We start from the raw sequence: 56,281 nt of genomic DNA, 5'->3' as shown, positions 1-56,281 counted from the left end.
TAGCATTTTTGGGAATCTTAACTTACTACCTTCCAACCCAACATAAATTTTCAGTCAATGAAAAATGACTTTTAGACAAAAAAATGAGTTTTTGCATGGTTTTCTCCAGGACAGCTTCTTAAATACGGCATGTGCTGACCGAAGACGCATCGTTTGTACGGCACAGCCTTTTGTTTTAGCTAAAGTGGACGCATTTCATACTATTAGGATATATTTATTTGAATGGAAGTTTTAAACTTTAAAGCGGAATTTAAGACCATTTAATTGCCTTTACGTGTAATTGAAATATTAAGAAATTGACTCATTCTAAAGACAGAAAGTCGAAATCTTAAGGTTTGGGAAGAGAGAAGAACATTTTGATACCCGATTTGTTAAACGTCATTAATATATTATAATTTGTTCACATACGACCCACTAGGAGTTATGCATTACACCTGTTTGCTGTTTGATGTAATAGAATCAAATACAAATTATGATATAATTGTAAACATCTTCCTCTGTATATTTGGAAGATTATTTGGAATTATTTCTTACAAAGTATGAGGAATCTCTACCAAGAACTATATATTTGTATCTAGGTGTATTATCTTTTTGGAAAAACAAAGATGTATAATGTTATTAAGTATTTAGCTGAGTATGGGGAATAGAAGTATATAGTGTTGAAAAATCATAGGTTTTAATGCTATTATATTCAGATAATAGTCTTGAACTGATCGTCTCCAAAAGATCCTTCGAATTTTTCCACATTTAATTAATACCACTACGGGAGTAACACGTGTTGTGTTAGGACTGCAGACCCTCTTTGACAGTTGTGAGTATAGAAGTTAAAAGTTTTGAAAGAGGTTTGGTGGTACATTTTGCAGATCCAGCTATGAAACGTTGTTTGTATGGATTCTTGTGGAGTATAGGAATCCAGTACATTGACGGTAAATCACAAGCATCGTCCGTGGTAGAGAGACTAAAAAAGGATAGCACAGATTTATTGTTTTCCACAATCTCCTCTTTGGAGAGAGTGGTAGCAGTATAGGTCTTATCACTGCTATTATTTTCTACGTCTACCTCTGATAATAAACATTTGATGTAAAACGTTTTGCAGACAAAAACAATGTTGTTTTGGGCTTTGTCTGCTGGTACGACAACATATTTGTCATGTATAGTAGACAATGTTTTTGCTACATCAGGGTCTTTGAAAACTGATGTAGCCTTGGCACTCATTGACCTACTTAAAACTTTCATTTGTTTCAAAATTAAAGACCTCACGGCCTTTAACCACTCTGACAGAGAATCAATGTTTTCTTGTTTTTGTTTTATTTATTTTCTTGCATAGTCCTCCACGGCATCCATAAGAACTTTAAAGTTACAATTTCAATTTATGGAGCGTGGTTCACGGTAGTTGGGACCTTTAGAAAGGATATTACGCAGAGATACGTTTTCGATAATGGTTAAATCTCCCAAATCTTTGTACATATGTAGTTACTTGTAACAACATTAGAAAACCATTAAAAAGTGATCTCTCGGCAAATATAATACTGCACTTATTTACGAATCTTTTACATTTTGCTTCGAGAAAAATGTACATTTGATAAAAATAAATGAAAATAATAATAATATAAAAATATGTAAACGAACGAATGAAGGTTTAATACCTTAACCGATTTATTCGATCACACACCTTACGTTGATGTTGAAGTTACTTTAACTTGTTTCATTTAGCATCCTTGAACCGAAATATCGGTTATCTTGTGTTTCCATAGGTATAGTAGGATATCTCAATTTTCGATGTGAACCATGATCGTATGAATCATATCATCATCTTGTGATGAAGCTAAATTTGAATATTATATAATTGTTATCACTGTAATTCGTTCGAATTACTGACACTTAGTACTTTTCTCACAAATCACAATATTAAAATAATTATAAAACGCATAAAAAAATTAAGGGAACCGGAAATCGGAAATAAAAAAAAATGTAATCCAGGGCGAAAAGACTAGAAATGAAAAACAGACATACACAACAAAGAACCGAAAATAACCAAAATAATACATACAAAGTAAAGAAAAGTAACCAAGCACAGAAAGCAATGATACAACTAAATCGTTAAACAGGCTCTTTAAATAACAATAATAACAATAAGGGTAATAACAAAATTACCGAACACTAATCTGATTGACTGGCGTATAAAATGAAGAAATAATCACGGAACCAAATAATGATGAGATAAATATGGGTAACAACAACATTACCGAACACTAATCTGATTCATAATCAAGTCAAGTCCAAAATTAATCTGGCAAAATATATCTTACACTACCAGAGCAGCTGGTACCGTAATGGTCCTTACTTGGTACAAGTACTTTGGACGAAATAGTAGGTTGAATATAGGTTTTACAACTCGCTAAACCTCCCTCTTCTATTGCGGTGTGACTATACAAGTGGTGATTAAAAAGCATTAAAGTATCCGTTGGAATGCCAACTTGTTGTTAGAAAATAGCTCCTCAAAATGTGACAAATATGTTATCAATGAGGAAATCCAGCTTATCGCAAAGCTGCTTTTCCGTGTAGCACACTTTGCCCTTCAGGGATATTTTAGAAAAATTTGTGGATTTGTAACCAAGAACAACATTATTTCTTAAACCTCTAAATATTTACGAATAAGTCCTGTCACACGAGATTCCAATTTGTCGTGTGTTATCGTAGTATAAAGAGTTGAGAAGTCAAAAGTTTGGACAGAAATTCAATTCCGAAAAACTGCGGAATTTTTAGTTTTGACGAAAATCTTTAGAATTTTTAAGTATCCACATATGATTAATGCCACTACGAGAGTAGGTGGTATTACAATAAACTTGCTGTTCATCTTTTATTGCGATCAAAAGACATAAGGTTATGATATTATAATATGTTATAATGAATAAAAAGTAAATAAGCAACTCGAACTCCACTAAAATTTGGAGCATCGACCAGGAGCATCGGTGAGGTAAGCTCTTCTAGAAACACCCACCGATTTGCTCATAAAATTCAAGTCCAGGATAGACAAAAAAGGAAAGGAAAACTACGTTGAACAAATCAGTTTCCATGGTGCAGATTGATACACCGAATCTATCCACGAGCTCATGATGACGACCATAAAACGTCTGTAGTGATGACCTAAATATAGTAGGAATATAACCCTTTTTCAGAGAGACTTTTTTGTGAGAAGTCTAGTGCGATACAAAAAGTCTGGTAAGTTACTCTAAGCTCTGGCATAACATATGAATTGTGATATGAAAACTCCATACGCAGGTGCTGAAGGGATGTTGCTTGCCATAGTTGAAAGGAAATTTGACAATACGGAATGGAAAATCATCGCGTTTGTCGTGTAGTTTGGTCAATAGTTGTCCTTTACCATCGATGTTTAAGTGTAGGTCAAGGTATGAGACTGTATCTTCATCTCAAGTTCTTTTGGGTAGATGCGATGTATAGAATCTTCTTAACTAAGTTTGTTTAACGATAATACGTCATCTATATATCAGGAACTGCGATTTGAAAAACAATCACATTTACGTGATACAGAGCTGAATATAATGCAGTATAACTTGATCACATATTCTCAACTCACTTTGAGTCCACTGTTACTATATAGCAATAAATCACTCAACTATAAGTGTCATTTAAAACGGCCAAGCCAATTCAAGTTATACTGGAAACCAGTCATGAACAAAATGGACATATGAAATGACAAAATAGATGAATGCCGACTTTTTAAATCCAATTTAGCAAATTTTAAGGATGAACAAACGAAGTAGATTACCTTAAATCTGATAGAATTGAATTTTGGTTGCATCCACAATTCTATGTAACGCAAGAATAACCTTATAGAATTAAACCAATTTTTCAATTTATCCAAAGCAAATCTTTGTTTTGGTATAGTTGATAAGGTGGTCGATTATGTCTCCTAATCTGATGAAAATCCTATTGATATACAATTAAATAAGATAGTCATCTATTAGCAAAACATTTACTGAAGGTTTGTTTGAAACGATAAACATTTAGATAAATTATGTAAGTGTAACCTTTGATGTAGATGATAAGTAGCAGTTCAAGCCATGATATATATTAGTGAGTTAAGTAGTCATTTGAAAAAGGACAGATATAGTGAAATGAAACAAATACACCACCGTATAACCTTTATAAGAAAATTGAATACTTGCGGAGGACACCTAAAGGTCTTCAACAAGTGTGAAAACATCTTTAAATAATCAATTAAAGGTCCCGACAACAAAAGCAATGAAATCCAAGGTAACAGAGTGATGACACTTCTTCTTAAACTAATAAGTCAAATAACAACATGAAGACACATGAATGATCGGCATCCCCTGACGTTGAACAGGCGCATGTCTGCGGTGGGGTTAAACTGGTTTTATAAGGCCTTAATCGTCCCCATTCAACAATGCATAAAGTTTTATGACTAATAGAAGAAACCTTACAAAGAAAATCATATCGTCCGTTATTTTAAAATATAGCAAGAATATTATAAAGTGAAACTGATTGACGGCGAAACTTTCCTTTGTTGCCAATAATGCTTCTGTCATGAGATCCTTTGTTCATTCATTTGTCATGTATACTCGAGATCGTTAAACTATTCAATGTATGATTTGCTTTCTTAACTTGTATCGTTAAGGGAACTTTTATCCCAAGTATCCGATGATTGGATTCTTTACCTCACGTTATTTTGATAATGTCAGATCAATTCCTTTATAACGTTACGATGATTTAATGTATAGAGTAATCGATGAAATATTTTGCAGTAAAGCAATTCATACTGTATAACACAAAAGATATGATAAATAATATGTACACAATCGTAAACAATAGCAACCGCCAAAAATACGGTATGTGGTTTTTCTGAGATAATCCCATATGTGTTGTTCATAATTGTTTAAGAAACCTCATTAGTTCTTTACAGGTTCGGTAATAAAAATAAAAATAAAAAAAGCATGGTTGATATAATTCGTGAGGCAATCCAATCTTCCAATCACAGTGATATTGTTAGCCTTAAAACACCTCCAAACCTTGTCGAAAAATGGCTAAAGAAAGCCAATAAATTAAACTAATTCATTATTAGTAGTCAAATGGTACAATATGGAGAATCCATCTTACATTATACAGATTATTTGTTTAAGACTTTTTTCTTTACATCCTCTATAAAGTTATTTTTAACTACCAATTCAATTATTTTATTACCATCATTCCAAAATTTGTAATATAAAAAATGAACACATTTTTTTCAAAAAAAAGATAAGGTAGTTAATGTCACTGAAAGATAGTCATATTACGTAATATTTTTCATAGTATAACTGTAAAAGGTTGACATTCTATAAGTCGTTAAAGATATTGGTAGAAGTTGCCTAGGTAGTAAGTTGTTAACTTATGGTAATAGTTTTTAGTATGCAAATTTCCTTTTTTACTGGACCTAAACAATTTGTTTCACCAAGCAATATATTCTTTGAAGACTTTTTTTTATAATTTGATGTTGTATGTAGTTTTAATTTTGTCATGGATAAGAAGTAATTTTGTACTAGAGTTATATAGGCGTTTGTTGCTTGCTTAATCTTGTGTGACTGAGTGTAGTCAATATCGTGGTGAAATACAGAACGAACGGTTTCACACGTCTATGAAAACTCCTTATATATATATATATATATATATATATATATATATATATATATATATATATATATATACAACGTCTCAGAATGTGACGACTCTATTTGCTACACTGCTCCATCGGATCAAATTGATGCAGGGAAGATATATAAATATATATATATCTAGGGCGCTGGACTTCGTGCAGGCGGTGTTGCCATAGATGTCACATCAGTACGAGAGTACGAGTTCGAGTCCCGCGGAGCGAACGACAAAACATTTGCATCGCAAATTTGACAGTTCTAACATCGTTGGGAATTTTTCAGACCTTTCTATACGTTTATATATCTTCCCTGCATCAATTTGATCCGATGGAGCAGTGTAGCAAATAGAGTCGTCACATTCTGAGACGTTGAATAATATTGATTTGTTGTGACATGCATCATTAATTTGATCCTCTATCCTACATATTAACATCTAAATGAACTGTCCCGTACCACCATACATCGTGTACTAAGTTAAAGCCCTAGATTAATCCTACGAGGAGGAATGACCCGGCCAGCGAAAGCTATATTTTTATATAGCCTAGCTGGCCGAGTGGTCTAGGGCGCTGGACTTTGTGCAGGCGGTGTTGCCATAGATGTCACAGCAGTACGAGTTCGAGTCCCGCGGAGGGAACGACCAAAAGTTCGCATCGCATATTTGACAGTTCTAACATCGTTGGGAATTTTTCAGACCTTTCTATATATATATATATATATATATATATATATATATATACTGATTAGGAATTGTGTTAGAAATGGCAGAAACATTCTTCGGTTTAGTTGTTGTACTCCTGCGAAAATAATTCAATCAATACTGCATTTTTCACCAACATATGTGAGTTGAAAGCGAAGACAAAACAATGCATGGAAGACGTAAAACATGAATTTACACGCATTATGATGTTGGTCTCAGTATCATATTAATTTTTTCGTAGACTTCTATAGTGAAGTGCATATTTTTTAGGATTTATAAAAAAAGAAAATATGTAAATTGATTTAGTAAAACTTTCGGCTATGTAGCATTTCTAAGGACATGTAAAAAAGTAATTTCCCGTAATGAAGGTAGGGTGAGTCCACGAAGATCGGAGAGAAAAGTAGTCTTGAACTATGAATAGCCGTTTTCTCTACTTCCACTTTCATCAAACCAACATTTTCAGTGTAACATTTTTGTGTTATTATGTGGATTTCCTTTTAAAAAGTTTCTCATCATATAGTGTGATGTTTCTTCTATTTTATAAGTCATTGACCATATCTTTTGACAAAACATTACTTTATAGAGAGGCAAAAAGAAAATGCACTATATTTTCATAACCTCCAGGTTTTGACGTACACCTGCTCAGGGATATGCAAGGCAATACTGTTACCTGTTAGATATACCCCACTTGTACAGAACGTTGACAAAATCGCTTACACAAATCAATCTTTCAATTTGGAACCAAGATAATATTTTGACAAAATTTAGACAAAACAAATGATTTCAATACACCACCCACTCCTTGAGTATGGAAATAAAAATATATCAATAAAGGAAAAGCATATATCAGCTGTACAACTATTTTATTTCTTTTAGTTTTACACCTTTTCCAGGAACACGCAAACACACATATACAAACATACATTCGCATGTTTAATTGTGATTTAAAATTGCCTAGATTTCACACTTATACAGTATTGCTGATAAGAAAATATCTACATTCACTAACAAAAAAATACCTAGTGTAAAATATGTTGAGGGGACAAAATAAATTTATGAAGTCTATTGTATTATGAAATAAGATTTCTAAGTGATATAATTTTTACAGTGTTTGAAGACATGTCTATCAAAATAAACAAAACAAACACAAGCAGTATTCCATGTCTCCCGCCTTGCAACGAAAATAAAATTTCATGAAATATTATTCTGAAAAGAGTAATCAAAGTGAATGAAGATGAGATGATGTTGAGCCTATGACCGTGAATTCTATATCGTTAAATCGTGGTGATCTTGTCTTTGGAACTACTGACTTCAAAATAATTTGATGTCTTTCTTACCTCATGAGCCTAAAACTGTCCGGTTTGACGAATTCATCTGCACAATTTTGTTCAACGGGTCATAGATTTCCTTTCCTCTTTTGTCTACCCCGGACTTGACTTTTTATGAGCAACTTGGAGGATGTTTTTAAAAGAGCACCTGGTCCATGCTCCCAGGTTTTAGTGGAGTCCGAGTTGCTCATTTATTTTTGTCCTTTTGTGTATTATTTAAGTTACTTCATGTTCTTTGTTGTGTTTGTCTGTTTTCCAGACCTAGTCTTTGTCCCTGCGTTACTTTCTTTTAATTTTCGCAAGAGTGTTAGTTCCCTTGAATACTCTGTTTCACAAATGTTTGAAATAATTTTACCTTAATGTTAGGACTGACATCAAGGACGAATAATTAGTGGTCGTTTACCCTCTTTTTTACGTGTTTAAATTTATGCTTGTACTCGTTTAGGATTTTTAGTGTCATATGATTTCTTTTTGATACTATATTTTAGCTGTATATACCATAATAACGATAAAACGAGAATACTATAAAACGCAAGGTAATCTTACAAAAATCATTCTTTAAATAAAGTGATTTCTCGTTGTGTAGCATTTAAATTTAACCTCCAAAATCAAAATGCCGAAACCTTGTTACAGATGTCGATTCCCTTGTACTGACATCAATTGTCATGACTAATACCAAGCACAGCGAAGTAAACTGGTGTATGATCTAATTCTACTCTCAATATCAGAGCGAAATTATTTCTTGTTAAATTGCTTTGAATGAGGAAATTGGTTTGCAAAAAAACGAAAAAATGTATTTTTTGCTCTATACAATATTTATTATCTATTACCTGTTCAGTTTTAAAAACTTTAGACGCATTAGCTGTCTACTATTATTGTCCTTGAACATGATCGAAATCTACTTTTTTTATGAAAAGAGTTATCACATTTTTTCAGTTCCTCTTTTAGATTAGATACATGTGTATACAGTAGCTATTGATAGAATCGTATAAGAGATAACAAGAATATTACTCGGTCAGTGACATTGAAGTCTGTGACATATTTTAGTTAACATATGTTTCATTTTTCACAAACATTGAAAATATTTTCGTAAAAAGAAAACATAATTGTGTTTGCTTAACGCCCCTTAAGAGTAAAGTTAATTATTTGTAAATAATGTGGTTCGACAGCTTGTTTTTATTTGTTTTGTTTACTTTTGCTTTTGCTTTGGTTTTTTTAGTAATGTTTGGATTAACTTATAAGGACTTTGTCGCCAGTATAGGTTGTATGTTAAGGCCACTTTTTAGTAAGAAAATGTTTTGAATATCTGGGGATATTACCCCAGACGTTGTTAGACACTTTCACCTTTATACAGTATTATATTTTTATCGACTCCTTGGGTGAAAAGAATTGTAAAACAAAATACATAGTATTTACAAGCAGCCTTTGTTAATATATGGTCTTTTTTGTAAATATCCTTTGCCAAAAGAAAGAAAAAAACGCGGCGAATCTTTAATCTGTCAAATGTTAAAGATGAACACAAACACACCTCATTGTTCACAAACTCATCTGGAAAAAAATCGCAAAATATGTCTGTCATTTTCAAGCTTTCCAATATTTCAAGGCTTTTTTAGGCGAGGAAGTAAGTTATTATCGGTAACATACTACTTTATGGCTGTGTAGAGTGTAAACGCTGTATTGTATTAATAATGATTCATAACAATGGCATTTCCATTCTGCTGCTGAAGGATTTTTTCTACATCTCTTTTTGTTGCATTAGTGAGAAAAAAAACTTTGCTTCCACATGGAGTATTCCTTGTCAAACACGCAATATCTACCTGTTTCAACCATCACACAATAACTTACACGAAACTCGTTTTTAGACACAATTACGGTTATATATCAATTAACATTTATTAGTGCGTTATGATGTTAGATTAGTTTTAAAACCTAACGGTAGAAGGTTTGTGGTAGATTTACGTAGAATCAAAACAGTTTCGAGGGCACCTAAAGATAGGATGATATCAAACGCAGCGGGAAGCGTAGGTGAACTTCCATTAAAATGTTGGTGTTGCACTTAACTCATTTGTTTTTGGTGCAATAATTAAATGTGTATAATTCCAGACTGCAGGATTTCAACGAATGGTTCTTGAAGAAGACGATTAAGTGTAAGTATTTGTATAAATCAGGCAAAATGGGAAATATCTGAAACATGCATGTCAAAACACCCTCAAACCTGACCACTCAAGGATACTTCTCAGTTTAAAAATACAACCATTTGGTCACTACATCAATGGATTTGCTAAGATGTTTTTCAATAGATCGTTCGAAAAATGAAGTTTTTAGCAGAGTTATCTACGCTTGAAATATACGTTTTCAGTGCATTTCAATGAAATTATAACTCAATTTACCAACATGGTATGCCAAATTGTCTATGTTCTTGATTCTGATGGTGCAAATAGTCAATGAGTAATCAAGAGAACCAAGGTTATAGCGGTAATCAAAAGAATGTAATCCAAGGACAAAGACCAGACATGGAAAACAGACATACATAACAAAAAACAATAAGTAATTAAAATCATACATAAAAATTAACAAAAGCAAATGAGCAACTCGGACTCCACTAAAATCTGGGAGCATGGAGCAAGTGCACCGGTAAGTTAAGCGTCCTCTCCTTTTCTAGAAACATAAAAGTCAAGTCCAGGATAGACAAACGAGGAAAGGAAAAACTATGACCCGTTTAATAAATCAGCTTTCATGGTGCAGATGGATACACCATAATGATCCACGAGTTCATGATGACGACCATAAAACTAGTGATGACTTCAATCATGTTCCAGAAGCCTATTTGTTAGATTTCTATCGCAATACAAAAAGCCTTCGTAGTTTCGCAAGCTTTAGCATGAGTTGTGAATACTCCATGCGCAGGTGCTGAAGGCATGTTGCCACAGATGAAAGGAAAGTTGACAATTCTGCATGAAAAGTCATCACGCTTATCGTACAGTTTTGTCAATAGTTTTCCTTTACCATCGATTTTTAAGTTTAAGTCAAGATATGAGGCTGACTTCACAGTGTCTGTAGTATCCTTTATCTCAAGTTCTTTGGGGTAGATGCGATGTATCAAATCCCCGAATTTACGAATGCCGAACATTTGCTGAAAAAATACGTCCACACACTGGACAAATATGTTGTCGATCAAAAATTCCAGCATTGTGTAAACATCTTTCTCTTTATATTTGGAAGATGATTTGGAATTATTTCTTACAAAGTATGAGGAATCTCTACCAAGAACTATATTTTTGTATCTAGGTGTATTATCTTCTTTGAAAAAAAAACAACGATGTATAATGTTTTTAAGTCGGGATTTTAACTGAGTATGGGTAATAGAAGTATACAGTGTTGAAAAATCATAGGTTTTAATCCTATTATATTCAAATAATAGTCCTGAACTGATTGTCTTCAAAAGATCTTTCGAATTTTTCAGGATCCACATTGAATTAATACCACCACGGGAGTAACAAGTGTTGTGGTAGGACTGCAGACCCTCTTTGACAGTTGTAAGCATAGAATTTAAAAGTTTTGAAAGAGGTTTGGTGGTACATTTTGCAGATCCAACTATGAAATGTTATTTGTATGGATTCTTGTCGAGTTTTGGAATCCAGTACATAGACGGTAAATCACAATCATCGTCCGTGGTAGAGAGACCAAAACGGATAGCACAGGTTTATTGTTTTCCACAATCTCTTCTTTGGAGAGTGTGGTAGCAGTATAGGTCTTATCACTGCTATTATTTTCTACGTCTATCTCTGATAATAAACATTTGATGTAAAACATTTGGCAGACAAAAACAATGTTGTTTTAGGCTTTTTCTGCTGGTACGACAACATATTTGTCATGTATAGTAGACAATGTTTTTGCTACATCAGGGTCTTTGAAAACTGATGTAGCCTTGGCACTCATTGACCTATTAAAAAATATCATTCGTTTCAAAATTAAAGACCTCACGGCCTTTAACCACTCTGACAGAGAATCAATGTCTTCTTGTTCTCGTTTTATTCATTTTCTCAAATAGTCGTCAACGGCATCCATAAGAACTTTAAAGTTATAATTCTAGTATATGGAGCGTGGTTCTCGGTATTTGGGACCTTTAAAAAGGATATTACGCAGAGATTCGTTTTCGATTATGGTTACATCTCCCGTAACGACTTGACCAGCAGGACCATATTTGAAGGGTTTTTGCAAGAACAGTCAGGTGGTTTAGTCTTGAAGTCCTCAATCTCGAGGTTTTGCAATAGTCTTTTATGATTAAAAATTTTGGATGCAATGGGTGAAGTATAGGAATATGAAATAATTGGTATAGATCTGTCTTTGAAATATTGGGGAATTTTGTTGGTAACGTTTTTGTGATGGAGAATGTTAGCCAAATTAATTGTATCTATATCTTTGTTGACAAACGGCAGTGAAAAAAATGATGAAAAATTTCTTCATCTTGACTTTTCACACAAACTGGTGTAAAGAGTCTATGGAAACCAATACCCAAAATGATGACAACAAGTCTGTATAATGATGAGGTGTGGTCAGAAACAGGAGTGTCAAGACTTGTTTTGTAAAGGGAGTCTAGTAGATTGAGAGGTATAGAATAAAGTTTGGTTCTATTGTAATGAAGTTCAAGAAGTTTTTGTATGAAAGGAGAGAGACCATCATGTAACTTAGGTAAGGTATAGTGACGATGGCCATGACTCCTTTCTCGTCTTGGATATTTGTCAAATAAATTCATCACATTTATGCTATTTTTATATTGGCATGGAAGGTTTCCTATACTTTTGATGTTGTCATTGCATCCGTAAGGTATTGTGGTACCTAGTCTGCATATCCTGTACTCCTCTTTTTCCATACGATAGTTTTTATTTAGAACGGGACTGTTCGTATGATGGTAATTTTTTTTTCTAAAATACGAACTTTCATAGAAAGCATTGAATGATCTTGTTGATTGAAGTGTTGATAAACTGCCGGGAATTAGGTGGTGTTAATTTCCGAGCGATGACCACACATTCTTTTGTTTAATCGTTCTTGTGTTTCTCCGACATATACTAAACCACTTAAGTTGCATTCAAATCCATATATTAAGTTTGTTGATTTGCAACTTAAGTCATCGTGACTTCTTATATGGAAGATTTTGTTTGGAAGGGAACTGGAGAAGTAAGTGTCGGTTATAAGAATGTTGCATGTTTTGCAATTTTTAATACCACATTTTGATATGGTACAATGAGGTTCGTCATCGTTGTATTTAAATATATCATTTAAAGTGATGGATCATGGTTTGATAATTTTGTAATAGTCAGACATTTTGTACTGAAATTGATGGTCTGCAGACTGAACGTTTGATTGTGTACTTTTTCTTGAATTGGTCAGGGCACTTTCCATACCAGATGTGAGCGAGCTAGGATTCCAATATGGGGACACCACATTCTTACAAGACAACAGTGTGTCCGATCTGCCGTCAGGTTCGGACCTTTTTATACTGGGTGACGTCCGAGTCAGTTTTCCTTTCATTCCTCTTGGTAAAAAGGTTATATCGGTAATCAGTAGAATGTAATCCAGGGACAAAGACCAGACATGGAAAACAGACATACACAACAAAGAACATAAAGTAACTAAAATCATACATACAAAGTAACAAAAGCAAACGAGCAACTCCACTTAAACTGGGAGCATGGACCTGGTGCACCGGTAGGGTAAGCGTCCTCTGCTTTTCTAGAAACAACCGCCGAGTTGCTCATAAAAGTCAAGTCCAGGGTAGACAAACGAGGAAAAGAAAACCTATGACCTGTTGAATAAATCAGATTTCATGGTGCAGATGGATACACCATAACGACCATAAAACTTTTGTAGTGATGACTTCAATCTTGTAGCAACATAACCATGTTCCAGAAGCCTTTGCGTTAGAGTTCTAGCGCGATTATTTGAAATTACAATTTCAAAGTGATGGGTTTTTTCATACCATGTTTCATCCACTGCCTGATTCTTACAGGGACTGACACTTAATGTTTGTAAAACATTTTCATGAAAGATTGACAAACATTTTTATTGAACAGTGCCAATCTTCATTTTATCATGATTCGAAATTGAAAGGAGAAAAAGCTTTCATAATTATATTGTAGAAATCTATGATAACATATAGTGCATTGGAAACATACATTTTCTATGCTAATTATGAAAGATGGTGTTAACACGAAGGTTATATCGTGCAAGAGCTTGAGATATAAATAAAAGACAGAAATAAAAATTCGTGGTTAAGTACTACTTGTTACGATACAAGGTTTAGGTTCTTATTTTTTTGTCTTGTTGTTTGTTCCTTTTGTTTTTGTTTGTCATTATTTTGCTTTTTCCATAATATATTTCAATTCTTCCTTCGACTAACATTTTTCGGGATGAGAACGTCGTCTTTTTAAAATTCGTCAAACAGATAAAAACAAAGATTTTAATTGTTACTTTTGCACATTCATTTGGTGTATATGTAGACTTCAGAATTTTATAGTAACAAAAGATTAGACTGCATTGATTTTCACGACCAGCTATAATTATTTCCACATGTAACTATCAATGCTAAATATATGATATTTTTTGTTTTCCATACCAATTTGACAAAGGTCTTTGATTTTGATATCATGATTATCTTTTTTTCAATCAATATCATTTATTAAAATATTCAAATAGTATTGAGAGTGATGGTAACGTCAATTCACTTTCTTACGAGTTTTAAATGAAAATGACATCACGGACGAACAGTGTCGTAGTTCTAGTTTTGTTTCTTTTGTATGCGCGACAGGAGTAGTAAAAAAATAAACATTAAAATGATTACAAATATATAAAATGGATTTCAATAAACAGAATAATAGTTATTCTTTTCCATTTGATACTGACGAGATCATGTGGAATATCGCAACGAGGGTGACGGACGCAGCCTGAATGAATTAACATTATTATTCATGATGATACTAAGTAGTAAAATATATAAGTCCTGAAAGGATTAAAGTTTAGATGTATTAGCATCAAACTAAATCATTTTACAATTCTATTTATTTCATTTCTCCTAAAGGTATGCAGAGCACTTTTAAAAGTTTAGAAGACAGAAAGTTATTTCAAGTAACGTCATTTGGGGACTCCTAGCATTTATAATTCCCTTAGACTCATATATTTCGCTGCACATTTTTTTTTTATAAATGTTGTCAATATATAGACATTTTTTAGAGAAAACACGGGGACACATTTTAACAATTCATATACAGTATATGTAGCAAATAGAATAACAAACACCTAATAAAATGCTGTTACGTATATTGTGAAAGGGCTATGCTATTGCTTAAAAAAGCTTTTTGGTTATTTTGTTGTATAATCTGTGGTACATGTAGGACAGGGATGCATCATCTCCTTCAGTTACAATATTTACAATCCGTATACTTCAAATTATCGTGATCTATTTTTAAAGAATCAAGGCTTATGTTTATGAAAACTGTTATCAGAATTTTTTTTTTTTTTTTTTTTTTTTTGCTTTAAGATTAGATTAACCCAAAGCTATTAATAATACGTTAAACAGATAACAAAAGTATAACTCGGCCTTCAATCACGACATTGCGGTTTTTTACCTACTGCGCAAAACATGTTCACTAAGGTATGGACAGACGTTATAAAATGTGTATGTCAAAATATACCCGGTAACACAAACATTTTAATAATTGCTTTACACTCAACCAGAGCGAAAAGGATGAATTGATGATTCCCCATACGAAAGATTCTTGTGAATTATTGTCATTAAGTCATTATCATCAAGGTCTCTGGCCGTCCCAGATCATAGTAGTATGTGAATAGAAATAAAACTTTTATGTACAAATGTACTTTAAAAGGTATTGTAAAAATGAATATGCAAAGACAAAACACCCTTTTATAAAGAATGGGAGCGTTAACACAACTGACATGTTGTATATTTTGTAAAAAAAAATGAAGGAAAAATAATGAACATAGTATCTTTCTTTTTCCTTCAGAACGTTTCAGTTTTCTCTATTGGGTCGAACTCATCAGCAACTTCGTACAAAAGATAAATTAGCTAAAGACGGCTATCAGGGCTAATATCTATTCCCGACGATTTTGTATTAAATTAATATTCAACTTGGTTCATAATATTTTTCCAACGTACTATTATCAATTTTATTTATGCTTTGAACATGTACAAGTTTTAAAGTACATAATTGTCAAATTGAACTGGAGTGAAGGGATTTCTTATTTTTATATTTTGATGTATATCGGAATGAAACAATAAAAACCTGTCAAAACAATTGTCACGAATAAGCAATTTGGTTTCAGATCATTGTATTGAAAAAGGCATCTTTAAACGTACTTCTTAATCATTTCAGGATACTTCATCAACGCACATTGGATGTTCTTTAATTTGGTTCCTTTAAGTTTCATTTTATTTTCAAATGGGGGTTTGTTGGAGGAACATTAATTTGGCCCCTTTAGGAAGTTTCATTCTATTTTCAAATGGGCGTTTCTTCAACATGCTGCTTTTCGAGATCAGACGTGTGCATGAGTCTTTTTCGTGTTTTAATGCATGAACAAACAGTAATGGATAAACAAATATCAGTAAAATTGAATTGATTTTGATATTAAAAAGTCCACAAAACCGTCAAATGTTATACAATACTTGATAACTGTTTACCTTAACGATTTATTGTCTTGCTAAATTCTTTGACATAGCCGGGATGAAATTGAAATGAGTTTTTTTAGATATATTTATAATAATATAAAATTGACAATAATAGAACTTATTGTACGCGTATATCAAAATGAAAAGCATCGAAATATGTTTAATGTGTGTTTTTGTAATCAGCAAGGTCTTCTACTCGATCAACAAGACGATTAGATAATATTTGGGTATTTATGAAACCGCTGCAGATTAAAAAGTCGAAAACAAAAAGATACTTTGGTTGATGTAAGCGTAAGTATATTACGTTTACTTTCACAATTTTGTTACATACAAATGCTTTTTATAAAATAAACTTACCACCATCGACTATCATTGCAAGATCGAAAAATGATTTGATGATAAAAAAAATCAATGATGTTTTTTGTTCGATTATATACACATACAGATGGAAGGATCTTCCATATTCTACCTTGAAGGAAATAAATAATTACGATATTGTTTGTTTCTTTTATGAACATTCTATTAATGTATGTTTTGATCTTACTTCTACAATATTACTGAAAATTTTGAACATGGGATAAAGTTGAGATCAGATGCTCATCATTTCGAGTTTTAAGTCTGCTTTAGCTGTCATTTTCGTATTTTTTTGTTTCTGTTGAAATATGCCTTACGTTTGAATTATTTCTGCGAAATTGTACTTTTCTTGTATCATTTCATTTGATATCCACAAATAAAATGCATTAAATACATACTATTGGAGTCGATACATATATTGTCTTGCAAGAGAAATAGTCGACCTAGATCACATTCGTATGCATGTAATTTCTGGTGACCTTAATACGAGCATGTCCTGTAAGGGTCGATTTCTAACAAAAATCTGATTGCAAAGCGAATGTGGTTAATCAACGGCAAGGAAGACCTGTATCTTTGACGGACTCAAGTCGTGAAAGTTCGAATATAACGTTAATACAATGATTATTTTGTAATTTACGGATAGTGATACAATAAGGCACAAATTTTGTCAGTAATTGTCATTATTTATTTGAAAAGTAATCTAGAAATATATGTAAAGTAATGAAAACAAGCCATGCTCTTACCTGTGTATCCGTTATTCTTTTTTTTAAACAAAGTGAAAGTATTTTTAAGCGAGGTGAACGTTCCGTCAGCAATTTTCGGAAGTAATGGCGATAAACAACTGGATTAGAACTATCAATCTTATTTGATTAAAAAAACGTTTTCAAATATTCTGTAGGTATTATCGACTTTCATTGCTTCAATTGCATCACTACAAATTTATTTCATTGAATCAGCAAAATGCAGTAGAATCAAAACTGAACGATTTAGCAGCTAAAGCTGCTTTAACTATCTCCTATTTCTTATTTCAATACATATCACAATTTACGTTTAACTACTGATCTTATCATTGAATTTGGTTTAATTGGTTAAAAAATGAAGAAAAAAGATATTACATATTGGACTTGTTTCCTAGTTTTCTTACTTCTATTTCGTTTTGAATTGTCTGAGTTGATGTTGATTACAGCTACAAAGGCTTAACATATAGAAGAATACACCTATCGAATTTTAGGTCAATATGTCCGTGGTAAGAACACTCTTCATTAGCCTAATTTTTTAACGTACACAGATTAACAGCTTCAAAAATCGCGATAATAATTACAAAAAGTAACCAAAAAAATAAATTACACAAAATGAAAAGTAGAAAAATCGTACGAAAATGCTTGCCTAAGTTTCATTGACATCACATTAGAAAGAAAGGTAGATGCTTTTTTTTGTTTAATTTCAAAATTATTGTAATAGATGCAATTATATATGTATAGGGTATAACATATCAGTTGATTTCATACGGCTTTTTCGTCTTGAGTGTGTTTTTTTGTTTTTGTTTTTTGTTTTCGTTTTTTTTTATTAATTTGATAGACATGATCAGCAATAAGTACAAACAAAAATCGCTCTAATGTATAGTCTTCATTGTGTATTTATAAGAACCTTTAAACCCTTAACATTTGTTTTAGATACAAAATATCTCTGCATATATTATTTTTTTCTGTCAATTACCAAAAGCATATACATAAAGGGAACAATGAATTTGTGTAGACAAAATAAGTGTTCTGTTTCACTTGCCAAAAAACTTCAGTGCTGTCAGTACGAGTGCTTGAGGTTTCAGAAGTGATATTTTATTAAAATTTGGAGTGTAAGTATTTGGATGTCATGTTCATGATTCATTTTTAAATTTAAAGTGTGTCGATATTAACAAAATATATAACAAAGAATATGGTTTACAGGGGTTATACGATGATGCATTTGTTGCGTTTTACCATATATGTTCCTTTTCCCTGTGATTAGTTTGGAAAATATCTTTGAAAAGATATATTTTTATACATATAAAATTCATTTCCTTTATTGAATTGAAGACACTTGTCATTCTTTTATATCTAATGGTTTTCAGGTTTCAATTAAATAACGAAAATGAAGGCACTTTTCACTGCATTGCAGGTAAGTATTATAAAGAGGGAAACAATGGTGATAAGCAAAGACAAACTTAAGATTAATCTGCATGTTTCTACATATGAAAGTAAAATACTCATACAAGTAAAATCAGCAGATCTTGTTAATGAGCAATATATTGTACTTCAAAACTAAGGATAATGTTTAAATACACTACAAGTCCTTTTTCTAAAACGCCCCATCCAAGTTTGCAGTTTCATGTCCACTTGTATCCATCCAATACAAGATCTGAGAGGAATTGCTATAGACAAAGAAAAAGACATACACACTCATTAATTGTAACGTTTAAATAACTTTTTATCTTGCAAATAGACGGATATGTTTGCTGATTTAGGTCATTGTTTGGAAACAAGATTATTCATTAAACTCAAAACAACATTTGTATTTAGTAACATCGCCAACAACATATACATCTATTCGTCATTCTTAAATTGTTGCATACAAGAGTTTTAATTGTTCAATAAAGTCTACAGGATCGACACCTTATTCATTCATTTCATATTTGATTCGTATCGCATGGCCAAACGTTTATTCCAAAGCACTTAATACTTTTTATTTTTTTTCAATTTGTATAAGTGCACATTGCCTGTTATTAGATAAATTTATTTAGAAAAATATGTATTACATTCTTAAATCATATTGTTCTTACATCCGATTTTACCTTTAAAAGTATATGTAACCAATATTTACTTGTACGTTCAGCCATTTAGTTATTAAAACAAACAAAATTAGCATTTAATTTAAATGGCTTTTAATTCAATTGAGCAGGGTAGTGAAAACTATAATCATAATTATGTTTTCTTATGTTCAATTATCTGTTTTCTCACATTACCAGATTTAGACTATCAATAGACCTCATTTACAGGATGCCCCTATGAAAGAAATCATTATCCAGAGTTATCTTCACTTAATCAGCGATTTTTTTAACATGGTACCGCTTCTCTGTTTTGAAAGACATCTAGACTTCGCCTGGTCAATTTGTATGAGTTCGGATGTACTATAAGCGGATGACTCTGTTAAAAATTTCATTTCTTCAAAACTGTTACAGGTCAAATCGGTCTGAAAACGATGACATATATAGAAGTTATATATTTATACTCCTCAAGTCTGGAACGGATTACATGATTTCTCCACTCGAGATAAAATTTAACTATCGAGAGTGGAGTAATCCTTTAATTCCCAAAGAAATGAGAGAGCATATGTTTTTCCCATGAATAAAACCATAAAAATAGATTAAACAATACCATAAATACCCAAAACAATCCCAACAGCAATTACCTCATCTAGGACCTCCCACCCAATCATCAAGTCATCGATATCACTACCATTATCATTAGTTGATACACTACCAACTAATATTTTCAAGTATGAATAACAGTTGTTGATAAACAAGTAATTAATTGAACAATATTAATATTGATAATATTAACTACAAATGTAAACATTGTAAGCGTGGTAAGCAAGGGAGTCTTCACGCGACATTTTATTTTCCCGGCAGGGGGCGGGAAATTATAATTTTTTAATCCCTCGCTCGTACGGTGTGAATGAACCATATGAATCGGAGAAATCCCTTTAAATAATTTAGATAAAAACGTTCATTGACAACCTGATTTATATCATGGATGATTTACCGAAATTCACAGTATACACAAACTCAAAAGATATAAAACTTAAACGCGATGGGTTTTTATTTCCATATGTTTGAGTAATATGGATTTTGATCTATGTTTGTACATGTATTTAGTACTAATGCTGCTGATTAGGTTTTTCCTTTAAACACATGTAACATATTGAAATTTGCAATATTTATTTGAGTTGTGTAATTATATTTAACAATAAGGGATTACAGTATCTAAGTATGTTTGATCATATACCTTATTTGTTCTTTTTTTATAATATTTTAAAGATTAGCTATATCATATTGAAAGCATCAATTAACATAATAAATTGAATAATTTGGGGTTGACAAATAATTAATTTTCTTTGATATTTTGGCACTATTTCTATTAAAAAGGTAATGTTATAAAATTAGATATATACATATTGCAGATAATTACTTTTCTGGAATTGAGGGAGAGAGTAGGTGCAAATGGTAGTGACAGTAACACGGGTAACAATGTTTCAGTGTATAGTACAGAAACCACTACAGATGAAAAGTTAGATAGGACGCACTTGGAAAGAGTGGGGCCAAATTTTCATCCACATTACACGTATTGTGAGTTTGTATTTTAACTTTATGTAGTAATTGTGTTACTCATCGTGGTGTAGTATTGTCAAATCATCAAAATACATTTAAATTGAAATTAGCTGTCATTTTTTTGTCATCAAGTACTGTGCATTTATTAAGTTTTATTATTTTCAAATTTAATAGTTACATCTTTATGCAAATATTCTTCTTGATAGCAATAAACTGGAGTATAATAAAAATTCTTTTCTTGCATGCTGTAGTTTGAATTAATATTTCTTTTGACGCAAATGCAATAAATGTTTAATATTCGAAACACTTTTTAACTTTGTAGGCAATGTTTTCTCCTCGCAACATGTCCATATATAATACATGGCACTGTATTTCTAGATCTGTATTAGTCTACAATACATAAAGTGTAGTTTGATAGTATACACTACTTTGTAGAATAAATAAGGAGAATCATTGACAATATTTTCGAATAAAAAGGAGCCTTATCGAATGACTATTATGGAATTAAAATAATCCTATGTCATGTACAAAAAAAAGACAACCAACATATAAAAAATATATATCATCGCCTTTCATTACCAGGAAACAATACCATGTTGTCATCTTGATGATCAAATTATAATATCGACCTGTTTGTGGATTGACATCTGAGTTCCTTTAAATATACTGAAATGCTTCGTTCATACCGCGACTCGTTATTACAAAGTACGAAAAGCTAGCACATGGTAATAAATCAAGTTGGCTTGCTGTATAATTTTGTCTTTGTATTGTATGAAATAACATTTATATAACAGAAAAACTGTTGAGGAAACAAGTCAATAAAAAAACGACAAAATATATTTAAGTTTGTTATTTTCATAGAACGCGTCAAACTGAATTCCATACTGGTTTATACAAGAAAATATTATTGATATTTCTACTTTACCGGAAACTATCATAATCAAACCACCTGCCTATTAAGGCCATTTACATGATACTTGATAGAAGATTCTGAGGAAGAGTAATCAAGAAAAACCAAGGTTATAGCGATAATCAAAAGAATGTAATCCAAGGACAAAGACCAGACATGGAAAACAGACAAAGAACATAGAATAACTAAAATCATACATACAAAGTATAAAAGGAAATGAGCAACTGGGACTAGACTAAAAACTGAGAGCATGGACCAGGTGCACCGGTAGAGTAAGCGTTCTCTGCTTTTCTAGAAACACCCGCCAAGTTGCTCATTAAAATTCAACTCCAGGGTAGACGAAAGAGAATAGGAAAATTATGACACGTTGAACAAACCATGGTGCAGATGGATACACCGTAACGATCCACGAGTTCATGATGACAACCATAAACTTCTGGAGACTAGTAGTTAGTTGTTAACCTTCAAGCCAGATGTATTTTCTTTTTTTTTTCATTACAATATCGAAAAATAACGTCATAATATAACAAACATTTTGCAGCATGTAATGAAGACCTATCTGTCACTTTTCGCGGAGTTCAAGGCATTGTAGAATATTATGGAACTAATCAAACAAATAACTGTACTATTGAAAGACAGAAAGGCCACTACGGAAACTTTCATATCTCCAATGAATGCCTGCATGTAAGTTGAAACATATCAGTATTCTGCTATAATTTATTGTAATCATCTTTGATTTGCATCATGTTAAATCTGACATGGAAAGTTTATTCTTTGACAGAATTTTTAACATTACATATAAACAAAAGCAATCGCCTTGCCTTTTATCTATTAAAATTAATTTAACACTTTAGTTCACAGTCTGCATAGTTCTGGCATTACGCATGAGTTGTGATATGAAAACTCAATACGCATGTGCTGAAGGGATGTTACGACATATGAAAGGAAAGTTGACAATACGGAATGCAAAGCCATTGCGATTTTCGTATAGTATGGTCAATAGTTTTCCTTTACCACCAGTTACAAAATGTAGGCTGATTTCACAGTGTCATTAGCTTCTTTAGGTCTTTGAGATAGATGCGATGTATAAAATCCCTAAAACTAGGATTGATTAACGATAATTCGTCATCCTTATAGCGGAAACTGAGATTAAATGATCTAGCTAAAATTTCTAGACAAATATGGTGTCGATAGAAGTCCAGCATTTCAAAAATTCCTTCTTCTGTATGTTTGAAAGATGATGTGGAATTGTATTTTTTATAAAGTATGGGGAATCTCTACCAAGAACTACATTTGTATCTAGGTGTACACCGTTTTTTTTTAAGAGTCACAACGATGTATAAAGTTTTTCAAACGGTATTTTAACTGAATATCGGGAATAGAAGTATTGAAAGTTAAAATATCGTAGATTTCAATGCTATTGTATTCTGACAATAATCTTGAATTGAGGGTTTCGAGAAGATCTTTCGAATTTTTCAAAACGTTTAAAACGTGTTTTTCACAGGGTATTTTGTGGAGTTTTGTAGATATGAATGTAGAGTAGACTGGGCGAATGACTTATGACTGGGCGAAGGAAAAATAGCACCGATATATATATATATATGCCACCTTTACACTGCAATCAATATATGTTATAATGTATATTGTTATATTGTACTGAATATAACCAAGTTCGTGTAACTTAATTAATGTGTAACTTAAGTCGTTACATTTTGGGCGAAAAATATATACTTGTATGGTCTGCACTAGTATATAATTATTTTAGTTGAGCGGAAATGGCCGATGATTTTCATTTCCAATAAAGATGTTATAGTTACCGGAATCATTTAAAATAACAGTTACATACTTAAAAAGAGGAACAAACAGTATAATCTTTAGCTAACAACGAGCAAAAATAATTAAAATAAATCGAAGGAGTTATAATTAGCTGAATACATTTTGATTTAGAATTCGTAAAAAATCAAGATTTCATGCCAATAAAATTATTCTTCCCGATTTTGGAGAATAAGGCGTAATAAATGCATTACCTTACACGTTATATGTTTAGAAACTTTTATCTGCATGGATATGAATATTCAGATATAAAAACTTTATTGTACACTTTAGTACTAGTATTCAAAAGGAGATTAGCGGGTTAAAATTAAGAGCATTTTTAAATCTTATTGATGAAATGTTTTTGTTTAAATTATTAGACACTCACATTTGTTTTCAATACTCAAATCTCGATTTATGATGTGCGGCCGTTGGCCGTTTATCAAATTAAATAACATTATAGTTCGTTCATTACAAAGCTAGAACATTGTTGCATCTAGGAGATAATTCGACTGTCTTTATGGATTTAAACCACTAAAATCCCAAAAAAATATTTCGTTACACAATGTTAGCAAATCATTTGCACGATATGAGTGACGCTGACAATCAGCTGACTGTTGGTATGCTTGGTTTAATTTTTGTTTTCATGCTAACGTATATACTCAATACGAATAGACAGGTTTGCACTCATATGTGTAATGCATGACGGACTGGATATTTTTTTTACGTCCTTGGCAATCGTTTGGGGGTTTCTCACAGACGGTGTAAAGCCTCAAAGTGTTTACAAAGTCCCAGGGCATAGTCAAACTCGTGAATGTGGGTCATTGTGTATTCGGGGAAATTAGTTGTCATGTGACCACGTTCATTCATTCAATTCTTTAAAACTAATGCATTATCACGTGATTTAATGTCGATCGATGACCTAGTAATTCGATTTGTAATATGCACGCGTTATACAGCGTTGTATGGTCTACAGCAGCATTTGCTGGATTTTTGACCCAGCAAAACACTTTTCGATAAAATCAACACTTTCCATTGCATGTAAGACAGATATTGGTGCATGCCAATCAAATGATGAGACATTTCCAAAGCCGAAAAAAATAATGTTATGTTCCCGAGTAATATTCTAAAATTGTATACGGTCGGTAGGTAGGAAGTTTTATTTTCAGTTAATATTTTTGAAAGGAAATAAGTCATAAAGATACATTAAAAACCAAATATGCAAAGACTAAACATGTAACGGATATGTATTTTTTGTTTTGACAGAGGTAGTAAAAACAAACAATATCTCGTGTGCCAAAAAGGGATTATCCACGACCAACAGAACACTCATGGCATGTGTGTTTTCAATTTTCTTCTTTTTTCTAAAAGACAATCGGCAGAATTAATAGGTTTTTTTTCAAATAAAAACTTATGAGTAAGAGGTCTGAAGGAGGATCAGTGGGGCGACTCGAAACATTTTTAGGCCTAAAGGGATGGTCTATACATTACTCCAGTAGTGCTAGCGATTGTCTTAACTGACTTGGCTAGGGATATGAAAAAAACGGACTTCCAACCTGTTATATCAAATGTACATATATATATATATATTCGTCTCAGAATGTGACGACTCTGTTCGCTACACTGCTCCCTCCGATCAAATTGATACAGGGATGATATGTAAACGTATAGAAGGGTCTGAAAAATTCCCAATGATATTAAAATGATGCAAATTTTTGGTCGTTCCTGCGCGGGACTCGAACTCGCACCGCTGTGACATCTATTGGCAACACTGCCTGCACAAAGTCCAGCGCCGTAGACCACTAATGTTGTGAAGTGCTGAACTTTGTGCAGCCATAGATATCACAGCGGAACGAGTATACAAACGTCTCAACGATGTATATTGTTTTTAAGTCGGGATTTTAACTGAGTATGGGTTATAGTATACAGTGTTGAAGAAATCATAGGTTTTAATGCTATTATATTCAGATAATAGTCTTGAACTGATTGTCTCCAAAAGATCTTCCGAATTTGTCAGGATCCTCATTAAATTGATACTGCTACGGGAGTAACAAGTGTTGTTGTAGGACTGCAGACTCTCTTTTACAGTTGTGATTATAGAAGTTGAAAGAGGTTTGGTGGTACGTTTTGCAGATCTAGCTATGAAACGTTGTTTGTATGGATTCTTGTGGAGTTTAAGAATCCAGGACATAGACGGTAAATCACAATCATCGTCCTTTGTAACCTATATTCTTGGTTCTCTTGATTACTCTTTGTAGAGAGACCAAAAGAGGACAGCACAGATTTATGGTTTAACATAATCTCTTCTTTGGAGTGTGGTAGCAGTATAGGTCTTATCACTGTCTACCTCTGATAATAAACATTGAATGTAAATCGTTTTGCAGACAAACACAATGATGTTTTGCGCTTTGTCTGCTGGTACGACAACATATTTGTCATGTATAGTAGACAATGTTTTGTTACATTGGGGTCTTTGAAAACAGATGTAGCCTTGGCACTCATTGACCTACTTAAAACTTTCATTCGTTTCAAAATTAAAGACCTCTCGTCCTTTAACCACTCTGACAGGGAATCAACGTCTTTGTTCTCGTTTTACCCCTTTTCTTGCATAGTCCTCTACGGCATCCATAAGAACTTTAAAGTTATAATTCCAATTTATGGAGCTTGGGTCACGGAACTTGGAACCTTTAGAAAGGATATTACGCAGAGATTTGTTTTCGATGATGGTTAAATCTCCCCTGAATGGAGAGTTTTTGCAAGAACAGTCAGGTGGTTTAGCGTTGAAGTCCTCAATCTCTAGGTTCTGCAATAGCCTTTTATAATTGAAAATTTTTGATGTAATGGTTGAAGTATAGGAATATGAAATTGTTGGTATGGATTTGTTTTTGAAATATAAGGGCATTTTGTTGGTAACATTTTTGTGATGGAGTATGTTAGCCAAATTAATTACATCTATACCTTTATTGACAAACGGTAGTGGAAAAAAATGATCGTTTTTCTTCATCTTGACTTTTCACACAAACTTGTTTAAAACGTCTGTGAAAACCAATATCCAAAATGATGACAACAAGTCTGTATAATGATGAGGTAGGGTCAGAAGCAGGAGTTCAAGGCTTGTTTTCTAAAGGGAGTGTAGTAGAGTGAGATGTATAGAATAAAATTTGGTTCTAATGTGATGAAGTCTAAGAGGTTTTTGCATGAAAAGAAGGAGAACATTTATGGAGACATCATGTACATTAGGTGATGTATAGGCAATGGCCATGATTCCTTTCCCGTCCTGGATTTTTGTCAAACAAATTCATCACATTTATGCTATTGTTACATTTGCTTGAAAGGTTTCCTATACTTTTGATATTGTCATTGCATCCGTAAGGTATTGCAGTACTCATTTCTTTCCCCACGAGAGTTTTTACTTAGAACGGGACTGTTCGTAGCATGGTATTTTTTTTCTAAAATACGAACTTTCGTAGAAAGGATTGAATATTTTTGTTGATTAATTCCAAAACGATGACCGCACATTCTTTTGTTTAATCGTTCTTGTGTTTCTCCGACATGTACTAAACCACATGAGTTGGATTCAAATCCATATATTAAGTTAGTTGATTTGCAATTTAAGTCATAATGACCTTTTGTATACAAGGTTTTGTTTGTAAGGGAACTGGAGAAGTAAGAGTCTGTCATAAGAATATTGCATGTTTGGCAACTTTTTACACCACATTTCGAAATGGTACAATGTGCTTCGTCATCGTTGAAGTCAAATATATCATTTAAAGTGATGGAACATGGTTTAATAATTTTGAAATAGTCAGAAATTTTGTACTGGAGTAAATGGTCTGCAGACTGAACGTGTGATTGGGGGTAATTTTTGTTCAATTGGTCAGGGCACTTTCCATACCAGATGTGAGCGTGCTAAGATTCCCATCTGGGGACACCACATTCTTACAAGACAACAGTGTGTCCGATCTGCTGTCAGATTCGGACCTCTTTATACTGGGCGACGTCCGAGCCAGTTTTCCTTTCATTCCTCTTGTTAAAACCATTAAGACAACACTCCACATTATTGTAGAACTGCCTGATTTTGGTCTTGTAATCTGATGCTTTGTAACATTTATCAATTTAAAAAAATGTCAAGCATCTGTAAATCTATATGTCTAGAAATAGCTCAAACAAAGGCCTTCAGGGTACAGTGAAAATTTTCTGGAAAAAATACCCACAGCAAATAGGGCTACCATAGAAACCATGCAAAATATGCGCAAATTTGCATAAAAAGTACATAAAATCAGGTTTAAAAATATCAAATTTCCCGCAAAATATCTTAAATAACTATTTCATATCCTGAAAATGTACAGACTTTTCCCTTCGAAAATCCCTTGCTCATATTGGCATCGCCGGTTAGATTTTGAGCTATTTCTCTTTGTAATCCACTTATTAAATTTAGCATGGTAAAAAATTGACTTACTTTCACTTTCACAATGAAGTCAAATTGTCATTGAAAAAAAGCCCCTTCATTATTGAAAATATATAAAACATTGCAAAATACTTTGAAAAGTCCCCTTTTTCAGAAAATGTTTTATCAACAAAAGATTTTTCATTTTTAATCACTATAGCAACAACCGGTTTCCATTAATGTCATTTTTCATCTCTAGCCAAAAGTGCGAAACTTAACTGTGGAGTGCTGGCTAATTCAAAAATTATATTACTGGCTTGATGATACCTTCGGGGACAAATCCACCAGCAGAGGTATCAGCCCAGCGGTGTGAAAGAATAATCAAGAAAACCAAGGTTATAGCAGTAATTAAAAGATTGTAATCCAGGTACAAAGACCAGACATGGAAAACAGACATGCACAACAAAGAAAAAAAAGTAACTAAATCATATATACAAAGTAACAAAAGCAAGGGAGCAACTCGGACTTCACTAAAAACTGGGAGCATGGACCAGGTGCACTGATTGGGTAAGCGTCCTCTGCTTTTCTAGAAACACCCACCGAGTTGCTCATAAAAAGTTAAGTCCGGGGTAGACAAACGAAGAAAGGAAAACTATGACCCTTTGAATAAATCAGTTTTCATGGTGCAGATGGAAACACCATAACGATCCACGAGTTCATGATGACGACCATAAAACTTCTGCGGTGATGACTTCAATCTTGAAGCAACATAACCCTGTTTCAGAAGCCTATATGCTACAGTTCTAATATGATCCTTCCGGGCACGTTATTACGGGAGATTAAGGTATCATAGAAAACGAATCTCTCGTATTTTTTTTTTATTTAGCTCCCAAGTACTGTGAACCACGCTTAATGAATTGGAATAAGCATATTTAATCTCGTATGGCTGCTTAGAAGGATTTTGCATGTAACAGTATTATTTCCGGCCACGTTATTACGGGAAATTAAGACCATAGGAAACGAATACTTCCGAAAAATCCTTACTAAGCTCCCAAGTACCGTTAACTACGCTTCATGAATTAGAATAAGAATATTTAACCTCGTATGGCTGCTCAGCTGGATTTTACATGTTACAATATTATTTCCTTCATTCCTAAAACTAACAGTTAATATCTCAATCTACTGCACTTTATTGTGCATTATTTGAAAGCATGACAATCACAAGCATCAGTGATTTAGTATGCACACAATGCAATTTTTAAGATAAGTAATTAAAATATGAATGTAATTGTGAATTTACACTTTAAAATAACTCAGATACTGAGCTTATCATCACGTATCATTATTCATTTTTTTTAATTTAAAATATGATTCTTACTGCCACGTTATTACGGGAGATTAAGACATCATAGGAAACTAATCTCTCCGATAAATCCTAACTATACTCCCAGGTAACGTGAACCCAGCTTCATGGATTGGAATAATAATATTTAAATTCGTAAGACTGCTTAGAAGGATTTCGCAATAAGATTTATAAAACAAGAAAATGAAGGCCTTGATTTGCTGTCAAAGTGGTTTAAAGCTGCAAGGTCTTTAATCTTGAAACGTATGAGGATTCTAAGTGGGTGAATAAGTGTTAATGCTATATCAATTTTCAACGCTCTCGATGTAGCTAAATATTGCCTGCTATAAAACGTTATACCAGTATGTCCATGCGTTTTGTTCCACGAAAGACTTCTAACAATTAGACTTCCGGACCAGGCTTGTGTTGCTTCAAGATTAAATTCATCATTACAGAAGATTTATGGTCGCAATCATAAGTTCGTGGATAGTTATGGTGTTTCAAGCTGTACAATGATAACTGATTTGCTCACAGTGTACAAGTTTTCTTTTTCTCTTTATCTTAAGAGCAACTCAGTGAGTGTTTTTCGAAAATTAGAGAAAAAAACAGAGAACACCTACCCCACTGGTACACTTCGTCCCTGCCCTCGCTTTTTAGAGGAGACAGAGGAGACCAGTTTGTTCATTTACTTCTGTTTTGATATGCCTTTTATTTGCATTCGTTCATGCTCTTTTTTATGCATTTTAGCAATGTCTTGTCCTTATCCTTTGAATAATTTCTTCCGATTTTCGTTAGTATCTTGGTTCCCTTGGTTGCTCTTAACTGGTGAGAAAGGAAATGTTTTTTTCGTTTTTTTTATATAAAAGGTTTACACGAACTTGTTTCATAGTTAATTTGGACCTCCATTTCCCCTAAAAGGATAATGTTTAATCTTAAAAGAAAATGAATATCTGTCACAACTTGATTTATATGCTGTCAATTTATGCAACTCAATTTATGTTGTAACAAATATAAGCGGGACATTTTTAATTTGAATTAATTATGATGAAAATGTTCAATCAAAGACATAAATAATGATATCTTAAATAGGAAGGTAGCTCGTAACTTTTAAACTTTGAAAGATTTAAGGTAAAAACAACATAAACTGCGTGTGATATTTGTTAAACTATTTCATGTTCAAGTGAAATCACATAAAAACTACTTGCTTTGACCATTAATTAGAATTTACAAAAGAACAAAAACAAAATAAATATATTAGCACATAATTCAAAAGACTTTTATTAAAATGTACATTTCAGTTTTGGTTCAGTGAGCAAAGAACACCTAGGTGTAATATCAATGTATTCTTTTTACATGTAACAATATTATTTCCCTCATTTCTAAAACTAAGTCAATATCTCAATTTACTGCACTTTATTGTGCATTGTTTGAAAGTATGAATATCACAGGCATCAGTGACTAATTACGCACACAAAGCAATGCAACTAGTTGAAATATGATTGGAATGTTTAGATGTGATTTGAGCTTTGTTTCAGCAGACAGAAAATGTCCAATTATTATGACCAATTGTGAACCTATACCTAGCCAATCTTTTCTTCTTTTTATTAAAGTCGAATATGGTAGACATACTGTCCGCCCATTCTTACATTTTGAACTCCAAAAAATACTAGAATTATATATATACGAAAAACACCATTTTTCTAAGAATGAAAAGTTCGAAAATATTGTGAGTCAATTATCAAATAAGACAGACATTGTCAACAAAACGTGACACTATTTATCTGTACTAAATTAGTATCTAATAAACTCAGTTATTGTAGTTGCTTAACAAACTTATGGATTGACTTGATATGCTTTACATTTTAAAGAAAACATCAGATCCCGCTAGCATCAATGAAGCAAGAATAGTGACTATTAAAGTCTTTGATGAAGTAGGGAAGGACGTATCTTCAACACCAATTTCACATAAGATATTAGGAGGTTACCACATTTTTAAGCTGACATGCTTGCCAATTCCAACGGGAGGAGTCGAACGAGTTGCTCTTGCAGAATCAGGAATTAAGTAAGTATTTAGAAATGTTGTCCGGCCAGTTCTCCGGGAAGAAATAAACCACATCAAATCGTTAGGTTCCAATATTTATTGCAGTTATATGGATAAACAAATAACAATACATAAATTCATAAGACTTGGGTAAAGACAGATAACCCTGATAGCATAGATACATTATATCAGGCAATTAACTAAAATAAAATAGTTATAATATAATAACATTACACCTTCATTAGGCAATATGATAGTTCTCATATAATGCATTTTCTTATGTATTTGTCTGTTGTGCATGAATCTCATGTACAATATTCCACATCTATATATGTTTTAAACAGAATGAAATGCAAAAATTAATTTAGCATGAAATGTCTAAATAGGCAACAAAAATCAGTTAAAAATAAGCTTAATAGTTACTAACATTAGTTAACCAAACTTCATAAAAATGTAACACTTCCTTACCTCACACTTAGGTGCAAAGGTCAGTTTCCCAGTATATCAACTCATTACAATACGCTGTGCAATAACATTAGCAGTGTCATGGTTACATCTGAATACAAAAATACGATAATAACTATTGTGCATCAAAATACACACAATTGCATGTAACGCATAACACAAATACAACAATTGCTAAATCAACTTTATAAAATTTTTATGTTTTATCAAAATAATATTTTGATAATTTAGACTTTATATTCATTACTGATTTATATTATATCATTTATCATTTTATTGAATTTTATTCTTATATTATTTTATAGTTTTATAAGTTTATAAGTCAGTCATCCATTCATTCAGCTCAAATCACTCAAAATGTTATTTTTGGGACAGTTAGCAAGATTATTACTAATAAATACCTTTTAAAGTAGAAGGAGTTAAAAATGGTGACTTAGGCATAAAGTGGACAATCAGACTTCCATCAAAATTAATATTCCAAGATATTCCAATAGTTTTTACTGAGTTACAAAAATGCCATTTGAGATTTCAAATGTATAGAGATTGACCACAAGAAGAAAAGGATTTCCCTCCAAAAGTGCGTGTAACTTTCTACCAATTAAATATCCAATAATCCAAATAATCAATACTACCGAAATTCCAAATAGGGTAACAATCCAGGGTCATATTCATGAAAGAGTAATCAAGGGAACCAAGGTTATAGCGGTAATCAAAAGAATGTAATCCAGGGACAGACCAGACATGGAAAACAGACATACACAAAAAAGAACATAAAGTAACTAAAATCATACATACAAAGTAACAAAAGTAAATGAGCAACTCGGACTCCACTAAAAACTGGTTGCATGGACCAGGTGCACCGGTAGGGTAAGCGTTCTCTGCTTTTCTAGAAACACCCACCGAGTTGACCATAAAAAGTCAAGTCCGATGTAGACAAACGAGGTAAGGAAACCTATGACCCGTTGAATAAATCAGTTTTCATGGTGCTGATAGATACACCATAACGATCCACGAGTTCATGATGACGACCATAAAACTTCTGTAGTGATGACTTCAATCTTGTAGCAACATAAATATAACCACGAACGTAGGTCATATACTTAATTTAGATATAAAAATATATACACAAGGTAACTGACTGATTTTATTTCTGAATGAGTTTTGATTGTTCAATAATTAAAAAGATCAAGTCAAATTATGATTTTCAAATGATACTTTATTAATAAATCTCATCTTAAATCATGGAAATTCTGAAAATAAAATTATCTGTATATTGATTATAAACTTCACTCTTCCACAGAAAGATGAATGCATTGTTTGTGCAAATAAATCCCGATATATGAAGTTAAGGAATTTATGGATCTGTTAAGGTAACACTCATGCGACCCCCCTTGCAATCGAAGCCAATATGATTTTCATGTAATCTTATACCGTTAAGTTTCAAATTACTTTATCGCCAAAACATTAATAATAAACTTATGCGAATAATACAAAATATCCATATATTTAATTTATCAAACTCCTACAGTTCACGAAACTAAGTATATGATAGGTATCTTAGTGATTTTCAAAATACATTATTTTTCACGGACTTATGGAACTAAAATTGTGAGAGAGTGAATTGAAAAGAGTCTTATTATATTTATCCTTTTCCCGCCTACTTCAGGCATGCTTTCATCCAGTGGTAAAAAACACCTATATTTCAACATAATAAGACTAAGTTTGTAGAAATGATCTTACTTCATTGTACTACTTTATGGCATGTTATCAAGAACCCTACATCTGAACAAAGTAGGAGTTTCACCATAGAAACCACAATTTCTTGTGTAGGTTAAAGTGCACTGGGTAGGAAACGTGTTTTGTGTAAAGAAATTTAATTGTTTAGTGCAAATATGTCCTAAGCAACCAAATTTTCTGAAGTTTCATTATTTCAAATGCGACGTCATAGAAGATATTGTTGTATCTTCTTGCTATATGGTGCACCTTGATACAAATATATAGTTCTTGGTAGATATTCCTTATACTTTGTAAAAACTAATTTCAAATCTTTTCCCAACTATAAAAAATATGATGTTTTTGAAATGCTGGAATTTTTTATCGACAACATATTTGTCCAGTGTGGTGGACGCTTTTGTCAACAAACGGTCGGCATTCCAATGGAAATTGTGCTCCAAAACTTGCTGACCCATTCCTTTACTCTTATGAGACGATGTTGATACCTTAACAGTTCCGAAAGAACGAATATCGATTAGCTAGACTTAGAGATCGATAGTAAAGGAAAACTATTGACCAAACTATACGGCAAACGCGAAGACTTGTCATCCCTGAATGTCAACTTACCTTTCATATGTGGCAACATGCCTTCGGTAATTGCGTGTTGAGTTTTCATACCACAAATCTTACGTTATGCCAAAGCTTACCGTACCTACGCTGACTTTTCGTATTGCGCTTGACTCCTTTTTTTTAAAATAGCAGAGGACGCTTACCTTATCGGTGCACCTGATCTATGCTCCAGGTTTTTAGTGTAACTTCAGTTGCTCATTTACTTTGTATGTATTATTTTGGTTTTTATGTTATCGCTATTTTTTTAAAACCCCTTTGATGTTGCGATACGATAATTATCAATCTCACGCCAGTAGAGTGAGAATGAAAATTGTTCCTAGTTTCTATGTCCTCGCATGACATACGAGCAACAGCGTAGGAATATTTGACGACCCAAATAACCGTCTTTTTGTTTATTGCATATGAATTCATGGCTGATTTATGTCAATATTTTCTAGTCTACAATGGAAAATGATTAAATACAGTAACCTACCCGATTATGATGAATAAATCCCCAAATTATTCCACAAATTTAAAATGCAACCGTCATGATAGTTAACCGATTTTTCTTTAAAAATGTATATCACAGCTGCACAACATATGTGACGTCACGTAGCACGCCACTGAAAAAAAGTCCCGAAAAGAAATTTTGTAGCGCTTATGCAAATTTGGGGTAAAAAAACGGAAAATGAAAGTAAACTAATACCTTAGAATTCAACAAAACAGATTATTAACTATTTTTTCCAACTCACAGGAGTTTCTCATGCTCATCACGCTCGACGAGATAAGCATGAGACACTACCTTTCGTTGAAAAAATGTTATATAATCTAATATTCTCTGTTGTGTTTGTCTTTTAAATGTCTGGTCCTTGTCTCTGGATTACATTCTTTTGATTTTCCGCTATAATTTTGTTTCCTTTGATTACTCTTTTACACCACTTCTCTTTAATCAATAGGATGTTCTCGCGGGTATCATCAACCCAATAATATGATTTATGGGTTTAACAAGACTAATGAATGAAAAATTGTTTCGGACGTCGGCCAGTCTAAAAAGGTCCGAACCTGACAACACACCGGGCACACTGTTGTCTTGTTAGACTGTGCTTTCCCCAGTTGAAAATCGTAGCACGCTTACATCTGGATTGGAAAATGCCGCGATAATTCCAACAAAGTGTACCCAATTGTACGTTAAGTTTATTGACCATCTATTCCAGTACAAAAATTCTGACTTTTTCAAAGTTATCAAACCATCATTTTAAATGATAACAACAACGATGACGAACCACATTATACTATATAAAAATGTGGAATTGAAAATTACATTCAATGTAAACATTCTAATAACCGACTCTTTCGTCACAAGTACCTTTTTGAGCAAATGCTTCACACAAGAAGTTATGTGATGACATTAGTTGTTAATCGACCAACTTGATCTACGGACTGGAATGCAACTTATGCTGTCTACTATTGTCGGTTAACACAAGAACGATTAAACAAACGTATTTAATACATACAAAGTCCTGACAGTTTAACAACATTTTAATCAATAGGATCATTCAATCTTCTCTATAAAAGTTCTTGAATATAATTAACATCCAACAAACAGTCCTGTCCTAAGTAAAAGCTAAAGTAGGAAAAGATAGGAATATGAAAAGTATATGAAACCTTTCAAGCCAATATAATAATAACATAAATGTTATCATTTCATCTGACAATAATCCAAGATTGATAAGGAGTCATGGCCATCGAAACTTTACATCACCTAAGCATCTAAGATGCATGCTGTCTCCATGCTTTTCTTCCTTTCATACAATAAACTCATGGACTTCATCACATACGAACTTAACTCTATTCTTAACATTTCACTCTACTTAACCCTTTTACAAAACAAGTCTTGACACTCCTGTTTCTGAACTTACCACATCATTTTAGTGAAATATGGCCATCATTTTGGAAATTTGTTTCAACAGACTCGTTTAACCAGCTTGTGTAAAAGGTCCATATGAAGACAACGAACATTTCTTCAAATACCTACTGGAGATTTAATTATAAAAACGAATCTCTCCGTAAGATCCTTTCTAAAAGTTCAAAGTACCGTTAACATTGCTCCATAAATTGGAATTATAACTTTAAAGTTCTTTTGGATGCCGTGGATAAATGCATAAAACGAGAACAAGAAGACATTGATTCTTTGTCAGAGAATGCAAAGGCTGTAAGATCTTTAATTTTGAAACGCTTGAAAGTTTTACTTAAATCAATGAGTGTCAATGCTATCAGTTATCAAAGGCCCGATGAAGCAAAACATTATCTACTATACATGACAAATATGATGCCGTACCAGCAGATAAAGCCAAAAACAACATCAATTTGTCTTCAAAACGTATTACATTCAACGTTGTGATCCGTCTTCTATGTACTGGATTCCTAAACTCCTCAAGAATCCATACAAACAAAGCTATATAGCTGTATCTGCAAAATGTACCACCATATCTCCTTCAAAACTTCTATCTTCTATACTCACAGCTGCAAACGAGGCTCTCCAGTCCTACCAAAAAAATCTTGTTATTCCCGTACTGATATTAAGTCAATTTGATCATAAAAAAATCAAAAGATCTTCTGAAAATCCTCAATTCGAGATTATTATCAGAAAACAATACTATTAAAACCTACGATTTGCCAATTCGTTATACTTTTATTTCCAATGATCAGTTAAAATTTCGACTCAAAAACATTAAACATCGTTGTTAATTGAAAAAAGTCAGTACACCTAGATACGCATATATAGTTCTAAGTAGAGATTTCATTTTTTTTTACATTTGTTAAATCCGCTAGAATCTTGGTTCCCTTTATTACTATTCCAACTCGGTAGATTTTGAAATTGTGGTAACAAGGAGTTTTGAAACATACACTTTTGCATTTAGCATGTCATTTTTACCATAAATACTAAAATTCTTCTAATTCGGTGAATTTTTAATTTTTTTCTGGGAAAATTGGTTTCAATGGCAACACTTTGTTTTTATAGGCCCTAATTAATTAAGAAATTTGTTCGTTACCCATTTAAATAGTGGATTTACTTGCATCTTCAGTACCGGTATGAGTGCATTATTTGAATGTACTTATTAGACAGCTTAACTAAAACACATTTTTGCATCAATTATAAACACAGTAAATTAGCCGCTTGTATGCAATTAAATTTTGGATTTAGATGACTATTTGCATTTAAATTTAGTGCTGCCGATGAGCGATTAATCCTTGAAACACGCGTGAATAGTACCGAAATTTGCAATAAACCTGTTGCGATCCCTTTTAATCTCTCTCCGATTCTGTAAGGATTCACTGTCATAGAACAGTTCTAAAATGTCAAAAACTGTTCTGACCCGAGACACACCTTGTCAGGGTCTGTCAGGGCTTTGGACAATCTCTGTCATAATATGTCATGGGTCCTGACACCCTCCTGTCAGGATTTGTTCTAGGTTGAACAGATACGTGGATGTACATACAAATTAATATACCTCAGCCACTATATGATAGTTATATTCAAAAATTTACCATTTAGGTCATTAACATTAGATTCTTTTTGATTTTAATATTGATCGCACTCGTACAACTTGCAAAAATATTTTTTTTAAAATAGGAATTTTATTGAAATTCATGTGTGTTATGATACTTATATTTACAATTTATGCGTTTTATACAGTATTTTTTTTACTGATATGAAATTTAAAAGTGCCCATTCTCGTACATTTTGCTTGAATATGACATTTTTAAAGAACCTTTACTCAAATTAATGTATCAAAGCAACCTACATGATAGTTTAGTGAAAATTTAGCATTTAAGTCAATAGTCCAAGACCATTATGAAAAATAAAACTGCCCCCTCTCATACATTTTGCAGAATGTTTAGAATTTTTACTTAAATAAAGGTGTCACAGTCACTAATATGAAACTGATATTTATATATTCTACATTTTCTTTGTATATATAAAACCAAACGGGGAAATTTGAAGCGCTCACACTCATATTTGTTGCTAAAAAATGGCATTTCGAAGAATTTTGACCGAAATATTTAGGTATCAGTCACCCATATTTTATGCTGAATTGTCCATTTAAACATTTCATAGAATGATTTGTGACCCGTATGTTATTTAAAAATAGCTTTCATTCAAAAAGTACTTTGTCAATCTTGAACTTCATGATAATTACCAAACAACTTTGGCTTTTACATTAAGAATAGAGTGATTGGGTTGTGATCGAAGAAAATTGGAATACGAACAACGATCGAGTGATTGTGAGAAGATGATCACGACGAGCTCTATGTTATTGAAAATTCAGTGTCAATTTTGAAAACTAGATTTTTTTCCTGATCGGATTGGCTAATTTACATTAGTCACACAGTTTCCTTATTAATCGCGGACTTCCTTTTTTAAATTACGTTACGCAGAGTAGAACGACTTAGTTTCAGGAACTGTCCAGGGGTATGACAGTTAAGAACAGCTTTTCGTATTTTCTGTGTCACGGTCCAGGAAAGGATCTGTCCGGAAATAGGGCAATATATGTCCTGACCCATGACAGCCTCTTTCAGACCCTAACAAGATCTGTCAGGATTTCTGTTCTAACTACTGCGTAGAACAGTTTTCCTGACAGAATCTGAGAAAGTTTACAAGTGATCGCAACTTTATATATATATATATATATATATATATATATATATATATATATATATATATATATATATATATATATGTAAATGGTATTTTGCTTGTAATTTATCAAATGTTGACAAACATAAAATTATAATAATTAATATTAATAATGTTGAAACGTAAATGAAACGCCTGACTAGTTTTAACAGGGTTTTGAAAGAATGGAGTCTGTGGTTGTTCTAATACTATTTATTCAAGATGTATACCCAGATGAAATTCCCTAAAAAAACATAAGTAATATTATAACTCAAGTGCAAAGAAAGTTACCGCTGTCATCTTTAAACGACAAATCATTGAACTAAATCTAAAAAAATGTAAAATATGCAAACTTCGTTATTATCCTATTTACACTCATAAATCTATCGTATAAAAACATATGCCTGAGAAAACATAGCTCAAGTCTGAAATATTAGATTGTTTGCACATCTATGTGGTAAATATCACTTTTAGACCTCTACACAAAATACAATAGCTTGAGCAGAACAACAGGGCACTAAACACGTTATTGATTAAAAATAGTAAAATTTATAATATTATAACAACAATATTTAAACTATATACCATACCTAACAAGAGGTGCAAAGAAATCATCCAATATCAAAAGTACATGTAACTACTTCACTGCTCTGACAAATGCATGTCTACCTGTAAAATAAAAAAATAAAATTACATAAGCCATTTTATCCCATGACTGCAACTCCAAATGTTTATATCAATTAAACAATGTGATATGACTAAGTAGGCCTGTCAAATATCTATTTATACACTTTAATTATCATATGAATTTATTAAATTACATATTCATCTAGTTCAAGTTATTAATATCACTTTTAACTTCTATTTTAATATAGAAATATTTTATATGATTTCAACTAGTTTATCAAGTTTACTAATAATTTTACACATTCACACTAGGAGTCACAATCTTCCAAAATTAAGATAAAGAATGCTAGTAAATAAAAATTAATAAATCAATATTAACATAAGAATAACTGTCCACTGAAAACTTCGAGTCACACAACTTTCTATAAACTTTGAGAAACTTGACTACCGACTGACAAGAACTCACTTACCCACACAATAGATATTTCCCTCCAAAACCCGACAAAATCGTCTTATTTGTTTTAATCAATCAAACAAAACCATGGTAAAATTCATTACTGGTTTCAACATATTTTATTTTAATTACAAAAGAAAAACAACTACCGAAAGGACGACAGAACAAGACAGGTTTGAACATCCAGTACATTTTATTTGTGATAGCCTACAAAAAAAACAACAAAATTATGTTTCGTCAAAAATAAAATATCTGTGATAAAAATGACTTCTCTCAAAAGGATGTTTTTGGTCTTTATTTTTAGAATATATCTGTTGAATTTATTTGTTCCTTTCAATGTTCTTTCAAGTCAAGACATGTGTAGCAAATTTCCCTTTACAATCTTTATAAAAAAAACCTTCAACAAGATGAAGAAACTTTTATGTAAATGGCATTATCAATTACTTCAGGCCAAGTCTGTTTTAAAAGAGATAGAAGGTATGCTACATGAAAAATATAACATCATCAAATCATAAATAAATTACTATTTTTTGCGTAACCCTATTGACCAATGTAAAATTGTATATATGTGAAATGACCATCAAAAAGCAAAAATAAATAAGATAAAAATGTAAGTGTCCTGCAGGTCATTGCAATGATTTTTTTATATAAAAAGCAAGCGGTGAAAGTTTTAAAGGGCTCGTGATTTAATGTAGTCTACGACTATACAAGGAATGTGAATTTTCAGCTAAAGAATTAGACTAAAAATAGCAAAAAGAAGATCTGGCGGCAACTTAGCATTATATACCATTCTCATCAATTATTATATCAAAAGGCTTTCTTGTGAATGCAGACAAGATTTTGTTTTGTTTTGTTTTGTTTTTGTATTTTGTTTTTTGTTTTTTTTTAAATTGATAATCTAGTCAAAGGTAGAATCGTATATGGTTAAATGGAGTTTGAAAACATAAAAAATAAAATTCATACTTGATTTTAAAGATAAAGATATTTTTGAGTTATTACTATATAAAATTAACATAAAACTATTTAAGTACCAGTCGTTTTAAGAATCATGCAAATCTGTTATATGTGTTACATTCCCAAAAGGCACATTTTTATTTTCGTTATCAAGATTTTGTATATGTCTATATGATGAATTATACAATTGTTCATTCCAATTTGTCTGCTCTTAGGCGATAATTCACATTGATAATCAAATGCTTTCTGTAGTATTTTAGTGTAAAAAAGAGTAATCTCCCTTCATTTTGAATTCTACATAACATACTATATGATTTATATCTCTTGTGCGCATGGATAATATGTTAGACTACATGTTGTTATTCATTTTTAACATGTAGGCTTTCCAACCCGTTATCACGACTCTTTGCTTGAGTGCTACATAAAAAAAAACATTTAACCCTCACCGTTATTAGATCATTATTTAAAGCTAGATCAAAATTTAAAGAAAAGGGTGACATTACGAATCTTAAATTGTTATGTAGGGCTAAGTTGTATTGTAAATTAAAGAAATGTCATTTGTTAGTGGTAAATTGGTGCATTAAAGTCTTAAAATGTTGAGTGCTCTCCTTAAAGGACTTTGACATTAGATATTTATTTACTTTTGCAGTCTTTTTTAGTATGTGTGGCACATATCTTAGACGTTACCAAATAAATGAAAGTCTGACCATTAAGGGAATTACACTGCACAATAAAGCCTATATATGTTAAGTTTCTGCAACTCAATTTTTTGGAGCAGATGTTTCTCATGTATATGTTGGTGATATGTTCTACATGTATATCAAGTATATGGGATGTATGTATACCATACAATTATAAGAATTAATATAATATTGAGCCAAGCACACAATGTAATGGAAACTAAGAGACTGGTTTTGTTAAAAATAAAAAAAAAGAGTCAAATCTGTTCGTAACTTACTTTTATATGACAGCATCGGTGTTACCCTTATATAACCTGTTATATACTATTTAGATCGGTTGTTTTTTTTTGGGTTTTTTTTTTTTTTTTTTAATTTTAGCAACGTCCTACAAGCTTCTACCAATATCATGTACAGCGTATACAGGAACCTATCGAACATCAGATGATAATTATATCTCTTTATGGTCGCAAAGTGAAACTGTCAGAGATGGCGTGTAAGTATTTCATTTATGTTTTGAACAATGCATCTTTATAATAAATTGACGTCGCAACATAGTCTCCCTTTTTCCTGAGAAGGAGCGCTTCATTATACGAACCATTACTAAAATATAATATTTTAGTGTATACTTTCGTCTTTAAAAAGAGTGAAACCGATACAATTATCAAATACAGTGAAACCTATCCATACCAAACAGTATTGATACTTCAGGTTTGTGTTCGGTTTACACATATGTTCGGTTTTCTCGATATCATAACCAGACAGATTCAGTCTTCTTTGAAGTCTCAAACCGGTAACTGCAGTAATTTTATACTGCAAAGAGACTACGATTTGTCTGTTTGGCTTATGTTTTGACAAATTCAATCTGTCACCCTTAAGATGGTTTTATAAGGATTGTCAGAATATTGGTCTGCCGATTAAACCTGAAGTTTATAAAAGATTCTAATATAATATTATGATGGACAGGTTTTAAGGTAGAAAAATAATTAAATTATCCAGCCACATTTCTATGATTGTTTACTGAATTGGCATTACATGACCGATAAGACCAGTATGAAGAAGAAATGAATTATTATTTCAACTGTATAGTAAGGTTGAGGGATGAAAATGAATTATGCATGCACATGTCCGAGATTATTATACTTGTTAAATTAGGCTTCTGGAACAGGGTTATGTTGGTATAGATTGAAGTCATCATTTCAGAAGTTTAATGGTCGTTATCATGAACTCGTGGAACGGTACTATGTAACCATTTGCACTGTGGAAACATATTTGTTCAACATGTTATAGTTTTCCTTTTCTCTTTTGTTTACCCTGGACTTTACTTTTTAAGAGCAACTCGTTGGGGTTCTAGAAAAGCAGAGGACGCTTACGCTACCGGTGCAGTTGGTCCATGCTCCCAGTTGTTAATGGAGTCCGAGTTGCTCATTTACTTTTGTTACTTTGTATCACTTATTTTATTTATTATAAGTTTTTTATTGTGTTTGTCTATTTCCAATGTCGGATATTTCCCTTGGATTACATTCTTTTGATTTCCGCTAGAATCTTTGTTCCATTGATTACCTTAGGGCAGTTTAGATGAAGTAAAATCAATTTAACAAAAGATTTAATTTTAAATTAATGCTTTAATTAATTCATTCACCCACAATGTACTTATCTTTTGGCAGTTCATTAATTACTGGTGAGTGAGCAATCGACCTCAGTTTTAATTTTGTTGGTATCAAGGATCTATTAACAAAATAAATCACTTCGGAATTCAGAATTGACAGGTAAAATTACTGCAGTTTGAATAGGAAATTTTACGGGACTTTTAAATTAGTTCGGATTAGAGTGAAATTCGGTTTAAACAATTTTTACTGTATTGTTTTACAGATCTGAGCTGTCTTTTCTTAGAATACCCTTTTTATACATTAGGTACAAGTGTGTCTCCAAAGAGGCTAAACAGTTCAAAGTTATGGAGAATTTTATAAGGAACGACAATCAAATGGTACACACTAAACTTCATGGTTTCCGCTTTACAAATGCACGTGCAGATAGCACTGATGACATTACTGTTACATGCAAAGTCCGTATATGCACACAAATAACGACTGGAGGGTCCGGCGAATGTGATGATGTAAGTTATCTTTTTTAAAAAAATGAGTCAATTATTAATTTACTCAATTGTGAAATAGTTACTATTTCGTTTTTTTCCTTAAATATATGACAGTCATTAAGATGGTAGTCTTAATGCTAATGTGAAGCCAGAGTGTATTATTCAGATTTATTCTCTGTAAAAACATAAAATGAATATTGGTTTCCGCAGAATCCTTAAACCAGTCTGTGTAAAAGATCAAGATGAAGAAAAAATATCATTCTTTCTACTACCGAGTGTTAACAATTTATTTGGCTGACATTCTCCATCACAAAAACGTTACTAACAACTTTCCCTCAAATCAATACCGATTACATCACTTATTGGCTGCATAATTTTTCAAAGACCCGATGTAACATAAAAATATTGTCTATTATACACGACACACATGTTGTCGTACCAACAGACAAAGAAAAAAAATATATATTGTTTTTGTCTTTGTCTTCAAAACGTATTACATCCAATGTTTATTATCAGAGGTAGACATAGAAAATAAACGCAGCAATAAGATCTATACTGCCACTACACTCTCAAAAGAAGAGTTAGTGGAAAACCATAAAACTGTGCCATCCTCTTTTGGCCTCTATACCACAGACGATGATTGTGATTTACCTTCTATGTACTGGATTCCAAAAATCTGCAGAAATCCATACAAACAACAATATACAGCTGGATCTGCAAAATGTGCCACCAAACCTCTTTCAAAACGTTTAACTTTATCTATACTCACAGCGTCAAATAGGGACTCCCGTCCTACCACACTTGTTACTCTCGTAGTGGTATTAATTTAATATGGATCCTGAAAAAAAAAATTCAAATTTCCCCATATTCAGTTAAAAGCCCGACTCAAAAACATTTTGCATCGTTTTTACTCCAATAAAAGACGATACATCTAGATACAAATGAATATGTAGTTCTTGGTACAGGTTACTCATACTTTGTAACAAATAATTCAAAATAATCTTCCAGTTATATATCGAAGAAAATGTTTTGAAAATGCTGGAATTTGTTTTCCACGATATTTGTCCAGTGTGGTGGACGCGCTTTTCAACAAAGGGGCGGCATTCCAATGGGAACAACGTGTTCTCTTCTACTTGCTGACATATTCCTTCACTCCTATGTGACTGACTTTATAAATGATTGATCCAAAAAAAGAGCATCGTTTAGCAAGATTCACTCCTCTAAAAAAATGATTTGAAAACAAAAAAGCACAATTATAGGCCATCAATATAGTAATTGTAGCAAGAAATCTATGAACAATGGCTCACTAGTAATACACCCACTTTCACTAAGATATAATGAAAATAATCAACGTCCTCGGTGAAAAGGAAATGGATCCATCTGTATAGCATACCTACAGAAAGAATGTATAAAAACTTCCAGCCCCTGTGATAAACAGTTTCTGAGAAAACTGTGACGAAAAAAAATCATTACGAGCGGAAATACGGACAAGGGTTTAACAGTATACCCCTGTTTGGGTTCGGATATAATAATTTAAACTAGTGGTTCAGAAAGTATAGTTGATACTGTTCAATGTTGCAAACTTCACTTGTAATGGATACAAAGTGATATTAGCTGTGGAATAGGTCAGCTTGAATTAGGGCAATGCGACGTTTCGTCCAGATGAAACAATACTGACGTTTTGTTGAAACCTGTGTAGCATTAGTAAATAAATTTAATCATTCCATCCATTCATTCATTTATCATTTCTTTTCCGATTTTATTTATTTCAGCCTCTCTCCTTGCTTCCACATCATCATCAAGGCATTTGAGTTGTTTGCTTTTTCTAGACACAAGAAGCTACCAGGAGCCCGAATCGCTTAAATGTTAGCCTTTCAAAGACAATAACTCTAACAAGGAGTTGTCTGACAACTTTGACTTAAAGGAAGACCATGTAGAACTAATCATAAGGATCATTTCATTAATTGAAAGTTTCTTTCCATCTATTATATTTTTCAAAGAGCCGTGCGAAAACTTTGAACGCTCCAGACTTTTTTAGGCCTTATAATACAGTACCTGTATGAGATAAACTTCCCATTTTATGGGGATGGTGCATTGGGGTATTGGGCATTGGCAATTGGGCTAGAAAACAATTGGTCAATCTAAAAAAAAGTGTTCTGCCTTTTTCTGCAAGCAATGTACCTTCCTATGAGAGCAATTGAAAGAGTTGAAACGTCATTTGGAATAATTTGATAACAGGTGTCGCAGTTCATTATTTCTTGACATTTTTTTAATAATGAGTACATTTATACAATATTTTATTTTTGGTCATCATAGATTAAACATGTTAACGATTTCTAAACATATTGTTATTTAAAAATTTGGACTGAAATAATTTGGTGTCACAGATACTCGCATGATTTTAATATCGGCATGTTAAACAAATTGAGCAATGATATTAAGACCATTTCCAGAATTTGATAATTTGACACATGCGGCTTTGTAATGTTTGTCAGTTTCACTAACATATATCAGACCACATAAAATAAACTAAATACTGTAAATTACATTTTTTTTGTACAACAGTCTAAACCGTCGTAAGAATAAGGAAAATAGGTTTTGCCTGTTAGAATATTGGTAAATTTAGGTAAATTGGTTATCATATCACATATTTTAGAAGTAGACTTTTGCTAGTTTTGGATCTGAATTTAGAAATATGATTGACGGTTTCTTTAGGAATAGGTTTTTTCCGAATATCGGTAAAGGTGATGCTTGAGTGTTTTAAAATCTTGTTAGAAGTAGGTGTTTTAGAACAATTATTACCTTCCGGCTGAACATTATTCATTTTTAGTGTATCCTGTAGGATATTTGTTGGTACAGTATATTCGTTTACCACTTTTTTTCCTGGGTGTGTAAACGAGACCTTTGATAACCGAGGTGAAGTCTTAGCCTGTGTGTTCTTATCAACATTGTCATGCATGCTTTTAATAAAAAAAAAAGCTACCAAGTTGTATTACCGTGCGTTGATACCACATGTCTACAAGCAGTAGTGATATTATGGTTGTAGTATATGAGGCTAACAACAAAATTATCAAACACTAATTCAATTCATGATCAAGTCAGGTCCTATATAAATATAGTAAAAACAGATATTACATCACTGGAACAGCTGGTACAGCAATGGTACAGACTTGGTACAGGCATTTCAAACAAAATGGGGTGTAAATTCTTGCGCGCTAAACCTCTTTCTTTTAACTTTTAACTTCTATACTCACAGCTGTCAAAGAGTGTCTGCAGTCCTACTACAACACTTGTTATCCCAGTAGTGATATTAATTCAATGTGGATCCTGAAAAATTCGAATGATCTTTTGGAGACAATCAGTTTAAGACTTTTATCAGAATATAATAGCATTACAACCTATGATTTTTCGACACGGTATACTTCTTTTCCCCATACTCAGCTAAAATCCCGCCTTAAAAACATTATACACCGTTGTTTTTCCAAAAAAGATGGAACACCTAGATATAAATTTATAGAATTTGGTAGAGATTCCTCATACTTCGTAAGACATAATTCAAAATATACAGAAGATGTTTACAAAATGTTGGAATTTTTAATCGACAACATATTAGTCCAGTGTGGTGGACGCACTTTTTCAACATACTGTCAGCATTCCAACGGGAACAAATTGTGTTCTTCTACTTGCTGACATATTCCTTTACTCTTATGAGGCTGACTTTATAGCTCATCTGACCCCAAAGAAAGAATATCGATTATTTAGATCCTTTAATCTCAGTTTCCGCTATATAGATGACGTATTATTCTTTAAACAACCATAATTTTGGGGAATTGATACATCGCATCTACCCCAAAGAAATTGAGATAAAGGCTAAAACCACTAATTCAACTTCCCATAGGCTTCTGTGCTAATTGCACTATATTCAATGGCTTCTCTGGACTTTACCTTAACTTTAACCTGCAAAGGACTATATATATCAGCATGATTCTACATACGTCAGCTCACAATCCTCAGAATGGCATGGTTAGCAGACTTGCACTGCATTACTGGTCACCGGAAGCGAAAGGTCTATAAATAGTATGGGATATCCCAGTGTTTTTACAAGACAGGGGTATATTTAGAAATCATTATGGAGATTAGGCCTCACATCACAAGAAGCAAAATGCACCTATATAATGTACAAAAATGTTTTTCCTTTCAGAAACTGTTTAATATTTAAAATAAAATGAGAACTTTTTCACAGCACTACGAGAAACAGGGGTAATTTCTGCGTAGGACTATTTTTGCGTACGTTCCAAATGCTCATTGGTTGAATTGGTGGTCTGTAACCTAAAGATACTACAGACACTGCGAAGTCAGCCTCATATCTTGACCTACACTAAGAAATCGATGGTAAAGGAAAACTATTGACCAAACTTTTCGAAAAACGTGATAACTTTTCATTCCGAATTGTCAACTTTCCTTTCATCTGTGGCAGCATCCCTTTACGCCTGAACTTGCCGAGACTACGCAGACTTTTTGTATCGCGCTAGAATTCTAACAAAAAGGCTTCTGGAGCAGGATTATGTTGCTACAAGATTGAAATCATCATTTAAAAAGTTGTATGATCGTCATCATGAACTCGTGGATCGTTACGGTGTACCCATCTGCGCTATGAAAATTGATTTGTTCAACTTGTCATAGTTTTCCTTTCTTTTTTCGTCTACACCGGACTTGACTTTTTATGAGCAACTCAAGAAAAGCAGAGGACGCTTACCCTTCCGGTGCACCTGGTCCATGCTTATTTGCTTTTGTTACTTTGTATGTATGATTTTAGTAACTTTATGTTCTTTGTTATGTATGTCTGTTTTCCATGTCTTTGTCCCTGGATTACATTCTTTTGATTATCTCTATAACCTTGGTTCCCTTGATTACTCTTTTAACAAAACTACTGGCTTTATCATTTTTGTATGAATTACATCTTTTTGCTGGTAAGAACAATCCTTTTTACAATAGAAGAGCTCATATTCCGGTTCATGCAAAAATCAGTTTCAATTTCTATGTAGAATTTGCTGACAGTTGCGTTTAACATCTACTATTTAGACATGCAAAACATTTTGCAAGCTTAAGCACTACAAAATGAAATGTCGACCTTGACCTTTGAAGCGTCGACATTATACAATTAAAAAGTAAGTAATAAAAGTACACACTGAAATAATTTTATATAAACTTATAGCAGCTTTTTGACGTGTCGTGTCATCTGTTCATACTTTTAACGCCGTAGTGTTTCATTGTTGATTGATAGAGATATTTTGATTTTGTTAGTGATATGTTTCCCTAAAATGTAATAAACCAAAACATGCCAATGAATAAGCTGCTGCAAATCAGCTTGCTTCGAATTTAGTATCGCAAACTGTTTAGAACCGCTAGTACTTTGATTCAATTAATGCTAGTGAGATAGTTTCACGAATCATTGTTTTTGCCACCTTGAACTCTTTCGACTTCTCCAGAGTCTTACCAGTTACCAAACGTTTTGTTGTGTCAGTAAAGTCGGTTTTTTTTCTAGCGATATAAAATGTCAGGTGCATATGTTGATATGATACCGCAAGTGATACCATGAATTGAAATTTAACAGATAATTTTATAACATGAAAGTTGAATGCTTAGTTATGCTTACATTGTAGGCTTTATTGATATTTGTAGACACACCTTCCCTTCTATGTATTTGGACACTCTACATAACTTCACCAAATCTAGGTTTTGATTTTTGTTAGTCATCGATGTGGGATCGGACAAAAGACTGCCAATTTCCGAAACTGTGAACTAGATAATGCATCACCACATGTATTATATTTAGAGTGGATATAAATGGCTTTGATCTGCGTACTTTGTTCAAACTCATAAGCACGATGTGTCTTACTAGATTCATTTTTTTGTAGATTTACTTTTGTTCGTGTTGATTATATGTACAACTGCTTGATTGTCTACGTGGAAAAGTACTGTTTAGTTTGTGAGGAATGAAGAATAGCCCCATGTGCTGTAAATACATTTCCCAGAACAATGAATCCAATTACTTCAATTTTTGCCGCCACTGGTGTCTTTAATATAATCGAGCATTTCATTTCAAGTCTAAATATTATCAGTTATAACTTTGATACCGTTGAACCCTGTAAGAATTGAAACCAGACTTTCAAGTTATCGACAGAGCTGTGTCGAACTCAACAACTGTCTTCATCAATGAAATCATGAACAGTTTTACTTTCGGGGTAACAAAAATAATAAACTATTTTCTTTTTTTTTATGGGGGCAATGAGCCGAGTGGAGAAACTTAAGGGTATAGCAAAGGTAAGATCATAAAATTGCCTGCCTCCCAATAAAGTTTAATTCCTTTGTTAAAATTTGTCATTTATCTTGTTGTGTAAATGCTCTGCACTTTTTAGGTGTAGAATTTCCATGGTAAGTCTGAATTCTGAATATCGTAGCGGAAAACCATATGATAAAGACTCTGATGATGTCACGTACAATCTGTTAATTGAGAGTAATCTTTGATAAATTCATGTAGAATTGTTTTCGTAATGGTTGTTTTCCCAAAAAGTATAAGTGAGAACAGTCAGCGCATTTGTTGTAGTTCCGACAATACGTGGTCTGAGTACTAACATTAGGTGATTGAGCAACTGGCCTTTGCTTAATACTTTGCACGGAATGTTTTGGTTTATGCTTTTGGGTATGTATTGTTTAAGAGATCACCCACTATAATGGCGGATTAGGTTACCACGTGTATATGGGCTGGTGATATAAAACAACCAGTACTCTCCTTGTATGTTACCCATGATAATGGTTGGTTCTTTTTAATTCTGGTCTCAAATGTTCATCCGATTTAGTCCGTTTACTGAACCTTGATGTAGTTAGCCTTACATAACGCATGTAATAGATCATTTCTTGTGCCTTGGTTGAAAGTCTAAGTTAACGTTTATATAGATTACAAATACAAATGTCCAGTCCGTTGTGGACAAACAAGTTTTGGGAGATTTTTTTTTAATCCAAAACTTTTCTCCTTTATACCTTATACCTCTTTTGTTGTCTTAGTCAAATATCTGTGTGTTTTTAGGAAAACAAATCACTCGATAAATGCATTATTGTATATCTTCTTTTCCTCTCATGTCACATAGAGAACCTCTCATTATGTTCTGGTTGTCATAGCTGCGACAAAATTTATGAACATTGTTTTCACCAATAGAGAGCACAGATTTATTTTCTGAAAGACGATACAAATAATGCAATACATGCAAGAAAAAGACAAATAGCAGCAACAACAATTCGTTATTGTTCACAATCAGATAGTGTATTGTTATATCCTAATTAATTTGCCCTTGGTTTTTGTGTGTCATTACAATATTCGTCTAAAACATGCCAGTGCTAGCCAATATATTAACAAATCGGAATTAATCAATAATAAACTGCACTGCCGCGACACTTTTTCTGTTAGTTTGATTATTTGTGTGCGATTTTTTTTTCTTGGTTCGAAAAATGAATTTGCCATAGGCTTTCAAGACTGTCCAGAAAAAAACATAACGGTTACTAACAGTAGCCATGTGTCGCGAGAATTTGTTCTTAAACCAGTTTAGCTGTCCAAACATGAATTTGCAAATTTGGTATAAACACTTGTTACTTAGATGTGGATTACATGTAGCATGATAGATATATCAATGTAGTTGTTGCCAATCTTGCGCCAAGGTAGTTCGGTTCTGCACGTTCAGTTTATATTTTACTTATGTCTAATGGTAAAGCAAAATATCGTTTTCTACATGTAACATCAAATGAGACAACAAAAGTGCGTTTTCAGGCTAACATAGGTCATAAAAGTATTAGTATTGACTTTGAAAAGAGTTCGTTTATTCCTTGTTAAAACGTTGAAACAGTATCAAAATCGGCTACAACATGCAGACAATGGAAATAGCAGATTTTACAATTATAACTCCTTTGCTCCTTGTTTTACACATATCTTGCTCTGGAGGGAAACAACGAACGTCTTTTATCGGAATTTTTTAGGTCTCGTTTGATGACATCACTCAAATGTATATCATACATTCTAAGGAACAGTGAACTCAAATAACTTGAACTTCTTACTGTTTTACGAAATAAGATCAGTTATGGCGAAATGTACCAAATGCACCATCGTATAACCTAAATACAAAATTGCAATTACTTTCGCAGATTACCAAAAAAGAAGTTCAATAAAGTTAAAACGCCATTTATTAAGCTCTGGAAGGCCCGACCAAATAAAAACGGCAACAGAACTATTGTATACTATATTGTGTAACACAATTTGCAGTACATTCTATGTATATAACACGCCCCGTGTAGGGCCTGGTGTCAAATGAATAGGCCTGCAGCAGCGTTAAGCTTGCTGTAATAGGTGACTAAATAGTGATCAGAAACCTAGCCAGGAGCAACTGTGGACAGAGCGTCCATGGCGGTGGAATGGGGTACCCCTGGTGTGTTACATGCTGTGGTTGTTAGGCTATAATACGGAAAACCTGACGACAATCTAGTGGTGCACCGTGTTGGGAAAGATGCCACGTTCCTCGCACGTTAAAGAACTCTGCTGTGATATTCGATAGGAGTAGGAACCTTTGCGCTTTGCCACAGGAGGCTAAATTGCTCGAACCTGCCCATACCTTCCTTTTTCTAGTGGCAATCAAAATTTGTTGACCCTTTTATCTTTGTGTCCTATCCCGTTTTCATTCCATCATCATCATCATTTCATGTTCATTTTATCATCCGTTTCATGTTCATCGCCGGAATATATATAGCTGAAAAATTGCTGCTCGGGGAGTTAGACTTCACTAATCAATTGATCAATCATGTATAAATCACCGCCACCATATAAATAATGTAATATAAAGTCTTTGAATCAGCAAAAGGGAGCTTCTCTTGGAAAACAAAAAAATATAGAGAAAATTAAAACAGAAAAGCAATTTTCTTCTTTGACCACCGACATAGTACCATATTGAATCGACCTTCGGACTCAAACATTCCGACATCTAGAATATCTTCTTTAGCTTAAACTACTGATTTAATTCTTTCTTTTTGTTTGACTTGATCATTAATTGACTAAGAATTTTTACAATACCCATTTAATACATCTCTCAATTTTAATATTCTTAGTGAAAGAAGTAGTAAGTTGTAAAAAAATGAACGTTGGCTATTTTGATCTGGAATTAAAACGTATCAAACAGATTTGGTTCAATTTTCAAAATCAATACTTAAAACAAATATCTAAATAAGAATATATAATAAAAAAAGTACACACTATAATTTATTGCCAAAATGCAACACAAGAGTATATTTATTTTTACGTACCCTTGTAATTGACTAAACACGCGTTTCACATTATCAGGTAGTTTATATCACCGATTTTATCCTTTTTGTTTATAAACTAAATACTTTTTTAACATAACACAATATTAAGAGGTACCTAGTTGCAATATCTATAATTTAAGCCCATAGTTGTCGATAGAATGCAAGAGTGTAATACATTTTACAAAAATGATCTTAAAATTAGCACAAAATATACTGTCTGCTAAACTACTATAATTTCAGCTGACAATATTTAATTTAGAATTAATATTGCAGCTTAGCCTACTTTAAAAGACATAAAAATCATTAAATATAAAATGTTGGTTTCATATTCAAAATGTACTAAATACTCATCTTATAGCCTATACTTGTGAAGGAATACAAGAGCGCCCTTTCAAAGCGCAAAAGTTTATTAATTTTGACAACACGTTTGCTCGACAATTCTTAAACCTTTTTACACATTTTGTAAAGTTATCTAAACTAGAGCTGTTTTATACTGTTTTTTCATTTCTGCTATCCTATTATTGTGTTGAACTTGAAGAGAAGTTTGATTTTAGTTTAACATGATTCAGTACACTTGAATTGTGTTGCTCCTAAGTTAGTCAGTAAAGCCTGTGTAATCAAACATTGCACCGTAGCATATAAACATAAGATGAATGATCTTTTTTTTCAATATAAAAGAAGTGTGGACTTCCCCAGATCAGAAGAAGAAAACGCGAAGCCTGGCACTCGCACACAAGTTCCATCTCAAAAACCATCAAAGTTGCTAATCTAAGAAGTTCCAACGATGCAAGTAAGATAATTTATCATTATTTCGAACAAATAGCATGAATTGAAAATTGTAACATAAGGTCATTAAACATTTGTATAGTTGGGAATACTAACTATTTACTTTCATTATGCGTAATGCATTTTAAATCAATTTGATACAAATTATAACGTCACGGCAAAACAACTAGTTTTCGCAACCTAGAAAAGTTTTTTTTTTTCAAACCATACAACTTTCCCTTTTTATCACGCGTTCAATTTAAAAAAGTGACACTAACGTTATATGTATACTATGAATATTCATAAGAAAAGAAGGAACAGGTATAATCAAATGTATGAACAATTATAACTAAGAACGAATAAACACATTTTGATTTGATCTATTTTGTAGGTAATTTCTCCACAAACTTTGGATTGACATATACCGCCTTACTGATATCAATAACCATGTTCAGAAAGTTGGGAAGAGTGAACGATTCATAAAAGTTATTGCAATAAACGACTATACAAGAAGTAAATAGAGAACATCTTAAAAAAATAATGATGACAAATAAATGTGTAAACAGCAAATAGTATATCATTCTATGGTAGTAAGTTCAGACATTTCTTCTTTTTAATCGCCATATTACTACGAGTAGTCTTTTTCTTGATCATTTAGATATTCAAAATTAAAAGGTACTAAAAGTATAAAGTTTTTAAAATGAAAAGCATCTAATTAATATAACTCAAATCATCTACCTTTTTATCAACATCAATTGTTTTTGTGAGTGATATTTTTTTATTTCCAAACCATATACAATTTATTCATATTTTATTATATATTACCTAATTCTCTCATTTTTAAAAAGTTTAAACATCATGGTATCTATTCAATTCTGAAATTATTAATATCTTGATATGTTTCATTTATTACACATTAATAAAAGATACTGAAACAAATACGTCTTTTCAAGTTTCTTCAACGGAAATTAATAAAGTAAAGACAATGCTACATTGTTAAATGTGTACAAAGGTTGTATTTCAGAAGAACCGAAGCAGTTGGTTAATCAAAGGAAATATGATTCGAGCGAAAATGGAAAAAAAAAATTTTGAAACGACCAAAAATTTGCATCGGAAATTTGACAGTTCTAACATTGTTGGGAATTTTTCAGACCCTTCTATAATACTTATATTATCTTTCCTTATGAATTTGATCCGATGGATCAGTGTAGCGAATAGAGTCGTCACATTCTGAGACGTTTGCTTAATATTGATTTTGTTGTGACATGCATCATTAATTTGATCCTACATAATAACACCTACATGAACTGTCCCGTACTACCATACATCGTGTACTAAATTACAGCCCTAGATTTGCGATGCAAATTTTTGGTCGTTCCCTCCGCGGGACTCGAACTCGTACCGCTGTGACATCTATGGCAACATAGATCTTTTTTTTAATCAATTAATGTAAAATCCGGACCTTGCTAGTTATGTCTCATTCTAAATTCTACGTATTTTTTTGTTCTGTTTTTGTTGGAAGATGTGAAATCAAGGTGGAAGATTGCACTTTATTAACACATAAAGTTTTGCAATTTTGTTCAAATAAGTCATTTTATTTATCGCATCTGCCCAAAGAACTTGAGATAAAGGACACTGTAGACATTTTGAAGTCAGCCTAATATCTTCACCTACACTTAGAAATCGATGGTAAAGGACAACTTTTGACAAACGTAATGACTTTTCATTCCGAAACGTAAATTTCACCTTTCATCTGAGGCAACATCCCTTCAGCACCTGCGTATGGAATGTTCATATCACAACTCGTACGTTATGCCAGAGCTTGCCGAAACAACGCAGACTTTTTGTATCGCTAGACATCTAACAAATAGGCTTCTGAAACCGGGTTATGTTGCTACAAGATTGAAGTCATCGCTACAGAAGTTTTATGGTCGTCATCATTAATTCGTGGATCGTTATGGTGTGTCCATGAAAACTGATTTGTTTAACGTGTCATAGTTTTACTTTCCTCTCTCGTCTACGCCGGACTTTTTATGAACAACTCGATGGGTGTTCCTAGAAAAGAAGAGGACATTTATCCTGCCGGTGCACCTGGTCCATGCTCCAAATTTTAGTGGAGTCCGAGTTGCTCATTTGCTTTTGTTACTTTGTATGTATGGTTTTGATTAGTTTGTGTTCTTTGTTGTGTGTGTCTGTTTTCCATGTTTGGTCTTTGTCCCTGGATTGCATTCTTTTGATTACTGTTGTAACCTTGGTTCACTTGATTACTCTTACATGATGGTCTCCTTCCTTTCATACAAAAACCTCTTGAACTTC

At 32.6% G+C, this 56,281-nt stretch overlaps 1 protein-coding gene across 4 annotated transcripts; it reads left to right on the top strand.

Annotated features, from left to right (window-relative positions):
• Positions 1-9,602: 9,602 nt before the first annotated feature.
• Positions 9,603-54,821, top strand: LOC148618138 (uncharacterized). Of its 4 annotated transcripts, XM_088586033.1 has the most exons (8): positions 9,614-9,841; positions 16,561-16,668; positions 18,839-18,885; positions 20,947-21,112; positions 22,546-22,688; positions 31,414-31,607; positions 42,145-42,259; positions 43,678-43,819. In XM_088586033.1, exons 3-7 carry the CDS (start codon positions 18,859-18,861, stop codon positions 42,209-42,211), a joined length of 597 nt encoding a protein of 198 aa, XP_088442159.1. In that variant the 5' UTR covers positions 9,614-9,841; positions 16,561-16,668; positions 18,839-18,858; the 3' UTR covers positions 42,212-42,259; positions 43,678-43,819. The 4 variants fall into 4 exon arrangements, with proteins under 4 accessions (XP_088442160.1, XP_088442159.1, XP_088442158.1 ...); XM_088586034.1 differs by lacking the exons at positions 16,561-16,668; positions 43,678-43,819 and adding an exon at positions 53,879-53,990 and having other exon boundaries at positions 9,603-9,841; XM_088586032.1 differs by lacking the exon at positions 16,561-16,668 and having other exon boundaries at positions 9,622-9,841.
• Positions 54,822-56,281: the final 1,460 nt, after the last annotated feature.

Source organism: Perna viridis, chromosome 5 (assembly GCF_037379345.1).
Source record: "Perna viridis isolate PV_CMFRI_1.1 ecotype Kerala chromosome 5, ASM3737934v1, whole genome shotgun sequence".
Lineage (NCBI taxonomy): Eukaryota > Metazoa > Mollusca > Bivalvia > Mytilida > Mytilidae > Perna > Perna viridis.
This window is presented reverse-complemented; position numbering and strand designations above follow the sequence as displayed.

Bases quoted from the DNA above. Each gene is read 5' to 3' on its own strand.
- LOC148618138 (XM_088586034.1), top strand. From the start codon at position 18,859: ATGAAGGCACTTTTCACTGCATTGCAG. The intron at 21,113-22,545 runs GTGAGTTTGTAT...AACATTTTGCAG, and splicing joins TCATCCACATTACACGTATT to CATGTAATGAAGACCTATCT. The intron at 31,608-42,144 runs GTAAGTATTTAG...TTTTAATTTTAG, and splicing joins CTTGCAGAATCAGGAATTAA to CAACGTCCTACAAGCTTCTA.